The sequence below is a fragment of the Schistocerca nitens genome, chromosome 5 (genome assembly GCF_023898315.1).
Source record: "Schistocerca nitens isolate TAMUIC-IGC-003100 chromosome 5, iqSchNite1.1, whole genome shotgun sequence".
NCBI classification, from domain to species: Eukaryota; Metazoa; Arthropoda; class Insecta; order Orthoptera; family Acrididae; genus Schistocerca; species Schistocerca nitens.
In genome coordinates, this window is record NC_064618.1 from 591,825,893 (window position 1) to 591,897,981 (window position 72,089).

The window sequence follows — 72,089 nt, forward strand, 5'->3', positions numbered from 1 at the left end:
TGGACGCCAGAGCGTATGCGATGGTGTGGGGACACAAACTGTTATCACGTCTCATGAGACCATGAGTGGTGCTTTCCATGGTGGTGCACGTCACTGAGGTGTGTGTTTCATACCTGCCACCACAAACACCGCTCTACGTACAAGTGCCACAGAAAATTGTTGTGGAAATGGTGTTGGTGGCAGCTCTCTAACATACGAATAACACACAAAAATTAAGTACAATGTTCAAGATTTTGAAATATTTGCTGTAAACAAATATGAACAATTAAGTACTTCAACATTCCAGGATAATAATTACATGTTGTAATAACTAAGGTTGCATCATAATCACCGTTTACACTCTGGGTCGCAGGACTGAGCAGTTCCGTTCATCTTTCGGCCAGTTCTCACATCCAGACAAATATTTCCTCCAAATCATCCAAGAGTGTGAGATGGTCCTGCCTTTCAGTAGCCACCATCTCATGCACCCACTCTGGTATTTTACCGTCGCTGGAATTGTTGTTGATGTGGATCCTCTACAACAAGATACTGATTATAAGAAACAAAACCAAGAAAAAGTCTGCGTTGAATTTGCCTACAGCGAGATACTGATTATACATAACCACTAAAGAAAAAACTACGGGCTCATACTAGATGGAAGTCATCATTCGCGGTGCATATCGCAGATTTTCGTCCTCCTTTTACTCCACAGCAGCGTCTTCACAAATGGAAAACATGGGCCGCACGCAACTGTATACGATGAAAAAAATATCTTTAACAACAATACATTACAAATGTACTTACGTTCGGCTGCGTTTTAGCCTACAGCAGAAGCTCACTGTCGGTTAGATGCAGCTATAATGCTACAACAGCAAGATCAAAAATTTTAAAAAACACTTGTTTACGATCTGGAAACATCAAGGGTTGATTTCGGAACGTGTAATACTATCACACAGAATTTGGTGGTGTACTTACATTATGGTAGCACAGTGCCTTCGACTTGCTAGCGGCTTTCAGCCAGAATTTCGGAAATTAATACTGCAATAGGAATAAAAAAGAAAAACTTTCATAACCACTTGTTACAAAAATGTATCAAAATCTCGAAAAATATGAATACTTTGTTACCAAATTTTCTAACTGTCTCAATTTGAAATCATATTTTTTTTATAAACACTTACATGGTATGAAACTTCGTGGCAGATTAAAACTGTGTGCCCGACCGAGACTCGAACTCGGGACGTTTGCCTTTCGCGGGCAAGTGCTCTACCATCTGAACTACCGAAGCACGACTCACGCCGGGTACTCACAGCTTTACTTCTGCCAGTATCTCGTCTCCTACCTTCCAAACTTTACAGAAGCTCTGCCAGGAAGTTTCATATCAGCGCACACTCCACTGCAGACTGAAAATCTCATTCTGGAAACATCCCCCAGGCTGTGGCTAAGCCATGTCTCCGCTATATCCTTTCTTTCAGGAGTGCTAGTTCTGCAAGGTTCGCAGGAGAGCTTCTGTAAAGTTTGGAAGGTAGGAGACGAGATACTGGCAGAAGTAAAGCTGTGAGTACCGGGCGTGAGTCGTGCTTCGGTAGCTCAGATGGTAGAGCACTTGCCCGCGAAAGGCAAAGGTCCCGAGTTCGAGTCTCGGTCGGGCACACAGTTTTAATCTCCCAGGAAGTTTCATATCAGCGTACACTCCGCTGCAGAGTGAAAATCTCATTCTGGAAACATCCCCCAGGCTGTGGCTAAGCCATGTCTCCGCTATATCCTTTCTTTCAGGAGTGCTAGTTCTGCAAGGTTCGCAGGAGAGCTTCTGTAAAGTTTGGAAGGTAGGAGACGAGATACTGGCAGAAGTAAAGCTGTGAGTACCGGGCGTGAGTCGTGCTTCGGTAGCTCAGATGGTAGAGCACTTGCCCGCGAAAGGCAAAGGACTCGAGTTCGAGTCTCAGTCGGGCACACAGTTTTAATCTGCCAGGAAGTTTCATATCAGCGCACACTCCGCTGCAGAGTGAAAATCTCATTCTGGAAACATCCCCCAGGCTGTAACTAAGCCATGTCTCCGCTATATCCTTTCTTTCAGGAGTGCTAGTTCTGCAAGGTTCGCAGGAGAGCTTCTGTAAAGTTTGGAAGGTAGGAGACGAGATACTGGCAGAAGTAAAGCTGTGAGTACCGGGCGTGAGTCGTGCTTCGGTAGCTCAGATGGTAGAGCACTTGCCCGCGAAAGGCAAAGGTCCCGAGTTCGAGTCTCGGTCGGGCACACAGTTTTAATCTGCCAGGAAGTTTCATATCAGCGCACACTCCGCTGCAGAGTGAAAATCTCATTCTGGAAACTCACATGGTAATTGCCCCAAGTTTCGCCATTTTCTATCACCACTGCTGCTGGCATCACTACTGGCTGGGGTTTCATTTTGTGAGAATCACATGGACACAACATGGCACTGTCAAGGACTGGTGATAATTGTGGTGGGGGTCGGGCTTTATATACATTTAGACTCCCCCCTTTTATTTTGCAGAGGACCAATAGGAACTTAGAATTCCATACCAGCAAGTTACAACTTGCCTTCTTTTTCTTGGAAATTAGTGATAAGTTCCTATGGGCCCAAACTGCTCATGTCATCGATCCATAGGCTTAGACACTACTTAATCTAACTTAAACACACTAAGGACAACGCACACTTCCATGCCCGAGGGAGTATTCGAACCTCTTACGGGGTGAGCTGCGTGGACCGTGGCTTGGCCTCCCAGACCGCGCGGCTACATCCACACGGCTCTTTTTCTTGAAGAAGGCTGAAGCAGGCTTGGTGCAGGTGGCTGGTGTGAGGGAGGAAAAAATTCGGGGACAAGCAGATAGAGGACATTCTGAAAACATCCTTTATTTGCTAGCAAGTAGCTGCATGTGGCTGGAAAACTGGACATAGCCAGTGTATTTAGAAAAACACCCTTTGTTCATTCTGGGACAAACAGATAGCCTTCCAACGCCAGCTGCATCCCATGCAATACATGTAGTTGCTCGTTAGGCCACATCTGTAGGAGACAGATGCTATCCTTTGGAAACAAATGTATTGTTCATGATAGACACCCAGGGCCATATGCCTAGGGAACAGCAGTTAACATTACAGTTACCTGCCAGTTTCTGTTTGACTGCTGGCCGGCAGCTCCAGGTACCCCCTGTGGTGCTGTGTGGAAGTGGAGGACAGGCCCTGTAATGATGGACTGCTGTCCAACTGAGACCCCTCGCTGGAGAGATGACAACCACACATAGCCACCACATGCAACAGCCAGTGGGGCGACTGCAGCATCAAATGCGAAGATGAGTATCCCTATATTACGAAATGCAAATTATTTTCTCTGCAGTGTACAGTTCACTGATATCTCATTTTCTGAATTGTCTCTGTCTTACGAAATGTGAATTAGGTTCTCAGCAGTGCTTAATTCCCCAATTTACTTTTCTTTCGATTTATACCAGGTATCCCCATTTTGTAAACAATTTCCGTCAACAGTTTCCATTACTATTACGTCCTCTGAAGTTACACTTGAATTCGAAATTGCCGCCAAAATTCCGAATTCCTGCAAACAGGTTAGGTGGGGGAAGGTCGGGAAGGTTTTAGGGGACCGACTTGGAGGCTGAGCAAAACAGGTTATGTCTCCATAGTGGGGGTGGCAGGGTGGGGGAATATTTAACTAACCAATTCAGTTAATTTGCCTATAAATTTGATATGAAAATTGCGCTTGTGCTGACCTTACTTATTGCTTCAGTATTGTCTTGTATGTTCCTACATTTCTTCCCTGAGGTCTCTTCCTACCAGTTTTTCCATTCTTCTGTAAAGAATTCGTGTTAGTGTTTTGCTGCCATGACTTAAGAAACTGATATGTGGTAATTTTCACATCTCTCAGCAACTTCTTTCTTTGGAATTGGAATTAGTACATTCTTCTTGAAGTCTGAAGGTATTTTATCTGTCGCGCAAATCTTGCACACCAGATGGAATAATTTCGCCATGACTGGCTCTCCTAATTCTATCTGTAGTTCTGAGGAAATATCGTCTACTCCCGGGGACTTGTTTCGACTTAGATTTTTTAGAGCCTTGTCAAATTCTTCTCGCAGTATTGTATCTCCCCTGTTACTTTCGTCCACGTCACCATCCCTTCCTATAACATTGCTTTCAAGATCATCTTCCATAGATACGAGGGCTATTCGGAAAGTAAGGTCCGATAGGTTGCGAAATGGTAACCACGGTAAAAATCAAAAATGTTTTATTTGCAACAGTTAGATACACCTTGCTGCTACTTATCTCCATAGTCGCCGATCCGACTTAGACGTGTATCGTAGCGTTGTACCAACTTTCCAATACCCTCGCTATAGAAGGCAGCCGCCAGTGCTTTCCGCCAATTCTCTACGCTGGCCTACGGCTCGTTGTCTTGTGCCAAAATCTTGTCTTCATAGCCAGCGGTTCGTGTGAGCAGAGATGAAACTCAGAGGGAGACAATTACGGGCTGTATTGTGGGTAACCAAACATTTCCAATTGAAACGATGCAGGAGCATCTTCATTGCCCCTGCAGAATGAGGCTGAGAATTGTCTTGAAGAAGAAACAGCACGACAGTTATGTAATGTTAGCTGCATAGCTTCAGGCGAAATTTCTCACCAGGCCCTCGTACTTGGCGGCAGACACTATTTTCTAGACATCTTTACGCACTCACTGCGAGCTCAGAAATGAGAAGAGCGACGTGATGCTAACTGGGGTTATACTAGAGACACTACCCAACACATCTGTGCAAAGCTTTATCGGATTTTCATAGTCGTTTCCATTTCGCGACCGATCGGACCTTACTTTCCGAATAGCCCTCGTAGAACCTTTGTATATACTCTTAACTCTAGTACAGAGATATTGTCATCACTGATAGAACGTTGTAAGCGTTGTTACGGTTACTTGCTTGTCGTTTCGGAACAGATGCGTTGATTCTGCAAAGTTGAGATGCATCATCACACGGTCTTGACTAATTAACCAAGCGAGCTATTGACCCAAGATCATTTGTTTATTTATTTTTGATTGTCTTCCAAAAGTAATGATCGAGCTGTGTTTATAAGATGTCGCCTGATCATGATCTATTCTTTCTCATGTTGAGGAAAACTTAAGCATCATATTCAACCAGAGTGACGCCATTCACCAGCATTTGACAGTGACCGTAGTGTATCGCATTCAGTATCAGCTCTTGAAGCCTGAATCATAGTATATTATTTGATATGAAATAAGGAGCTATCCAATAGTAGCCTTCAGCATGTTAAGCGTGAGGGTTATTTGATGGTTGCGTGACACCGAAAAAACTGAAAATTGTATCTAAACTCATTGACTGTAGTGAGAATTTCCAGCTAAGACGCAAGCGTCTTTTTCAGTATGAGTAATAAAAGTATTCATTTATTAACAAAACCAGTGACTGATGTGTAGCTACGGCGAACTGATGAACCTCACACTGTTACTGCCGTTTAATGTGTGAAGATAATAATGTTCTGCGCCGTTTCTAAACGACGTGTTTTTGGGAAATTTTGATCAGTAGGAGCATTAGATGAAAGTGTGGACACGTTAAAACACTAATAAATTTTGCGGCTCAGGGTGAACCTTGAGTAACAGAAACAATATGAATAGTCTCTGCCCACTTGATCATAAACATCTGGAAACATGTGCATGGAAATCTGCTAGGTTACATGTCAGCAGCAACCCTTTTTCCGCATGGCCAAACCACTCACCATGTGAAATTTCGTCCTTTGTTGTATTTGCAAGGATAGATAATACTCTTGTCCATTTCCAGCATAAATACTATAACTGAAAAGGCTTACCACAGATATCGAGATGATGGCATTAGATATAATTGAATGAGCTACCTCTTGGAAAATATATTGTACGTGACGTTCGCTTGCAATGTAACTTACACTATGTGGCCAAAAGTAGCCGGACACGCCCAAAAACATACGTTTTTCCTGTTAGCTGCAGTGTGCTGCCACCTATTGCCAGGTACTCCAAATCAGCGACCTCAGTAATCATTAGACATTTTTAGAGAGCCGAATGGGGCGCTCCGAAGAAACCACGAAAGTGGTCAGGTGATTGGGTGTCGCTTGTGTCATACGTCTGTACGCGGGATTTCCACATTCCTAAACATCCCTAGGTGAACTGTTTCCGATATGATAGGGAAATGGAAACGTGAAGGGAAGAGTACAGCACAAAAGCGTACAGACCGACCTCATCTGTTGACTGAAAGAGACCACCGACAGTTGAAAAGAGTAGAAATGTATAATAGGCTGACATCTATCCAGACCATCACACAGGAAATCCAAACTGCATAAGGATCCACTGCAAGTACTATGACAGTTAGGCGGGAGGTGAGAAAACTTGAATTTCATGGTCAAGCGGCTGCTCCTAAGCCACACATCACGCCAGTAAATGCTAAACGACGCCTCGCTCGGTTTAAGAGCATAAACATAGGACGACTGAACAGTGGAAAATGTTGGGTGGAGTGACGAATCACGGATGTGGCCATCCGATGGCAGGGTGTGGGTATAGCGAATTCCCGGTGAACGTCATCTGCCAGCGTGTGTAGTGCCGACAATAAAATTCGCAGCCGGCCGGAGTGACCGAGCGGTTCTAGGCGATTCAGTCCGGAACCGCGCGACCGCTACGGTCGCAGGTTCGAATCCTGCCTCGGGCATGGATGTGTTTGATGTCCTTAAGGTAGTTAGGTTTAAGTAGTTCTAGAGGACTGATGACCTCAGATGGTAAATCCCATAGTGCTCAGAGCCACTTTTTTTTTTTTTTTTAATTCGGAGGCGGTGGTGTTATGGAGTGGTTGTGTTTTTCACGGAGAGCGCTTGCACCCCTCGTTGCTTTGCGTGGCACTATCACAGCACAGGCCTGCATTAATGTTTCAAGCACCTTCTTGCTTCCAGCTTTTGAAGAGCTATTCAGGGATGGCGACTGCATCTTTAAACACGATCGATCACCTGTTCATAGTGCACGGCCTGAGGCGGAGTGGTTACACGACAATAACATTCCTGTATTGGACTGGCCTGCAGAGACTCCTGACCTGAATGCTACAAAACACTTTTAGGATGTTTTGGAACGCCGACTTCGTGACAGGCCTCTCCAACCGACGTCGATACCTCTCCTCAGTGCAGCACTCCGTGAAGAATGGGCTGCCATTCCCTAAGAAACCTTCCAGCACCTGTTTGTACGTATACCTGCGAGAGTGGGAGCTGTCATAAAGGCTAAGGGTGGGCCAACACCATATTGAATTCCCGCGTTACTGAAGGAGAGCGTTATTAACTTTAAGTCATTTTCAGCCAGGTGTCCGGATACTTTTGCTCACATAGGGTATCTCGGTTTGAGACGGCACCCAGGTGTCGTATGTTTGCTTGCCAGTGTTCGAATAATGTGTTCATATGCGATGTTGGCGAAAAAGGAAACATAGCCTTACGAATGGGTCCAGTATTTTGTGATCACTCTGCATAATAGCAGATACGTTCGTGATATTTTTGATGCGCCATTCCGATTTTTAAATTAATTCCGTTATACAATGCTGTTATTTTAACTGAACCATTTTACGATTACCGGTGAACTTAGTCCCGCGTGGAGAGGACCTGTTTAAAATACATTACACAATCAGGCAGGCAATAACAACGCGCAGCTGTGATTGTGTGCAGTGGACGTGACTGTATCAGATTACAGTAAATCTAGAGTGAAATTGGTACGCGATCGCTCCGCGCGTTGTAAGCCGAGGCCCCGCTACCGTTGTAACGTGTGAGTGTGTGTGCGTTTGAGGGGCAAGCTGTTGCGTGTTTGCGGTCCGGGCCGCGTCGCTGTGTGCGCGTGTGCGGCGGCGCCGGCGGTCCGGAAGGACGGCTCCCGCGCGGGGTCGGCGCGGCGCGGCGCAGCCCCGTCCGCTGGTGACAGCGCAATTACAGCAAACAAACGAACAGCGGCGGCCGCGCCTCCAGATAACCGGGGCTCCTGTAATTGAGCCATAAAACTCTGCGCGCGCCGCCACCGCCGCCCGCAGATGGACGCTGCCTGTTTGCTTTCCCCCGCGTCCACCTCTCGCCGACCCGCCGCAGGTGACACTCGTATTGACCGGCCGCTCCGATCACTGGGAGCATCGTAGGACGTGTATTTGTCTTTAGAGGATTAGGCATCTCCTCTTCCGTACGAGGGGCTTTCAATAAGTAATGCAACACAAACCATTTTTCTGGAAGCAGGTTGGTTTTATTCAGAATTCTAGTACACCATATTATTCCCTGCTCTTATGGCCACAAAACCCAGTTTTTCAACATGATTCCCGTTCAAAACGACAGCCTCACGCTACCTTACTGAAAGGGTCTGTATGACCGCATAGTACTACTCTCATGGTCAACATCAGAGCCAACGTCTTGTTGCATTAATAACCTCCCCATCATCCACGCACTGCTTCGTAACGTAATGAGGAAGCATTTCGGCACAGATGGTGTTCCATTGCCAGCGAGAACACAGCTCTGAAACCTCAACTGGTGGACGAGTGTGTCAGCTCTACGAACAGAGACACCAAGTTGAGCAGCGAGGTGATTGTGATCTGTCGATCACCTTAAATGATACCTTCCACATGTTCCAACATTACGGGAGCCGTAGCTGTATGCAGTCGACCGCCATGCGGGAGATAGGAGAGGTTTGAGAGACCTTGTTGCTATGATGACAGGAGCCTTACCCAAAGACGCACTGTGCTTTTGTTCGCTGCTAGTTCTCAACGGACATTCTTCAAGCACCTGTGAATATTTGCGACACCCTGCTGTTTCACCAAAAGAAACTCAGTGACAGCGTTACAGACGCCATTTTGAAGGCTACGTATAGCACCATCACCTGCCGAAACGTCATGAAAGAATAGAGGAGGGAATATTCTAACATGTCGCACAACAAACTCCGGATTTTCTCAACCGAAACTGTCCGAGAAAAAAAAAATACGTTACTAGCTGAACATCCCTCGTATACTGATTAATCACATCCCCCTCATCCCCTGCCTCCTCCTCCTCCTCCTCCTCCGGATGGTACAGCAAAGATACGTCCAGTACTGTACACTCGAGGGGACCCAGATAGCGATGGGCAATGCTAGACAGCGGACCACTCTGTCACCCTTAAAAATAAATTATTTCCAAACAGAAATCACACAGTGAAGGCTTTCACAGTCTAATGTCTTAGCTGCTGTTGAGGCTTCCGAGTTATATGGTCGTGGTTGATGAAACTTTTCTGTTCCCAACAGTTTTGCCCAGAGCTGCGTTGGACGTCTTCGGAGGTTCTCTTGGTCCTGCTGAATCACGCCAACTGCGACGACCAAGCTCAGAGGAACTAGGAGCACCTTTCAAGATTACAGCGTAGTTCTGGAGAAAACGACCAAACAACCTGGAAAGTTCAACGGTAACTAATAAATCGCATCCCGCCCTTTCAGGCTGGCATACCATTCGATTTACTATAGGTTTCTGGAAAGTCGGAAATTGTAGTACATACCAACAACTGGCAAGTGTACACAGAGACATTGGTGATGAACTCTACAAATAGTTTTGTTTACCACTGTGAAGATTACACGATCGATTAATTTGGCATGATCGCGATACCATGAGGCGTTCAATAAGCAACAGAAAACTTTTTCCGTCTGGAAGCAAGTTGGTTCCCCATTCTTTCGGCTACAGTACCATATTCTTCGACAGAATCTTCGTTCAATGTGACTGCCTTACGTCACCTTACTGGGAAGACCTCCACCCCTGCATGGTACCACTACTGGCCCACCTTGGAACCAGCGTCTTGATGCATCCTTCATTAGTCAAATACGAGTAGATGGAAGGTGCGAGATCCGGCCTGTTAGGTGGATGCGAAAGAACAATCCAATGAGGTTTAGTGAGCTACTCTGTGGAGAATTTTATGGGGATTAACACGTTGAAGTTATTTCTTCACATACCTGAGGGTATCACACACGTCAGGGCTGATCGTTGCACCACGATGGAAGACATTAAGCAAAAGACCCCGTCAGTATAACTCTATTGCCTAGACTTTACCGGTTGAGGATACTGCTTTGAACTTTTTCTGCGGAGGGGAGGTGATGTGACGCCCTCGATGGACTGCCATTTTGTTTCCGGTTCGAAGTGATGAACCCATGTTTCATTTACTTTAACGATGTTCGAGAAAAAATTGTCGTGATCAGTCTCCTAACGCGCAAGAAATTCCACACAGATGGTCCTTCGTTGCTCTTTTACGGTCTTATGTAAGGCAGTGAAGAAGCAAACTGGCACACACCTTTGGGTACCCATGTGACTGACGAGTGCATCAACATTACCAGCAGATATGACCAGTTCAGCAGCGAGGTGTTTGTTCTGTTTGCTTGTGATACGTCGATCACCTTGAATCAGAGTGTACGCACGTTGCAACATAGTATGAGTCACAGCTGTGTGCGGCTGTGGCTGGCAAGCAGGAGATCTTATATTATCCTCTCTTGTGCTCTTGGTTTCGCTGAGTCGGCAAGACTCAACGAAACCGGAATCACTTCCTAGGACGTCCAGTGTTGCTCTGGACGAATCTTTACTTAAGGCAAAGTTTCAGCGGTCACGGCCATACAACCAGAAAGTCTCAGCAGACGCTAAGAAATCACATCCCTCCATTCCACATCGCTTTAGTATCAGACGTGGAAAGTAAGAACTTGTAATCGATAACGACAACTGGCAAGTATACCCAGAGGCATTGGTCACGAAACCTCCAAACAGTTTCGTGCATCATCGCGAAACTTACTTGAGCAGTTGTTTATGCATGACAGCAGTGCATATTTAGAATAATTAGTAAACACCCTAGATTACCCACTACCTCGGCTGGCATCCCATATTATTTGAATCTGACGAGCAGGCCGGTGTGGCCGAGCGGTTCTAGGCGCCTCAGTCGGGAACCGCGCGTCCGCTACGGTCGCTGGTTCGAATCCTGCCTCGGGCATGGATGTGTGTGATGTCCTTAGGTTAGTTAGGTTTAAGTAAAGTCCCATAGTGCTCAGAGCCGTTAGAACCATTTTGAATCTGACGACATCAGCTCTTCTTCTTTTCTTGGCCTTATCCCATAGCTTCACTAATCTGGATTTAGCAATGCTAGTATAGAGGGTGGCTGGACGTCCAAAACCTCACTACCTCGCTACTCCACTTGGCAATTTATAATTTTTCTATTTTGGTTTGTGTTACAGTCAAGGAAATATTTCGAATGATGCTGCTACCATTTGACTGCAATAATTTTTATTTAATTGTTATACGATCCAGATTTCAGTCTTTGATCGTTTCCCGAACAATTATATAAATAAGTTTTCGTACTTGAAAATGGTCTAAGCCCGAAATCAGGATGGTATGACAACAAACAAAAATAATTATTGTCAAATGACGGCAACATAAACGAGGATGCAATTTATGTATCGAATTTGTATGCATCTGGTGTTATCCATAAGAAAGTGAAAATTTTAAACTACGTGGATACTAGCCAGAAATTCACCAGACTAAAAGCCGCATCCAGGATGGCCGGTACACCGCCCTTCCGCCCTTCTGCCGACCAGTGTCGATCCCAGGCCGACGCGCGTTTCCGAATCTCGCGATCGGCGTGTTAACACGCATCGCTATCCGCAGGGTAGACTGTCAGCTTGCTAGTATTTTGGGCAGAAAAGAAAGGTGCCAAAACGAACACATCCTGACAGAATGGAACCACGATTGCTGAATTCTTGCCGCTTCCGCAGTCTCGAACACTACATTACCTTTCTCCTACAACATAGAGAAGATGCCATGTAAGGTTAAGGGCAGGATTTCTGGGCACGTTTCTTGGCGTTGGTAACCAACGTCTGGTGGTGAGAAAATCACTCACTGACAAATTTTGAACCGAGGCTGACGACACCCTCCCCCCCCCCCCCACGCACTCCCCCTCTCCGCCCCCACCCCCCACCAACGAACAATTATCCGTTTTCACTCAATTAGATGCAGAGAACGATCGAACAGCAAGGGCGTATGAGCCTTGTCTCCATGCGAAGCACGTCCGAGTCGTCATTACACCTTGTCACGTATGCGACCGCCTAGGTCCCTTTAGAGAGAGTTCCGTAGGAAGCTTTTCTGATGTATTGCTCGCGATGTACAACCTACCATCTGTGCGTTTCTTGCTGTTGTTGAAGCATATTAAAAAAAATGAAAACACCCGTTTCTATACCTCTAAACTTTACGTGATTCAACTGACGTAATGTGTTCGCTACTAAATGTCTGCCCATATAAATGTTGCGGATATATTTGCGGAGCGTGGGAGAACCCTCATATGCAAGTTAAACACTGGTAATCATTATAAACTGACTACAGCACACGTAACAGAAGACTGTAAGCAGCAGAGTGAGTTCCAATAGCTGGCAAACGTGTAGTATGTAGTTTTGAAAATGCATGTCAAAACAGCACACCATGCTTTTTTTTATTTTTGTCAACAATCTTGTGATTGGTTTGATGTGGACGCGCCACTAATTCCTCTCCTGTGTCAACCTCTTCATCTCAGAGTAGCACTTACGCGATCGATTGCTTTCTGGATTTATTCCAATCTCTCACTTCGTCTACGCCCTCTACGGCCCCCTCTAGTACCATGAAAGTACCTAATGTCATACCAGGCCATCGCCCTGTCCCTTCTCCTTGTCAGTGTTTTCCACATACTCCTTTACTCTCCAATTCTGTGCGGAACATCCTTATTCCTTACGTTATCAGTCAACCTAATTTTCAACATTTATGTGAAGCATCACATCACAAACGCATTGATTCACAGTCGATGTTTCACTAAAATATAATGCCGTGCTCCACACAGTCACATTCTCAGAAATTTCTTCCTCAAATTAAGGCCTATGGTTGACACTAGTAGACTTCTCTTGGCCAGTACTGCCCTTTTTCCAGTGCTAGTCTGCTTTTAATGTCCTTTTTCCGTCCGTCATCGGTTATTCTTCTACCTACGTAGTAGAATTCATTAGCTTCATCTACTTCGTGGGCATCAATCCTGATGTTAAGTATCTCACTATTCTCATTTCTTCTACTTTTCACTACTTTCGTCTTTCTTCGACCTACTCTCAATCATTATTCTGTACTCATTCAGCAGACCACGTAATTCTTCTACACTTTCACTCACGATAGCAATGTCATCAGCGAATCGTATCATTGATATCCTTTCACCTTGAATTTGAATCCCACTCCTGAACATTATTTCCGTCATTGCTTCTTCGATATACAGATTGAACAGTAGGTGCGAAGGAATATAACCCTCTCTGACACCCTTTTTAATCCGGGCACTGCGTTATTGCTCATGCACTCTTATTATTTCCTCTTGTCTGTTGTACATATTGTGTATTACCGTCTCTCCCTGTAGCTTACCCCTATCTTTCTCAGAATTTCGAACATCTTGCACAACTTAACACTGTCGACAAATCCTATGATCGTGTCTTGATTTTTCTTTAGTGTTGCTTCCATTATCAACCGAGAGGTCATAATGGCCTCTCTCGTGTCTTTACCTTGCCTAAAGTCAAACTGATCGTCATCTAACACATCGTCAATTTTATTCTCATTTCTTCTGTCTATTATTGTTGTCAGCAACTTGGATGCACGAGCTGATAAGCTGACTGTGCGGTAATTTTCCCACTTGTCAGCTCTAATGGTCGTCGGAACTGTGTGGATAATACTTTTCCGAAAGTCAGATGGTATGTCGCCAGACTCATACACTCTACACAGTAACTTCAGAAGTCGTTTTGTTGCCACTTCCGCCAATGATTTTAGAAAATCTGATGGAATGTTGTCTATCCCTTCTGTCTTATTGGATCTTAACACCTCCAAAGCTCTTTTAAAATCTGATTCTAATTCTGTATCCCCTATCTATTCTTAATCGACTCCTGTTTCTTCTTGTATCTCATCAGATAAATCATCCCCCCAATAGAGGCCATATACTCGTTCTACCAATCTGCTCTCTCTCTCTCTCCTCTGCGTTAGCAGTGGATTTCCCGTTACGCTTTTAAGGTTATCATAATTGCTTTTAATTTCTTAGTTCTTTTGACTTTCCTATATGCTGAGTCAGTCGTTCCGACTGCCATTTCTTTTTCGATTTCTTCACATTTTTCATGCAGGCATTTCGTTTTGGCTCCCCTGCACTTCTTATTTATTTCATTCCTCAGCGACTTGTATTTCTGTATTCACTGTACATTTAAAACGTCCTTCTTTCAGCTGAAGTATTTCTTCTATTACTCATGGTTGCTTCGCAGTTACCTTGTTTGTATCTGTGTTCTCCCTCCAACTTCTGTGACTGCCCTTTTTAGAGCTATCGATTCCTCATCAACTGTACTGCCGACTGAGCTATTCCTTATTGCTGTATGGGTAGCCTTAGAGAACTTCAAGCGAAAATTTCTTAGTACTTCAGTATCCCATTTCTTTGCGTATTGACTCTTCCTCACTAGTCTCTTACACTTCAGTCTACTCTTCATCACTAATAAATTGTGATCTGAGTCTATATCTAGGCCTGCGTAAGCCTCAGATTTCGGAATCTCTGCCTGATCATGATGTAATCTAACTGAAATCTTCCCGTATCACCCGACCTTTTCCAAGTATACTTCCTCCTCGTGTGATTCTTGAACAGAGTATTCGCTATTCCTAGCTGAAATTTATTGTAGAAATCCATTAGGCTTCTTCCTCTCTCATTCATTGCCCCACGTTCATATTATACTGTAACCTTTTCTTCTGTTCCTTCCCCTACAACTGCATTCCACTCCCCCAAAACTATTAGATTTTTATCTCTCTTTACGTACTGTATTAGTCTTTCAGTATCCTCATATACACTATCACTTCTCCTTCATCTTGCGAAGTCTGCATGTATACCTGAACTATCGTTGTCGGTGTTGCTTTGCTGTCGATTCTGATAAAACAATCATATCACTGAATTGTTCACAGTACCGTCCAATTCATAACGAATCCCATTCACATTATCGAATATTCACCTGGTGTTGTTATTACCCTATTCATTTGACAGAAATCCTTGTACTCTTTCCATTTCACTTCACTGACCACCACTGTATCTAGAATGAGCTTTTGAATTTCCCTTCTCAGATTTTCTAGCTTCCCTACCACGTTAGAGCTTCTGACATTCCATGCCGCATCTCGTAAAACCTGATCCTTTCGTTGGTTAATCAATCTTCTTCTCATGGACAGCTCCTCCTTGCCAGTCCCCTCCCGGAGATCCCAGTGGGAGAATATTACGAAATCTTTTGCCAATGGAGAGATTATCATTATCATGACCGTTTTCCTATTACAGGTCACATCTCCTGTGGATACACGTTATGTGTCTTTAATGCAGTGGTTCCCATTTCCTTCTGCATCCTCACGTCGTAGATCATTGCTGATTCTTCAACCTATAGGTGCAGTTTCCCACTCCATGGAGAAGAGAGTGCTCTGGACCTCCGTCCGTGCCTCAGTCTTCTTTGACAAGACCGTTGGCAGAATAAGGTTGACTTTTCATCCGGGAATTCGGCAACCTTTGCTGATTATTAATCAATGTTTAAGCGGTTGTTGGTTACGAACCCGGGGCCGAGGGGGTTTTGATTACTAATCGAAGACGCTTCCTTCGTTTTTTTAATCTCATTTTTTCGTTAGTGTTCGCTTCATTTGTCCGCTGCCGACGTCCCATGACACCCGTCCACGTTCGTCGTTGATCCAGTCACTCAAGTCTTTTTTTAATACAGAGGGCAACTAACCCTCTGACCGAATAGGCTGAGCTACCGCGCCGCAACCCCTAGACCACGGGGTAGTGTCATTAACGAATGCAAAAGATCTCTCGATCATTTTTAAATAGCTCTCCAACCAGCAACATATGATCTTCGTCATTCAAGAAGTTTTAGTAGTGTAAAAACGGTAACTCTTACAATCATAGGATCCGGAACGGGGAAGATAAGTTCTGCCAACATCGGGATTAATCGAGGCGAAGTACTAGAAAGAATCTGACAAACACGAGGGGAAAGCTTAACAACAAAAGCTTTTTTTAATACGCACCGATCAACGAGAACATTATGACTATCTGCTTAGTAGTGTGTTGGTACACAAAACAGAAACGCAATACAGCAACGATTCAGCGTGACGTTATGGGCCAAGTCACTGCTATGCTTCTGGAAGGATGTGACAAGAGGTATCTACGTACAGGTCACTTACTTTCTGTAAATTAAGGGTCGGTGGATGTGGCTGTGGAGTTGGCACCCGACAGCATCTCTTGGTTTCGGATCAGGTGTATTCGGTAACCAAGACTTACACTTGAGATCACTATCGTACGGTAAACTGGAAGCTGACATCACCGTGAAGCTTGAAGGGCTGCAGGTGGTCCGTAATAGTGTTCTCGTAGTCCACAACTGTCACGGTGCATTCGATTACTACCACAAGTCCCATGGAAGCCCTGCATAGCATAGTATGAGGATGAGTCAAATGAAAACCTTAAATTTGTAATAACAAATCGAAATTTTGCGCTGTTATGCTGCAAGTTTGTAAGCGTCCTACAAACAGCGTGTAGAATGGTCTGTAGGTGGCAGCACAGTTCAGATGCGCACATGCCGTCGCAGTATCAGTATAAATATGGCTGCCCCACTTGCGACTTGCACCAGGGAAGAACAGCGTTCCGTTATTCGGTTTTTGCGTAGTGAAGATGTGAAACCTATTGAAATTCATCGATGAATGAAGGTTCAGTACGGTGATGCATGTTTGTCACAGCAGCAAGTCTACGAATGGAGTAGGAAGTTCTCAAATGGCGTGACTTCAGTGGAAGATGCTCCTCGTCCAGGTCAGGCACAACGAGTTGTGGTTCCACAGAACATTGCAGCAGTTGAAGCCATAGTGAAGGAAAACCGCCGGGTGACACTGAATGACATTGCAGCATGTTTACAGATTAGTCATGGGTCAGCACACCACACTGTGCATGATGTGCTCCAGTTTCACAAAGTGTCTGCAAGAAGGGTGCTACGGCATCTGACTCCTGACATGAGAGAACGACGTGTTGATGCTTGTGAAGAAATTCTTCTGCGCTTTGAACGAGAAGGTGATGGCTTCCTTGCAAGAATCGTTACTGGGAACGAAACCAGGGTTCACTTCCACCAACCGGAAACGAAGAGAGCAAGCAAAGAATGGCGCCATTCCTCACACCAAAACCAAAGAGGTTCCGAACATAACTATCGGCAGAGAAGGTTATGCTGACTATCTTTTGGGACGAAAAAGGCGTCATTTTGGAGCATTACACGCCTAGAAAGACCACTGTCACCAGTGCATCATACACAGATCTCCTAAAAAATCATCTGCTGCCTGCAATCAAATCAGAGCGACGTGGATTGCTGTCAGCAGGTGTCCTTTTGCAACATGATAAAGAAGACCCCACACTGCCCGTACAACAGTTGCAACAATCACAGACCTGCAATTTGAGTGTCTTCTTCATCCAAAATACTCATCAGACCTTTCCCCAAGTGATTTCCATATGTTTGGACCACTCAAAGACGAAATGGGAGGAAAGAAGTTCCGTTCTGATGAAGAGGTACGCCACGCTGTGCATGAGTGGTTGCGCGGACTACCAAAAGAATTTTTTTCTAAAGGAATTTATGCACTTTGTAAGCGCTGGAGGACTTGCATTGAGCCTGGGGGAGATTATGTTGAAAAGTGATACAGCTTTGTACCACTTCTACAGAATAAATTATATTTAAAAAATATTTAAGGTTTTCATTTGACTCACCCTCGTACTACTATCCACACATGACCGTAGGCCGGGCGTAAAGGGAAATGTGATTAATCTGACCATGAGAACCGCATCCATTGACTCACGGTCCAGTTTCGAGAATCCCATTGCCGCTGCAGTCGTAACTGATGCTGTCGTTGAGTCAACATGAGAACACTTAGGGATCGTCTACTGGGGAACCATGCTCAACAGCGTGGGCTGAACCTTGTTCTGCGAGGCATGTTTGTCTGTACCAACATTCTACTCCGTCATCACATCTGCCACAGGTCGCCACCTACCCTGTTCTACAGAGCTAGCAAGCCTCTGAAAGCCTGGTGGAAGAGAAGCGGACGCCCGACACCTTGTTGCCGAATTCGTCAGTCGGCATTCCAGCGTCCTTCATCCAATTCCCACAGATGCTCACGACAACACCTCGCAAAAAGCCGTTCAGTTTCGCTGAGATGCTCGTTCCCGTGTGCTCAATCTGCTATTTATCAAAGTCGCTTGCATCAGAGGACTTTCCCTTTGCAGTCCGTGTCGTCCTTTCGCTTCACATGCTTGCAATGCCGCCAGGAGACGAGTTACGCCTCGTTACCACATATCATCCACGCAGTAATGTGTTACGACTTGTTGTTGTTGTTGTGGTCTTCAGTCCTGAGACTGGTTTGATGCAGCTCTCCATGCTACTCTATCCTGTGCAAGCTTCTTCATCTCCCAGTACCTACTGCAACCTACACCCTCCTGAATCTGCTTAGTGTATTGATCTCTTGGTCTCCCTCTACGATTTTTACCCTCCACGCTGCCCTCCAATGCTAAATTTGTGATCCCTTGATGCCTCAAAACATGTCCTACCAACCGATCCCTTCTTCTAGTCAAGTTGTGCCACAAACTTCTCTTCTCCCCAATCCTATTCAATACCTCCTCATTAGTTACGTGATCTACCCACCTTATCTTCAGCATTCTTCTGTAGCACCATATTTCGAAAGCTTCTATTCTCTTCTTGTCCAAACTGGTTATCGTCCATGTTTCACTTCCATACATGGCTACACTCCATACAAATACTTTCAGAAACGACTTCCTGACACTTAAATCTATACTCGATGTTAACAAATTTCTCTTCTTCAGAAACGATTTCATTGCCATTGCCAGTCTACATTTTATATCCTCTCTACTTCGACAATCATCAGTTATTTTACTCCCCAAATAGCAAAACTCCTTTACTACTTTAAGTGTCTCATTTCCTAATCTAATCCCCTCAGCATCACCCGATTTAATTTGTCTACATTCCATTATCCCCGTTTTGCTTTTGTTGATGTTCATCTTATATCCTCCTTTCAAGACACTGTCCATTCCGTTCAACTGCTCTTCCAAGTCCTTTGCTGTCTCTGACAGAATTACAATGTCATCGGCGAACCTCAAAGTTTTTACTTCTTCTCCATGAATTTTAATACCTACTCCGAATTTTTCTTTTGTTTCCTTTACTGCTTGCTCAATATACAGATTGAATAACATCGGGGAGAGGCTACAACCCTGTCTCACTCCTTTCCCAACCACTGCTTCCCTTTCATGCCCCTCGACTCTTATAACTGCCATCTGGTTTCTGTACAAATTGTAAATAGCCTTTCGCTCCCTGTATATTACCCCTGCCACCTTCAGAATTTGAGAGAGAGTATTCCAGTCAACGTTGTCAAAAGCTTTCTCTAAGTCTACAAATGCTAGAAACGTAGGTTTGCCTTTTCTTAATCTTTCTTCTAAGATAAGTCGTAAGGTTAGTATTGCCTCACGTGTTCCAACATTTCTACGGAATCCAAACTGATCTTCCCCGAGGTCCGCTTCTACCAGTTTTTTCATTCGTCTGTAAAGAATTCGGGTTAGTATTTTGCAGCTGTGACTTATTAAACTGATAGTTCGGTAATTTTCACATCTGTCAACACGTGCTTTCTTTGGGATTGTAATTATTATATTCTTCTTGAAGTCTGTGGGTATTTCGCCTGTCTCATACCGACACCTTGTTGCCGAATTCGACACCCTTAATGCTGAAAAACTGAAATCGGTGATCATGTTCACGGATGTAAACACGGTGTCTCAGCTGCTGCAGCACTTTTCTCGATGAGACTTCCTTGGGACCACTAAAACCACTGCCAATGATAGTAAAATACCAGTCGCAGACATACATTCTATGAGTGAGTTACAGTGCTCAAGGCGGGAGTTATCTTACAAAAACAAAGGTTTCAGTGCAAAGCAATTACTCTTTGATAAGTACATTACTATAAATTAGGACTTTTAGGGAAAAAAATTCATTTGTCAATTTTAAAAATGGTGCCACAGTGGTCTGGGGTTAACATCTTTGACTCGTGACCAAATCGTCCTAGATCCCGTGTTCGATCCCACCTGCTGTTTAGATTTTGAATAAAATTCATCAGCAACAACAGTCGAGAACTTCCATCTTAAAGAGTCACCATCGTTCTGAAAATACCCTCGGCAAAAAGGAGAGGTAGCGGAAAAGCACCCCCTTGCCATCGGAGCGGGAAACTGCCCGTAAAAGGTGAAAGAATTAGCAATAATGAACGATATGAAGTCACAGAAGGCAAAAAATTGCATATTTAGTACGGATCCACACGAACCATGGTCTGTAGGAGAAAAAGTGTCAAGATAATTTCTCCAGTTGAAAAAAGATTCCGGATTAGACCTACACTCGTATCTGTGGAAGTCGACCGGCAAGGGGAGCTGACCATAAGAAATGTATAGCATAACCAACGCAAGAGTAGCACACCGCGAGTCGGAACGTAGAACGTCAGTGATCTGAATTTGGTAGTGAATTTAGAAAATCAGAAGAAGGAAAATAGATGTAGCATTGTCAGTGAAGTAAAATGAAAGTAAGATAAGGATTTATGATCAGACGAATATAAGGAAATATCATCACCAGCAGAGAGCAGTATAACTGAGGCAGGATTTTTTATTAATAGGATGGCCAGTCCGAGAGTAAGTTCGTGTGAATAATTGAATGATACCATCATACACATCAGAAAACCAATGACAAAAACAAGATCATCTAATAATCATACACGATTGGAAATAAGAGACAGAAATACTTGAGGATATGGGATGGATAACTGGAATGGCGATGGAAAAACTCTGAAAGAGTTCTGCAGTAAGGAGCAACTTATAATAGAGAATACAATGTTTAAAACCGACATGAGGACTAAGTATATTTGGAGGAAGGCTTGGATCTGCGGGAAGATAAAATATGGGTTACATAATGGTCAGAAGGTATTTAGAAATCAGATATGGGATTGTGAGGCTTATCTAGGAGCAGATAGGGACTTCGATTTAGAATTGATGAAGAGCAGACGGAAATTTAAGAGAATCGTCCTTAGAAGTCAACTTGGAAAGAAATAGGATACTGAAGTACTGAAAAATAATGAAATAAGTTTGAAGTTCTCCACGGTTGTAGATGCTACTGGGATAATGAATACCTCAGTGCGCAGTTCAGCTGAAGGAAAATGGACATCATTAAAGGGCAATCACGAAAGTTGGACAGGAAAAATGAAGGAACCTGCTGAGAAACCATGTAAACAGAAGAAATATTTTAACTGCTTGACGGTGTTATAGAACCGTGCTACTCTGCTGTTGTGTGTGTTAACCGCTCGCCGCAGCCGATGGCGAACTCTGTCGCCTTCGATTTGAACAAGTCTAGGAGACGATGTGATTCCATGCACTATCCAAATGGCAGCGGCTGTCAATGTTCATCAGATTTTCTGCCAGGCGTATTTCCACGGATGGAGTTCCAAAAAGATGTCCTGTGGCGAGAGAATCACCGTTCTAGCATACTCCATTGAATATCCGGTGGAAATACAGTGTTCGAGAACTTGCTTGGTTGCAAAAGGCGAGTGCGACGTTGATTCTCAGCACAGGTCCCTTCACAGTGCGTGTGGTCTGACCTGTGTAAGCCATACCACACTGACAGGGTATTTTGTAAATCCTCGCCTTCCTGGCCTTAGCAAGTCGTCCATCACCGGTCCCAATAGGTCCTGTCTTAGTAAGTGGACGAAAAATCACCCCAACTTGACATTTACAGAAGATTTTTGCTATCTGAAACGAAATGATACAAAAAAAGGAAGAATAGCTAAATATTTTGCCGGCATGTTCTCCTGTTTATCCAATTCTTGACTTTAACTGCCAGTGCCCTGTTAATCTGCTGGGTGGAATATCTATTTTTTTAAACACGGTTTTTAGGTTGGCGAGCTCTTTGTATATACTGTCTAGACGGTAGTGGTAAGCACAGTCGTGGTCGATTATAAGTTGTTACTTATTATTTACGGATACCAGCTTCGATCATGTCAGATCCACATTCCTTGGTGACAGCAGGAATTGCAGGCGTGGAGCAGGCCCGTGTGTGCTGCACCTTTTCGGCGTTGTAGCTCATACATTCTTCTTCAGACAGAGTTTGGATGAAATGAGACAACGCTTGTGAGAGGCTGTATTCCGAAGTCTATCTAAGAATGATGCTCGAGTAGCCTTCACGGACGGACCTGCTCTACTCTAGCGCTTCATAGTATCACCTAGTAACTTAGATCTGATGATGATCTCTGTAGTAGATCGAAACCGGTCATTCACAAACAAAAGGAACAACTTATATGCGACCACGACTGTATTTACTAAATAAATTTGTTATTGGATCGCTGTTTCCTGATACACTGCCAAAAAAAAGAAAATTTAAAAATAATGATTTTACTGATTTGGTTTAAGGCCCCATTAGAACGAAGTTTCCCTGTTACCGTTTTGTTTTGAGAAACAATCACCATTTACCAGTCCTAATTTTCACGTAAATTAACAGTATTTTGTCTTTGCCTGTACCGTGGGAAAATAAGTAGTGTTGATGAGAAACAGTGAAGTGGCTAAGACTCGAAAATATCCTACTGTTTAAATAAATTACTAAAAGTATGAGCACGGAATTTCGGACGTTGTTTACACGGACGTGCTATTCTGTGTTAATCATAAGCTTGTGACACTCAGTAGCGACTTCAAACCACGCGCAACTACCATAATTGAAGAGAGATGCATTGATACAGCTGCTCACAAGTCTGAGGTTGCAGACCGGGATCGAACAAACGGCCTCAAACATGGCGCAGTTATTATAATGTAAGTTGTTAAGAGATACATATTTTTATATCAAATATTATTATTCTTTTGTCTTTCCAGAATGTGTCTGTCGACTAAAGGGGAAACTACAATATCTCTTCAATTGGAAAGATGCCATTGTTACAGGCATTGCAGTAACTCTTCAAAATGAGGAGTACAGTGATCTAATGAAAGTAAATGCAGTGCATAAGTGCTACAAATGAGGCCGGAACATAGCGACACTGCGTGCCTGCATAGTCATAACATGCTACTGGAGATGGTTCAAATGGCTCTGAGCACTATGGGACTTAACATCTATGGTCATCAGTCCCCTAGAACTTAGAAATACTTAAACCTAACTAACCTAAGGACATCAGACAACACCCAGTCATCACGAGGCAGAGAAAATCCCTGACCCCGCCGGGAATCGAACCCGGGAACCCGGGCGCGGGAAGCGAGAACGCTACCGCACGACCACGAGCTGCGGACACTACTGGAGATGAATCGGCGCCCTGTCGGTAGGACTTGCCTTCACTGTTGGCATGTCACCTGGCTGTATACACAAGAAACTATACTGTTAATATTAAAAAAAAAAACTTTTTCCAATTATTTATAAATTTTGTTGCTTGTGTATCTCAATAGGTATGTAAATTACAAGTTTGAACGATGAATGCAGCACTTGCTTCTTTAGGAATTATCCCTTCTTGAAAACCTTCGGGTCTTTATCCATTGAAGAAGTTAGAGAAGTTTAGGATTTCGTTTCATGTGACAGCCAGTACATTGAGTTGTGTGTATGAAGTACTTCGTTGACCAAGTTTGTGTGGGTTTGTGTGTGTGTTTGGGGGGGGGGGGGGGCGGGGGAGACTAATGTCTTTGATAAATATTTCAGATATAAAGTTCTCCCTTGAATTTATGCTTACAGCTGCTAGTCTGAAAATTTATTAATCCATTGCTATGCCTTTTCTCGTAAAAAATGCACACATATAGCTAGAAGTCAAGTTTCGCAGTTCTCTGAACGTGTTTATGTGGATAAATAAAATAAAATCGTTTCTGATTATCGATTACTCCTTAGTTACTGTTGTTCCTTTTGTCTGACCTCATATTGTTATCGAAAACTTGGACGGCGTCTGTAAAAAATATTACGTTGGCAAAGTATTTTGATGCAGTACTACAGAGCTAAGCTATCTGTGTCAAACTCTAATGTCAAACAAAAGGCCTTTTAGCTAGTTGTATACATAGATACGCTGCGAGGATGCCAGTAATTCACTCATGTCCTCTTTAACCTGCCCTGACACACACACAAGCACACACACACACACACACACACACACACACACACACACACACAGGACGACGCAGCACAACACTTCCACACGCTCATATAACTACGGTTGACTCGCTCACCAGACCAACCGCCTACACGCACGGGCGCGGATACATACATACACACAGACACACACACACACACACACACACACACACATAGTGTGACGCATTACGAGCACGAGAAGGCGCGGGAGAGAGCAGACACGTTCAACAAACAAATAAATCGACGTGCCCTCGCCTGTTCTCAAATGGACGAGACAACAAATATTCCCACTTCGACGCTGCGTTTCGAATTTCGTGCTGGATACATTCTGACCAGCCGTCAGCGCTGTGACACATTGCTGGCGCAGCGTTGAGAGACTTTTTCTTTATTCTGCTCTGTTGTCCAGAATGACACGCTATAATTGCGTAAAATAATCGAGAAGAGTTCTGTGAATTATTATTCGCCGATCTATACCACTATGCAACTGTGTGTGTGTGTGTGTGTGTGTGTGTGTGTGTGTGTGTGTGCGTGTGTGTATGCGAGCGTGGGTGCAAGCGATGGAGTTTTAGGTCATAAAGAAATGGGGGAAAAGCAACGGCATTTCTGCTGGTTCATCTAAATGTTGCGGGGCATAATATCTTGCAACTGTCAGCATAAACTGGGGAGACAGAACAGTTTATAATAAAGCAATATCTCCACACTGAGAGCCCATCGTCTCGTACAGTAGATACACTTTCCGTGTGGCAACTTCGTTTCTTGTACAATAAAATGCAAAATTCCGCTACTGGGCTATAAATTCTACGGTGGATCGAAAAACAATGCCTCCTGGTCATAAGAAAATTTGGGAAAGAGCTTATAACAGCAGAATCAGTACAGATCGAAGCCTGAACTTTCTTCTACACAATACTGCCCTTTAACGTAATACTCATAATGCAATTGCACACATTTGCACCGTTGTTGATTTCAGGCATCAAAACCAGGTTGGAAAATATTTAGGGTTTTGCTTCTTGACTGGTGATTTTAAATCTGTTTTAACATCATTCCTGAAGAGAGGGCTTGGACGCGCTGTAATGGACATTAGCAATGTGCGGGGTTGGGTGGAGAAGTATGCTAACAGAGAAACAGTAAGTGCAGGTAGACAACCCAGAGGCGGGCAGACATCTGTCACAGCTGCCGATTGACATCTGTTACAGATCTCAATCGAGGATGTTCTGACGAAGTGATTCGAGAAGACAGGCGCGTTAGGGTGCACAATCATTGGCTTTAAAATCAGTTAAGGAAAATGGATCAAGAAGGAAAACTCTAAGTTTTTCCAAACCTGTTTTAATACCTAGTTGCAACTGTGGCGCAAATGTGAAGAGCTGCATGGTGATTACATTAACGGTAGTGTTTTGTAGAGGTCAAGTTCAGACTATTATCACTAGTAATCCCGCAGATATCTGTTCTTTACTAAAATTTTTATGGCATTACCTTTTGATATATTCTTGTAGTATTGTCTCTGGGACAAGTGTATTAGGAAAAGCTGGCTCAGGCACGTGAAAATCTGCAACATACAGATTTTCATTGCATCATCATCACCATTATCCCCATAATCCTCTTTTTCATACGAAATACTGGTTATGGGCTTCATCCAGACTTCTTCAAGCATTACGATACTCAGCAGTAATCTTCTACATTGTTCCCCATTACACTAAATTCACAGTTTCACAGAAAAATCTTCTACCATCGTTCAGAGCACAAAAATCTGTTCTTAGAGCCGCTGGGAAAGTCCGAACTATCTCGATGCGTATTTATGTTGAGGATAAGTAGTATCTTCATTTCTTAAGGCTCTAGAGAAATAAGAGCGCTCTGTTAGGCGAAGAACATGCCGTGAAGAACATGTATGATACAACAATGTGCCCGACAGTGATTCAAACTAGGATCCCAGCTTTTGGTAGAATGTGACCCCTCATTTGCGTCATCCGTGCATAATTCACGAATCGTGTGAATGTTACAGAATAGATGAGACTGCCATTAAGTCATACCACACGCTGCATTGCTTCTCTCAAGTGTACTCGTCCTTCAGTGAAGTGAGGAGCTTCCCGAGTCACTTTTAAGGTATGAAGAGAACTAGGTGTAAAATCCAGTGGTATGCAACTGGAAGTGCTCTGTCCACGAAAGACAGGGACCACATCGTAGTTACATGAGTTCCTCAGCACTAGACGCGTATGTTGCTAAACTGTGTAGTATGTAATATAATTCAATAATGATACTTAAAAACTTGTAGATAGAGTCGGAAATTTAAAATTCAGTATAGAAAACCACGTCCAGAAACGTCAGATCTACGGCACTACTTAGCTCCGAGAACTGAAAACACCCTGAAAGCCATGGATCATGCTAATCACGTGGGTTCAGTATGCTTTGCCTCCCGAAAAGCATTTTACTCATTACCAAACCTGCATTTGTTAACAAATATATGATACAAGGGGAATCAAAGGAAATTTGTGACTGGTTTCAGCATTTATAGGTAGGTCGGATGCAGCATATTTTTGGATAGAGAGTCATCGATGATCACTGTAGGTGGAATTAACTTCAGGCGTGTCTCAGGGGAATTTCTTGGGAGTCTTGCTGTACATGGTTGCATACTAAAGACTTGGCACATGGTACTAATAGTAACCACAGACTTATTGCAGATCTATAATTAAGTCATATCTGAAAAGATATTCAGTCAGATCTTGAGAAGATTTGAAAGTGGTTCCAAGACTGCCAACTTGCTATGCGTGTACATAAATGTAAACTTGTGCGCTACATAAAAGGCAGAAATGTAGTATCCTATGAGCACAACATCAACGATTCACAATGCTATCGGCTCATACAAATACTCGTAGTTGCAGGGATACAGATACTTGTAACAATTTTTAGGGATACGGGATGGAATGATCATATCGGTTCAGTAGAAGACATCGGTTCATTGTAAGAATATTGTGCAGCTGAAGTTAGTCTGCAAAACAGAGATGTTACAAATTTCTTCTGTGTTTCTTCTAACAAAAATGGTCGAGTGTGTGTAACAAACATTAGTAGGGAATAACAGGGGATACTGCGTCTGTACAAACTAGACTGTCACAAAAGCGTTCACATTGCGGGAGAGGATCCCGGAAGTGCTGGATAGCAAAAATTGCCAGTCGCTTGAAAAGAGACTGAAATTATTTTTCAAAGAACTAGAAATGCGAGAGGAATGTTGATACGAGGTGTGCTGAAAAGTAAGGCCTCCGATTTCTTTGCGAAAAGTCTTAAAGCTTTTAAAACAAAAATATAATAACATTGTATGTTTTTATTCATGTGTACATATTTATTTCTCGACATAGTCATCCTAACGACGCACACATTTCTCTCAACGAGAGACCATTACTGTAGAATGATTATCATTGCCGTCGGAGCCACAACCTCGTCTCTGTTTGCGCCACTCAATCATCAAACTGAAGTCCTCGAAGATGTTTTGGAACCAGATGAAAGTCAGGTGTGATCAAGTCGGGAATGTTGATGGCAGTGAGCCCAAGGCGTCAGAGCTGCAGATGTCGCAGCGCTTGTGTGTGGTCTCGCATTGTCATGCTCAAAGGGGAAGTGCTCCACGTGTGGACGAACGCTTTGAACCCGAAACTCGATTAGAGCACGCTGTTTCTCACGCAAAGACATAGTACGTTACACACCGCCGTGTGAGATGCTATAATTCGGAGACCTCTAGCGGCAGAGTCCTACAGATACGTAGATACTAGGAATGAAGATGTAGAATGGTAGTAACGTTCGTTCTATTTAAACAAGCTTTAATAATTTTCACATAAAAATTTCGGAGGCATTACTTTCCAGCACGCCCTCCTATATTCTTTAGTCTATGGTTCCCGCAAGGTCTGAGCACGTTACGACGCTAAACTCCACAGACAACTTGTTAAAAATTAAATATACTGACTGATCATCAGCTCATGAGCCAGATGAAACATATAATCGACACACGGCATCACGGCTGCACGGTTACGAGACGCAGTGCTGTTAAAAGCGTACATAATAAGTAGACTGACAAATTTATAATAGAAACAGTATTATCATAAATGTAACAATAACAGGCAGGCACCTATTTTGACATTAAAAAAATTGTTAAATTTAGTGCAACTAAACTACTTAAATAAATCACGTGTTTATTAGACGGATGGTAGGAAGAGGAATGTGGGAGACGGGGGGCGGAGCGTATTAGGACAGTCATGAACCAATCGTAATTTATATAGAAGACAGCCAGTATAATACAGCATTGTCTAATCCAATATTATAGAGGGAAACAAAGAACATAAATCACAATGGTGAGTGGGAGGGAGGGAGACATAGGGTGTGCGGACAGGGATCTTTATTGATTTACGGTCTCCATTATAACAAAACTTACAAAATAATCAAACATCTAAAATTCGTAGGTAGTACATATATGACAAATGTCACTGAAAATACGCTCATGATAATAAGCCTATAACGACAGTACTTAGTGGGCAGTTGTGTGCTATTGTTAAAAAAATTCATCACATGTACATGGGATGAAAGTGAGCTAATCACAACATCAGTATGGGATACACCAAAAACTGGGATAAGGGCGGGTATAATTCATTGAATAAACCATCTTTATTGACTTAAATGCCGTTTACTCTAAATGGGTTAACACACTATACATAAACTTGAAAGTATTGATAAAAATGGTTACAAAGAACAAAGCAGTAATGAGAAGATATAATGTTTATCGAGCCTTATACTACAGAAAAGATAAATACCCGGGAATTATTCGCATGTGTGAAACATAAGTAATACAAACTAATATTAATAAGTATTTTTAAATGAACACACCTCCATTTGACTGTATTTATGTAATTGCGACCCAGGTTTCAACCTTTTAGACCATTTTCAGGTGATTGAGTTTATGTTAATAACATATATTGCAGGACATCAATCTCAGAATTGGCCATAAATTAAGAAACGTATTTGGTTGGTTGTTTGGTTTAAAGGGAGGAGGGGGAGCAAGTACTTCTCTTAATTTGTGGCCAAGTGACCAATTTCGAGCTTAATGTCCTGCAATATACGTTAATGTCATAAACTCAATCACTTTCAAATGGCATGAAAGGCCGAAACCTGGGTCATAATTAAATAAACAAAAATGCAATCAAATGGCGGTGTGTTCATTTAAAAATTATTGTATGATTGTTGCTCAGCAACATCAAAAACTGTTTATTAATAAGAATCGCATGTTTGGTTGAACAAGCAAAGGCACATGACATTTCATTAATAATCCAAGGGCTTGAAAATGAAAGGATGTGTAAAACTGAATACGTCCTAAGCCGTATAGGATCAAAGATAACTGTGAGGATTACCTGTTCAGTATATAGAAAAACAGATAAAAACAGAACAGACCTAGTTGGGATGATTAACTGAAGTCTAATAGAAAATGAGGTCACGATAGTGCATCTGGAAACAGGTTAGATAATGTGAAAAGTCAGCTACATGATGAAACTTAGCCAAAACAGCGAGGCAGTATGTCTCGGACATTTTATTCACCTTGTAGATCCCCTGAACTCGAAATCTGGTCAGTTACACACTGGTGGCCAAAATTAAAATAACAAATGGAAATTTTGCAATATTGAGTTTATTTTGCTACCAAACACTATAAACAGGTGATAGTAAAGTAGAAACAATATGAAGACTACAGAAGTAATCAACTGCAACATGCATAACGGGAGATAAAATCTTCCTTTTCCAACTTAACGGATATGCACACGCATTCTGACAACTGGTTAATGCGCTCAGTATGCGGCGTGACCACCTCTGGCATCAACATAGACCTGACAACTATGGGAAATGCTGTGAATGATGTTATCAATCACATGTTGAGTCATTAACGCCCATTCTTCCCGCAGAGCTTCTCACAAGTCTTGGAGAGTGATTGGTGGATGCTGACGTGATGCAACCCGTCTCTCTAGTGCATACCAGACATACTCTATGGGATTCAAATCGGGAGACCGATCACGCCACGCCATACGTGTAATATCATCCGTTTCCAAAAGAAACAAAAAAATCAACCGCCCGTGCTCTATGAGGTCGACCATTATCGTCCATCAATACGAAGTCTGGGCCAACAGCACCTCGCAACAGCCGCGCATGAGATCCCAAGATCTCCTCACGGTACCTGAGAGCAGTTAAATCTTGCTGATTCAGCCCTTACAATTTCATGAAGAAATGTTCGAGTGGTCATAATAATCCCTGGCAAACCATTAGGGATCCTCCTCGATATCGGTCTCTGTCCACTGTGTTTGGGTCCCAAATCGTGTTCTACATGTCCTCCAGACGCGAATCCGTCGGGAATCACTCTCCGTACTAAATCGGGACTCATCTGTGAAAAGAACGTTGGCCCACCGACCGACCGTCAAGGTGGCATGTGATGGCTTCACTCTAGACGTTCCCTCCTGTGAAGACACACCAGAGGTAAACAGACGGTACATCTCCAACAATAAGGGCCACTCTGCTGAAGCCTTCTGTATACCGTTTGCCTCGTTACTACACACCCAGGGGATGCTGCGAAGTCAGATACCAGTTGCAGTGCAGTACTAAGATGGTACCATCATGCCCTGACAGCCAAATAACGATCCACTCTTCCTGACGCCACACGTGGTCGATCCTGTCCTGGTCTCCGGTATACGGCTTCGATTTCTACAAATTGTCACCTCATCAGAGAAACAACATAGCGATTCACATTAAGCCATCGGGTCACGTCAGTTTGTGACTCTCCTACTTCCATTCTTACTAGGGTCCTCGACAGCAAAGTGTTTGTAGGCGTCTTCTCTGTGCCATACTGCACCGTCTGTTATAGTGTACACAGCGATTGTGAATTTGAGACTACCGTGCAAACACTACCACGCTTGATAGGTGCCCTGAAGTCGTTTCTGTAGTGGTTGTCCGTTGATCGGAATGCCATCTGCCGTGCAGAACACGATTGTAAAGACATCTGTTGACAGTTTGTGTGATTATATGTGAATTACACACAATACGGGGAAATAGCAGTTTGTTGCTTTAATTTTGGACACCAGTGTAGATAATCGCACGAAACGTAAGCCTACTGCTCCATCTCTTGGTCGACTTGGGCAACAGAACATAGCGGGCACTAGTGAAGATAGGTAATAGAAGAAATGTATCATTGGTGAGAACCGTAAGTGTTACGGACCACGTTTGTGTCTGGATCTCATTAAAACTATTAAAGGAACAATACCGACTGCAGCGTGTTTGTTCATTGATAAAATCATTTAGCGTTTGATCGAGGGACATACATTTCTAATTATTCAACAGTACCTATAAATCCGCCCCAATATTTGTCTGACCTCTCAGCTATAACTCTTCCACAAATGTACCACTCAGCATCACAACTACTCCCTCCCTCTTCATCTTTCTCCTTTTGTTCCCTCTCTTCATCCCTCTCCTCTTAATATTATGGCCACCTCTGTACACTTTGGCCACCCCGCCCCCTCTCTGAACGATAATGTCAATTTACCTGCTTGCAGCTTACACACCAAGTCTCAATTTGGCTAACCGATTCAGCATGCAAGAAAAATACGCGCGCTTAAGGGTGATAGCAACACACGAATCTTCGCCAGTGACTACATAGGTGGCTGCTGGCTTACAGAAATGGCAACACATTCGACCCTCCTTGCTCCTACGCACACTCCATGTGCAACCCAAACAGTCGGCCAACTCATTAGTCAAAACAGTCACATGTCACAGTATATATATATGGAAATCTCTTCTCAGAGTTAAATTTTTAAACTTATATTGTATAGATTCGTATATTGATATTAACTTAGTGTACTGTTGAACTAACCAATATTTAATAAAGTAAACTTACTAACGTTTTAAGGCTTAACCTTACTACAGGTAGACTATGTTAAATAAAACTTGATATTATACTTACTAACGATATAATTTTGTGATAAAATTAAATAGTAAGGTACCCATAAAATTGAGTGACAAACATTAATGTGAACAATGGCCTTGCAGCTCCTTGTAAAGTTTGGATAAGTCAAGTTTCTTCGTTTTTCGTTTTTAATGTTACGCAAAATTCCAAGTTCTGTTCCATGTGATTAGTTCTCAGTTCATTCTTGATATGGTTCATGCTTGAATATGATTGTTCACATGACTATGTTTACGCGAATCGGGAAAGAACAGCAATTATTACCTTCCTTTCAATTGGTTATATGTATCACAAATACTGCTTCAGGTGTTGAAAACCATCACACATTCCTTCTTCTGGTCTTTCGGAGCAGACCACTTGTGCTGTGAACTGAGTTCACTGTTTTTTATCCGTTCTTCTTTATCAGCGCAAAGATGTTCAGATCTCAGGTTCCGCAACTTATGACGTTAGAAATACAGGAATTGCATTTCAAATTCACTAATGTCATTATTAAAAGAAAAAAAATTGTTACAGTAGCTTCAAGACGTTTTCTTTTAACAACGATTAACGTTGCTTCCATGAACATAAATACGAGTAAATTATGATGACACAATGAAAATATATATGAGTTTATGTATTCACATAATGAGCGAAGAGCTTGCATTCATGAGAGATAATCTTAAAAAAAATATATTGATAATTATCAACCCTGTATCATTTAATTACTTTCAACGAGCTATAACTATTTTTGACCTTTCTCACGGCAGGTATATTTAGTTACAAAAGAGTTGAGACCGGCATCGAGTATACACTATTTCATCCACAGAACCTGTCCGTACCACTCACAACAGCTACGTCGCACAATACGCGGAACACCACATAGCATAATTACATAAGTAAGCATTTCACAGAAAAACACATATTATTAACAATGAACAAAGTTCAAATTTCTATCCATGAATGAGAAATGCCTGTTTCTTCCTTTTACATTAGTTTCTAACGAATCCTTTCCATTGGTGCTACAACAACTAAGGCAAGTCGATGATTGAAAACACGTCGTTTGTACGTACGCATACACCGGGATAGGTGAAGACAGAGGACGAGCAATCTGAACACGGAAAAAGATAAGCGAGGAAGGAAATCCGTCCAACGATAAGCTGAAACTGGTTTGCCCTCCTCTCAGCTTCATAAATATTTATTTGGGGACTAGCATATTAATGTTTCAAAAAACCAGTAAGTATTAGTTTTATGACATGGCCGGCCGGTGTGGCCGAGCGGTTCTAGGCGCTTCAGCCTGAAACAGCGCAACCTTTACGGTCGCAGGTTCGAATCCTGCCTCGGGCATGGATGTGTCTGATGTCCTTAGGTTAGTTACGTTTAAATAGAGGGGACTGATGACCTCATATGTTGAGTCCCATAATGCTCAGAGCCATTTGAACCATTTTTTATAACATGTTTCCGAATTTCTGAAAACAGTTGAGAAAAACTTGATTCATACTTTAAAGCATCATTTTGAAGTAGCCAATTTCCATATCGGAATTATGTTTTTGGCAATGTTGGAACACGTTTAGGAAGTAAATCAAAATTTCTCAAGCAATAAAGTTTAAATACCGTCTTTTGCGACTGTAATAAAGACTAATTAGGACCAAATGCGTTTTGCTCTATTTTAAAACAACTTCAGTGGTCGGTGTACTAGTCTTTCTTCACATTCTTCTATAAGCTGTAAATTTTACTACACAGCATTTTCACTAACACTAAATATTCATATTTCTGTGTTGTGAAGAACCGCTCAAGATGCTTTTGGTCTTAATTAAAGTATTTACAGGATCGAAAAACTATTCTAACTTTTATAGCACAATGTAAAAGACAAAGTTGCTTTTTCAAAATCTTGAACAACAAGAGATAATTTGTTTTCGATTGAAATAACTTCTTCTAATATCGAAAAAATTGTTTCTTTTCTGCTGTAGTTTACAATTATGCTGATTTAGATGAGAAGTGATATCTACTACGTAATAAAATTTTGGATCCACTGATCGTTCGATAGTTATGAATATTGGAAATCTTCGCAAGATGAATTGCTTCAGTTCCTGTTCAATAAGCATGAGAAAAGTTTCAGAACGTCTCCTTTTGATAAATAAAGCACGCTGTTATGCAGCAAAAGACCTGCGTGATCAGTCTCAATGCCAACCAAAAATTCTTAATCTGTAATGGAGTTGAGAACCCGAATCACGATTTCCATAACTTTGCATATTTCTTCTTAAAATGTCAGCACAAAAAGCGCTTTCTGATGAATTATGCATTTGTAAGTATGTGGTGATTATGTTTTTGGTTTTAAAACAGCAGCAAACCTCTTGCTTTTTGCAGTTTAATCGAGTGGAATATGATACTTTTCAGTACATTGAATTACAGCATCTGCTACATCCTCTCTAGGTCTTTGAGTGGCAATGATCCTAAAATATCTTCTTTAGGGCATGTAGATGAAATAAGTCATACAAAAACTTTGCTGTATCATTCACGTCACAAGAGTCGTCAACTGCCACCGATAAAGCTGAAACCAATTCAAGATCTTTGACCTGCCGGTTAGTTGCATTCGAAGACATTTTCACTGTTTCATGTTTCACTATTTTAGCAAAACTCTTAAATGATTTTAGAATATCTGCTTTGTTCTTAAAATCCCGAAATAGCTGTAGTTACTTCATATTATGGAAGGACAAGTAAACTTTATTGAATGTGGCACTGCAGTACAAAGTGACACAAATACACGACGCTGTTTCTCAATAAAGTCACCAGGTTTCTGCAAGCAGTGGTTGGAACATTCTGCTAACCGTTCAGTTCGTAAATCCGCTCCTTGGTCAGGGAGCCATTCGAAAGCCGCTGTGTGAAGGTCGTCATCGTCGGAAAATCTGCGACTGCTGCAAATCAGTTCCACGAGTGCCTGATCGTCGTCGTCTCTCATCGATACCTGTGACCTTCCCGATCAGCATCACTCACGTTTCTGAAGCCTTGTGGGCACAGTTTTACTACGCCTGGACGTGCAGCTTAGATTTTTACCGACAAGATTCTTACTGTGCTGAGTGCTTCAGCCATGGAGTATTTTCCAGCTGCCGCGTCATTACGCTCCCACACGGCTACATTGAGAAGCACTCGTTATCCATACTGCACCAGAATTGTTGAGGCGTAGCATCTTACGGGTCGGGCCACACATAACCGCACCGAGCCCGCGCCAACACATGGCCGCGTGTTGGACGTGCTATGGCGAGAAAGCAAAACAAGGCATTCGAACGTGTTGCGGACACACACAACCTGACCGTCTTGGTGGTTGGAGACAGAATCGAGGCCTCACCCACACGGACTAATTCAGTTTACTTTTTGACGGAGAACGGTGCGGGCTCGTGCAACATGAAGAGCGAAAACGTTACTGAAGAAATGCGGAAATTGCCCGTTCTGTACGATCGAAGCGACGATAAATATCGGAATGTGGAATACAAGGAAAGGGTGTGGAAAATCATTTCCGAGACACCTAAAGCATAAGGTATGTTGCATATTTATATTATGTCGTTTTGTATACAGGGTGTTTATGAACTCTCTGGGCATTATTTGTAGAAATGTTGCCATTTTGTTTTTTCACTACATAATTTTTATCTGAAAAATAAATATTTCTACAAATATTTCTATGTTTCTACAAAGAATGTCCAGAGAGTTCAAAAACACCGTGTCTAGTTCACGTACAATTGAATTTATACATAATTAACGCACTAACACAGTTGAATTTTCCGCAATTGAAAGTTAAAGTTCAAACTATTACCATTACTTGTAGGTTAAAATCAACAGTCGATTGGCATTAAATCTTGGGTGCATTATATTCCAGTGCAGCCCTCGCTTGTGACTCTACACTTCCAACTGGAGAGTTGAAGAAATCCTTCAGTTTTCCTCGCACAGCAAACGGTTCTCATGTTGACCCCCTCGCAGACGGGGTAGGTCTTAAAGATTGCAGGCCCTGCCAGGGAGTCTGGTGATCTCAGTATCATCGTGGGTTTCATTTAATGCTGCCATGTTACTTCATTTTGTCTTACGAAACTGTGGAGGGCGCAAGCAGCTGGTATTAAAGTCGTTACGTTTTCAGGATTTCCTTGCAACCGTTGGGAGAATATGCGAAACTTCTGTACTAAAATTCCAAACGTATTTTCAGAATTCCTCCTGACTCGGCTTTGACGATAGTTAAATATCTTCTTGTCATCTGTCAAACCTTTTCCAGGATAAGGTCTCATCATATAACTTTTGAGAGGGAAGCCTTCATCACTTACAATTACCATTGGCAGTTCGAAATTTGTTCCAGGTAGTGCTCGAGTCCTGGGGACATTGAGATGGCCATGCTCCAGTGCACTTCCAAAATTCGAGTTTTAAAAATGCCTCCAACCGAGTTTTTCCCGTAAGCTCCAACGTCTACTACAGTGAAGTGGTAGCATGCGTCAACTACGACAAGAAGTACAGTCGAGTATGAGTGTTTGTAATCCCAGTACAAAGTGCCTGATAACTTCGGAGCTTGAATGGTAACATGCTTTCCATCTTAGGCACCAATGCAGTTAGGGAACCGCCACTTTTCCCAAAACTCAGATGTTACAGTGTTCCATTTTGCTTCATCTGGCACAGGCGTGATCTCGTTTAGAATAACGTTCACAATTACTTTACATGTACTGTGAATTATAGCAGCTACCGTTGACCTGTCCAGCCTGTAGCTGAATGAAATTGTTTTGAAAGTATCCCTAGTTGCAAGATCCCTGGAAACAAAGATATTTTGATAGTTTCTAACATACAATTATTATTCTGAAGGATTATTCTTTGTTTTTAGGAGGATCAGAAGAGTGCAGGGAAACGTGCGCTTCAATTCGAGACCAGTTTCATCGAACTCTACAGAAGAGGAAGACAAAATTAGGACAAGCTGCCGCCAAAAAGTAAAGGTGGAAGTACGAAGAAATTTTGGAATTTTTGCTCCCCCGTATTGTGAAAAGAGAAACCCTCTCGAATGTGCCATCAATGGAAGACTAAAGGGACGATTCTGAAATTGACCCAACAGTGGAAGAGCCTGAACATGATCCCGAAAGTGAGCACCGTTTTGCAATATTCTGGTACCAGTTCTCAGACTACAGTTCATCCTACCTCTACAGTTCCTCTAGCTGAGTCCACGCAAACCATTCCTGAGAAAAAGAACCACTTTACTAGGGCATTGAACGTTAAATGAAGATGATCCCATCATGAAAAACCTGCTCATGGGTCTCATTCGAGCCAAATTATGCCCCTCATATTAGCCGAAAAAGTGGCAGAAAAAAAACCAGAGGCAATGCAACCAATCCTCAACAGCGCCCTGTTGATATTTTTCTTGCTGGCTTGGCTCCAACTCTCAAATCTTTCGACAACCGTATTGTTGAACCAGGAAAAAACTGTAATTTTCACCACTGTGCAAGAGTTTGAGTTGAAGCAGATATCGAAGAACGAAAGCCACCAACAAATAACAAACCCGCTTCGTTTAGATACAGTGAGCGACGACTCATTTTCAAGAGTCACAGGCAGCAATGACTCCTACTCAGATTCATTATTCACCAATGAATCATCTCAATACAGTTTCCCTAACGTAGGTAAAAATAATAATAATAACATGTTTACTGTAAAACATTTTGCAATTAAAGTATTCATATTTGTCATTATGTGTTTCTGTTACAAGTAGTACAAGTGGTATAATAATTTACAAAATCTTTTTATGCCTGAAAATTATGAATTTCACCAATAAAGTATGGGGCTTGAGAATGAGAAACATGGGCAAAAATTGTGATCATCTCATTTTGAAAATGTCTATGTGTATTTAGTGACCTTTAAAACGCAGGAAAATATGGGCACATACCTTAAGTACACAGCCAGACGTTCTCTTGGTGGAATACATCTCCCCCAGAAAGTATCGTTCTTCTTTAGGTGTTTTTGCAACTTGTTGAGGAGAAGATGGAAGGTATTTTGTGTCATTCGAAAATATCATTAGAACTTGATTTGATCGTCCATGAGACGAGGAAACCGTGTATTAAATTCTCCCTCATTTCGTCTTGATATCCATGAACTGTCCACCCAAGTTCTCTTTCTTCGCCTCCTCAAAGTTTCCTCTTCTTCTTCTTCTTCTTCTTCTTCTAAAGCCAAAGCAATTATCGGTAGATCACTGTCCCGAAATTTTGAAAATATGATCGAGATCAGAAAAACACACTACACTGAGAACAGAACTGAGAAAATATTGACGACTGTCGCTCGGATCAGTGACGGGCCAGTGTGCTCTCCTACAGTCACCAACAGTCGGCCGTGTCGCGGACTCTGCTCGGGAAGGACGCGGTGCGGATTCGGTGAGGTTATGTGTGTCCCGACCTTACATCGTGCCTACTAAAATCGTAAAAGCGGTGAACAGACTGCCGTATGAGTCAGGCTCAGGTGGCGTCAGATGCTCGAGTGTACATAGTTTCTAAGCGATCTGGTAGAGGTCACTGTCTGACGGACACTGTTTGAGCTGCAGTCAAAATACTGTCATTTTTATTTGCAGGTCCTTTTGTTTGATTTTCTAACTGTTGATTAATTACTATTATAATTCTGCTTATTTATGAGAGTGAGTGAAGGTGTGAATGTAAAGTAATATTTTATGTAAAGTTTTTATACTATATATTGAAGTAACTGGTCTCGTGGGGAACTTTCAAGAATGGCTTGTGTGCTAGTCATTCGTACTGGGGAATTTGTTATGAACTAGTTCGTCGGTCTATGGTACTGGATAAATGGGATTATGATTTCGGTAAAGTGATTGTGTTAAGAGGGAATTATTTTTTTTTGTAGGTTTTCAAAATTTATTTATGTTGGTTTACCGTTCTGATTCAGTGACAAATTTTGATTGGTTCTGTATGTATTTGGGAACTAGAAACTTTTTCTGTGTGAAGAGATGAGTACAGTCGGTGCTTGGATCTCATAGTGATCAGACCTATTGCCAGATTCTCCGATGAAGACTGTTAACATCGTGATATTTCGGCACGAAAATGTTTGAGAAGTGCCATTAAGTGTGGAAGAGAGTTCGATTTAATGCAGGGTGTGAAATTCAGAACTTTTGGTAACATTTTAAGTAACTAAATTCTTTGTGGCGTGTTGCTTACTCGAGAATGTGAACATTTTGTTGCGTGAGACTGATTATAGTGAGGCTGATTATAGCAATATTTTAGAGAGCTATTCTAAAAGAAACAATCCCTGTGTAAACTTACTGTGAAGGGTAAGTAATGATACCATAAACTGGATGATATGTGTATGTGGACTTTTCAGTCTTCGTACAGCTTAGAGTAAGGTTTCGTAGTAACTGGTGAATGCAAGCTTACCTAATAGAGTGATACTGTACGCACATGAATACTTTCATTTAACTATTATTAACCCTCCACCGACAAAATAGTCTTTTGTGCGACTTGTGATTACGAGGTGTACAACTGTTTTTTCTATAGCTTTATCCCACTGAGAGCTGCTTTTCAGTACTTCAAGGAGGTGTGCGTGTGAGAACAGGTTCACCACAAGAAGAGAGGAACTCGCTGGCAGCAGCAGAGCGCCGCGCCGCCGCACTGTGTCTGCAGGAAACCCAGAACATATACCCTGTCCCGATAACGCGCTGTCCCTGTTACGCAATGCTCTAGCATTTGGCGATGTACGTAACTCACTTTCTCAAATCCCAACGTACATTTTCGTAGTCTCTATGTAGGTATCCTCTATCAGCAATCTCGTGACTAATCACAACACTTTCAATATAGATGTGGTTTGAAGACTGCTACCAGTAATTAAGTACGGAACTTATTTTTTCTTGACTCTTTTGAAGTTCCTTCGCGGTTTTATCACTTGCACAACCAACACGATATTGAACACTAAACGACACATATTTAGTTATAAAGTTTGTCTCCAAATTAGATTTTCTTTCTTTTTTTTTGCGCTTGTGAACCAGTTTTTCCTGACAAATCAGTTGTGAATAAACGTGAAAAGTTTTGGTCCATTCAGATTTAAATTCATGGTTTCTGCCTTTCCGTTTTCTTTGGTTGTTTTTTTGTAGCCATTTCGAACAGCGGACCCAGAAATATGCTTAATTTTATAATAATGCAGCTACCAGCTCAATATAAGTACCGTTCTTAAATGGATGAGAAGAATATCTGTAGTGTTTGCAGCTGACTGGAAAAATTGTTAGCTTCATGATTCAAATAGGTACGTGATGGTCCGCGCGCAATTTGCGGACGCAATTAGCACTAAGTGTTGAAAATAGCTAAAGTCAGTTTAATGACACTCACACTGAATTACAGTGAGGTGATAAAGGTCATGAAATACTTCCTAACATGCCGTCAGGCCTCTTTACGCCAGGTTTAGTGCAGCAAATCGACGTCGCAAGGACTCAACAAGTCGTTGGATGTCCCGTGCAGAAATACCGAGTCGTGCTGCCTCTATATCCACCCATAATTGCGAAAATGTTTCCGGTGCTGAATTTTGTGCACGGACTGAAATTACGAATTTGTCCGCTAAATTTTCGTTGGGTTTCATATCGGACGAGCAAGGTGGCTAAATCATCCGCTCGAGCTATCCAGAATTTTCTTCAAACCAATTGAGAAAATTGTGGCCTGATAGCTTGGCGCATTGTCGTTCATAAAATTACATTTTTGTTTGCCCACACATGGTCTCCCAGCAGCTGAAAATAACAATTTACAATCAATGATTGGTTCAGAGGACCCATTATTTTCAATTTTAAAACAACCTACACCATTATGGAAGCACCACCAGATTGCACAGTACCTTGTTGACAACTTGAGTCCATGGCTTCGTGGAGTCTGTGCCACACTTGAAACTTACCACCAGCTCTTACCGACTAAAAGGGGGACTCATCTGTCCAGGCTACAGTTTTCCAATTGTCTATGTTCCAACCCATGTAGTCACGAGCCCAGGAGAGGTGCTGCAGGCGACGTTGTGCTGTTAGCAAAGGTACTCACGTCTGCTGCCGTACCGCATTAACGCCAAATTTCACCGCACTGTGCTAACGGATACTTTCATTGTACGTCATACATTGATTTTTGCTGTTGTTTCTGGTAGCGTTGCTTCTGTGTTAGACTGACAACTCTACGCAAACGGGTACGGTATCGGTCGTTAAATGAAGGCCGTCGGTCACCGAACTATCCAAGATCAGAGAGAAGCCTGAAATTTGGTATTCTCGGCACAATGTATCTCGAAATATTAATTTCTCCAACGATATCCGAAACTGAATATCCCACGCATCTAGTCCGAACTATCATTCGGCGTTCATGGCCTGTTAATTCCTGTTGTACGACCGTAATCACGTCAGGAACCTTTTACATGAATCACCTGAGTACAAATTACAGCTCTGCCAGTATCATGCCATTTTATACCTTGTGTACGCGATACTACCGCCATATGTATAAGTGCATATAGCTATCTCATAACTTTCCTCACGTCAGTGGGTATTATTCATTTATGTGTTTGTCTTACAGGCAAACAGAAGTCATTACTGCAGCAGCGTCCAGAAATCGCGGTGCCACACAAAAGTCGGCAACGCAAATCGATAGCCCAGACATTAATGCCGGCTCGTTGTAATCCGCACCAACCAATGGGAGGGACTCCATAAGACAATTTCTCCCTCTCAGTACAGCAGGACCCTCATGCTGAGGTCCCTATAGTGTCGAACGTGTAAGAGCTGTGCCCAGTTCGAGGCCTCAGCTACAACAGTCACCATCGTAGTGTAGGTTATGACAATTAAAGTTTCTGATGAAATGTACTTTCCTAAATGTGGCACTTTGTGCTGCAAGAGAACATTTAGTTAATCTGTGCGTTAGGTGACGCTTCGTAGTCCGTGACAGCTGGAAATTATGAAGCAATCCTGTGTCAAACAACTGTGTCAAAGTAAATCTTTTGTTCATTTATGCAATAAAGTGCACTTATGTTTCATGTGTTCGAGTCTGTTGAGCCTCCTCCCAGAGCAGTCAAAAAACCCTCTGCTATGACCGGATGATTGTAGTTTAGTCTGGACACAACAGTTAGATATCATAATTAGCGCCGGCCGCGGTGGTCTAGCGGTTCTAGGCGCGCAGTCCGGAACCGCGCGATTGCTACGGTCGCAGGTTCGAATCCTGCCTCGGGCATGGATGTGAGTGATGTCCTTAGGTTAGTTACGTTCAAGTAGTTCTAAGTTCTAGGGGACTAATGACCACAGATGTTAAGTCCCATAGTGCTCAGAGCCATTTGAGCCATCATAATTAGCAATGTAGAACGTGGTGTACTCTGTACTGCACCTGTCAGAGAAACTAATAGAAAATGCTTACAAATGTTCAATATTTACTTAATTTTAGCGTTGATTTACTTAAAATTGTTCTGCAGCAAAAACCATGGCGTCACACAAAGTTCCAGCAGTGTAGCAAGTGGTGTAATTACATTCTGTAACTATTAGAATTGCCAAACACACAAAAACGTCAATATGATATATACATAGAACACTTTAATTTTTTATAACTAGCAACAGCTTAAACTATGAGACAGAGTATGAAACGAAACATGTCTTCGAATACTTCAGAAGGCCAACGTAAAAACTGTATCCCAGGCTAGGCGATATGCAGGTTACCAAATCGCTTTTGTCCATGCGACTGAATGGTGGAAAAGCCTGAACTAATGGCCGGACTAGCTACGTCGTGGCATCCACCCAAGTCTCACAGGGAACCCTCCGGAACCTGGGAAAGGACTCTACCATGTGTGTCTGACAACCACAGTGTGAAATCGTTATGATGGTCTAGAGATATATGAACTGTTACCGATGGCAGAATAGTTTAAGGGACGTCTGGTAGGGGAAGGAGAGTCGGACAGTGTTAGTGGCATGTTGCAAACTTGAGACACGAGAATAGTCATATGACAAAGACTAGAAGTCTAAAACGAAGAGTAGTAGTAGTAGCAGTAGTAGCATCTTTGGTTTGACGAGTCTCGTACATTCAGAGCTCCCGTAAAGATATGTTTTTAATTCTGTAATAACAATTAATTGAGGCATATTATATTACAAGCAAATAAATTAAGAACTATTGTATGCAATCTATCCAAAGTTTCACTTTTATTTGCGTATTTTTCGGAAAAAGAAAACATTTCATAGCTGCGAATTTTGGGCTAGATTTACTTTATGGTATCATATACTGTAAGTTGACCCGCCAGGGTAGCTGAGAGTGCTAATGTGCTGCTTCCTCGACTCGGGTAGGCACGCTGGCCCCAGATCGAATCCGCCTGGTGGATTAACGCCGACGGCCGTTATGCTGGCCAGCCTGGATGTGGTTTTTTGGCGGTTTTCGACATTTCACTAGGCGAATACCGGGCTGGTGGCCGCGTTCCACTTCAGTTACACGACTCGCAGGCATTTGAAACACATTTGCACTATTTCATGGCTTACACGAGAAGCAGACATCTGGGATACGCCAAAAAAGTCCTGGGGGGCTCAGGGTGCGTCAGGAAGGACATTCAGCCACTCTCTGTCACCAACATCGGAAAATCCGTAGTAACTAGGCTCACCCGACGCTGAAGTGGGACACAGAAAATATGATGATGAAGTCCTGGGGGGTTCAGGGTGCGTCAGGAAGGACATCTGGGGGGCTCAGGGTGCGTCAGGAAGGACATCCAGCCACTCTCTGTCACCAACATCGGAAAATCCGTAGTAACTAGGCTCACCCGACGCTGAAGTGGGATACAGAAAATATGATGATGAAGTCCTGGGGGTTCAGGGTGCGTCAGGAAGGACATCCAGCCACCCTCTGCCACCAACATCGCAAAATCCATAGTAACTAAGCTCATAGGATGATGATATCGTATACTCTAAATTATGTGATCATTTCAATGAAGTACAGTTTGTCTTGTTAGTGTGTACTTACGTGTTATCCATTTGACCTTCTAGCATGTAGCCAAAATCAGAAGTTTGGAAATAATGAAAAGTTCATGTAGGCTCAGATCTTTGACTAATTTTATTTCATCACGTAAACAATAGAGATAATCATTTGTATTTCAAGGAAGTTTTCAATTAGTATCCAAACTTCAAGCCCAAGATTGCTAAGAAATTTAATATATTAATTGATCAGTCTACAAAGTTATTCGTGTTTAATGTTGACTAAAGCTAAAATTATGTTTTCCATGAGTCAGAAATGTTGCCATGGGATTGTTCGTTCTGGGTGGTTGCGTGAGGGTTGTTGCAGTTTCTTTCTTGTGGGTGACCTCAGTGGTGTGGGAAATTGAGGATATAAACAAGGTTCAAATGGTTCAAATGGCTCTGAGCACTATGCGACTTAACTTCTGAGGTCATCAGTCGCCTAGAACTTAGAAGTAATTAAACCTAACTAACCTAAGGACATCACACACATCCATGCCCGAGGCAGGATTCGAACCTGCGACCGTAGCGGTCACGCGGTTCCAGACTCAAGCGCCTTTAACCGCACGGCCACACCGGCCGGCCTATAAACAAGGCTCATTGGTTATGTAGGATTTGTTAGAGAAAGGAAGATAGTGAAACAGGAGGAAAAGATTGCCGCCCTTCAGGCGGAACTAGATAGAACAAGATCTGGAAGGGTTTAAGGGGGGGGGGGGGAGGGGAGGAGAAGAGGAAAGAGAACTGGGAAGCGACAACAGGCTATAGGAGAAATAGGAATAACGTTTCTCCGTTTCTCAGATAGTTTTGTTGTTAATTTGAAAATCAGGTGTGCTATGTTGTACTGATGAGTCACAAGTAGATGTGTGAGGAAACAGGACACAACGACCTTTCAGAAAGTCTCTGAGAAGTGGGAAGTTAGGAAATGTTGTGAAGAAGAAGAAAGTTTTATTGTCATGTGGTTCACATGGCAGAGGTGTTGGCCAACTGTTGTAGGAAAAACTAAGCTCAGGTTACCAGGTCACACGCTTTTTTTTAAACCTAGTGGAAGTCTGGGTCAGCTGATAGAGGATGTAGGTTCACTTTGCAAAGGCTTCACAAATGAAGACACTGTAATAATAGTGGATGAGGTAGGCAACAGCATAGACAGGGATCGTTGTTATTCAACCGAGGGTGACTTGGTAAAGATAACTTCAGCAATAGATATGCTGGTGTTGCGCTTGTATCTCTTCTGAGGCGCAGTGACCAACCTCATTTAAACTCTTGTGTTTGGAGAGTTTAACGAAATTGTCGAAATATTTGGAATTGATTTTAAATTTCGTTAAAGAATGAATAATAAATTTTATCTTTTTGCTTTTAAGTTAATTTTCTTTCGTGCGAACTTTGTTGTAGAACCACTCTCTTAATTTCGTGTGGTAATAAGAAATTTTACTCTCTTAAGGATTACGTACATTTAAAGAAAAATATTACGTGCACTCATATTAACTGGATAATAATATTTAGTTGAGAACTGAGTCCTTTAAATCATTCGGCCTTGACATACACTTTCCAGATGCAGTGGGTTTTTTTGTTAACTATTTTTACTGAATTTTATCCCGGCAATAGCCATAGAACACAAGATTATCTCTATCAGCAGAAAATGTTTTAATTATTGCCAAGCCGACAATTATCACTGATCAAACCTACTTCACTACGCATTTGAGTTATTTTAAAGAACCAAACTGTTTAAATTTCAATGTTAACTAACATTAACTATCCGCCTACGAATGCACAAACGTATAATTAATTCAAATTTTATCAGCCACAGGATCACTGAAAAGGAAAAACAATTTCTTAATTCACGATTGATTTTTATGCATCTGTTCCCGATTTACGGGTTTGATAATTTTTTAAATGTGCCGCCTCTTCAGATCTGCGATTGTTGGTCGCGGCACAGCCCAGCAACACCGCTAAAAAATGCTGAAAAATTCTTAAAGTAATTTTATAGATGACGTGGGCAAGCTAATTTACATAAATAATTCACACTTTTGATAAATACTGATATATTTAGCTCAAACAACAATTCAACTCACATTAATTCGTAACGCATCGTCTAATGGCGGCTAAGTCCAGACAGAGACAAAAGAAGTCTACACATTCGTTAAAAGCTTCTTCACAGCGTCCTACCTCGATCACGTCAGAACAGAGACGACCAAAGAATACATAATGTTTAGTCCTTATATAGCATTTCCCGACTATTAACATTTCTTTGTAAATTGATTTCTGGCAAAATTTTATATCTCTGATACCGCAAATACTGACACATTTTACATTCACATAATAAATACAGAAAAATTCCTATCCTAAATACAGAGAAATATTACAATAAAACATAATGAGAATAACAAACGTATTTTATACCACATTCAGTAATATTTTTGTTGAATAACTACGATGTATATACAACTTGCCCAGAGCGGCGTATATGGTACAAATAAACTGTGAACATGCCAGGGAACGTTACATTGCCCCCTGGCAGCATTTGGCAAAGAGTTTTTTACACTTTGACACAATGGTGCCAGTAACGTTCTTTATACTTCTGTATGTTTTACGGAATGGCTCTTTTATTTAGTCCCAGGGTTATATAAGTTCATGGCTCCCCCATTTGGGCGTAGGCAAACAGAAAACCTGGGCAAAACTGTGCCGGAGCCCAGCCATCCCAGTTGGTTCATAGTCAATATTGTCTTTTTAACAGTTATTCATTTGAATTAAATTAGCAGTTTGTCACAAACGGGGTTACACAATTACACAATATCACAGTCACATACAGTTCAATGGAAGGTTTTTTGTGTGTGATACTATTATTCTTGTGATACACTACAAGGTCACTTGTCCTAGGATATATCACTCACGGACATACATAGTAAATGTTCAATGTTTATCGAAATGAAGTCATTAACATGTTATTCAGTTTATGTGAACATTTCAAAAAAGTCAATAATGTTGTATTTGGTGAGCGGTGCGGAGTGATTGTTGGGCGGCGCTCGACGCGGCGCGCTGACTCCGTGTAGGTCACCGCCCCCGGCGTTGACAGCTACGGCGCGGAGGGGCGTGGCTGTCTGGTCTGCTACGGGCTGCTGTGGCCGCTGCATAGCTGATGTAGCCGGATGCGCGTTGGATATCAGCTCGCCCGTGCGACGTCTTCTCGCGGTGCTCCAGGAAACATGCAACAAGTTCACAAACAGTGTACTATCCTTATAGGCATTTTTCCTGCTGTGGGAAAGAATGCACACAGTTAGTGGTAGTTATTACTCAGTAGGCCTTCACTAGTCTGGTTTGCACAATGTATCGTTGTCTCAGTAACACTTTTATGGGCACACAATATTCTTCACCATGTCATGACTTGTCATTAGTCACACGCAAGTTTTCACCTTAGGACAAAATCAAAATGTATTTCTGTAGTCAATGCGCTTTCCTAGCGTCCCTTGACACACAAAGAGTTAAAGTTTGACACTAAGTTGATCCACCGTCCGTTATCGGTTCACTGTTCGTGTCGTGCTAGTTCCTTGTCCACTTGCACACACGGTGATGATACAGTTTTTTATTACTTATACACAACTACTCCGTGACGTATTGCTGCAGGTTTAACAATCACTGTCTGTCTCTGCCGCACAATACTGCACTTTTGTTTAAGCTCTTTTATTTTTTATTTACAATGTCCGCTGCTCAATTTTGTTTGTAACAGCACATTTGTAACTCTTTACCAAGGTGTGAGATTTGCGTACATGGTAACAAATATTCAAAATTCGTATTAGTTTGCCCAAAGTCATCTATATTCGTGTTCGATTAGATTTTATTTGTGCATTCCAGCCGGATTCAGGCATATTGTTCAATAACTCCTTTGTACTCATGTCACACTTTACTATCAACGTCCTACGTAACTACAGTGTAGTCTCTGTAGGCAAAAATTTACTTGGACTGTATCTGGCTAGCTCCTTTTAACTGATTGAATATGTACATGCTTCAATTGAAGCTTCATTGTGCGTAACTTTGCGTTACATAAATTTGCAACAAGTTTGCCTCCCGTGGTGCCCTCGGGTCACTACTGGGTGCATTATTTTCTCTGATAACATTGGTGAGATAATAAAGTTCTCAGGGCCTCATATTACTGATATTATTCCGGGTTCGAGTCTGTCAATCTGACAGCTACACATATATACACACATACACATAATAGAAAAGATTGTGCCAAGAAATATTTCAAATTTGACACACATATTAGAAATTATGTAGTACACTAACTAATCCTTACTAAAATGTTTTTCTTGACTGAACTTTGTCACAGCTTAACACTACAAATAATTGCACTAATCAGATTATCTGTGCAAACATTTAGAGCATGGTTTAGATAACACAAATTAAAAGAGTACATAACATAAATATCCATACACATAAGAAAGTCAATCATATTCTTATAACTAAACACTTCTACACTAGTACATACACTATTAATGTTCATTAATTACAAAAGAACGGTGTCCACATAGGACTATTAGTCTTTTATTGTAGGAATGCTTTTACATCCTTACGCGAATACAGTCCCCGTACTCTCCCTGAGTGGGGGTCTGCTAAGAGATAGCTACACTCATGTGGCACACTTACTACTCTAAAAGGTCCATTGTACACCAATTGCCACTTGCTATTCTGTTTCAAGGATGCCGAGGACTAAGGATGATTGCGTAAGAGTACCAAGTCCCCAACACTAAATTTTTTGGTTATTCGTCACATGTCGGTTATGTTTTTCTTTCCTTTTCTGAGCGCACCTGGTAAGGTTGCACCCTGCTTTTCTTATCTTCCATCTCGTGTGTTTATATGCAATGTATAACCTGAAAAATTTATTTAACTCTCCAAATGTTGTCTCTACTATTCCTATTCGGACCAAGGAATGGAGTATGAGGCTCGACAGTAAGTTTTGTGAGGCTTTACCTCGATATTGTACTGATATCCCTTAACAAATCTGTATAATTAAATAATAACTGTACCAAATCCTGCTGTTGCATAGAATTCAAATTTTCGGACTGTGACACTTTGTTCACTAATGCGTCCATATTCGCTTTTGATTGATCACCTTGTACGTCAGGATAATAGAGATTCTGTCCTAGACAATGATTGTCTAAATGTAGTATCGACTGATTCCTACATTTTATATTAATAGCGTTACAATTAGGTACAGGTACCTCTCCGGATCTGAGCATGGACAATTCTGTTCTCCTACCAGCATTCATCAAACTTAATTTTCCCCGAGAAAGGTCGATTATTGTGTCCCTTTCTCTCAAAAAATCTACCCCCAAAATGCAGGCTACCTTTAAACCCTTTACTACCAGGAATGAGTTCGCTATGGCTTCTTCCCCTATATACATCTCTACCTGCACTTGGAGTTTAATTATTTGTCGCTGTGCACTTATGGCTCCAGTGACTTTACAATTATTCGCGGGAAAAGTCAGCATACGCCTTTCCTTCCCCAGTACCTTGAATAAGTCCATACTCATAACACTGACAGTAGCACCTGTATCTACAACCGCTTGCACATCAATATTATTAATTTTGATCTCTATTATCGCTTGTACTTTGTCTTTGTGCTCCTTTATGCATGTGGATGGTTCAGTTATTAGTTCGTCTCCCATCTGTACCCCGTCATTGTACCTAAGGATACAGATTTTGTTCGGCGTTTTGTTCTGTGTCGGGCTGCTCTCACTCCAAACCTCAGCCGACGATGGAGAGCGTATCTCGGCTGCATCTAGTTTGTTGAATTATTGCTAGTGGATGGGCGTGGCTGCTCTGTGTCACTGACCTCCACTATGTGCACGTTGTGTTGCGTCGGCCGCCACGGTTGCTCAATTGGCGCATTTTGTGGTGGCGGTCGGTTATTGTCGTATCTTTCACTGTTTTGCCGGTCCGGACTGGCCCTCTGGTTCTGTGGCCAAGTTCGGTTTGCATCATTATAAGTATTAGTGTTGTACGGCCCCCTGGTATTTTTCCATCTATGATTGCTTGGTGGGCCTGTTTCATACCGGTCATCGAACCTCCTCTTTCGGTCATTATTCACCGGCGGACTATTGCCGTTCCGGTCTCTACCTCTATTTCCGTTTTGTGCACACTCTTGTCTCCTATTATTACCTCCGCCGTTTCCATTACTTGGTGGAGGCGTGTTATTTCTACCATTTCTATAACCGTTTCCGTTATTTCTAGCCTGTTCAGAGGCTGCCTTAACGTCCTCCTGAATCAGGTCAATTGAGTCCAGAACAGACAAGAAATGTTCCATATCATTTTCAGGCACGTGTATAAGCTTTTCCTTTACATGTATCGGCAAGTGTGATTTCAAAAGTCTGATCAAATCCCGGGATGAAATCTGTTCGTCCCAGTAACGGGTCTTGTTAATGTACTTCTCAAAATATTTTCGCAAATTTCCTAGTCGTGGAGAATACGGCTCTGGATTATATACCTCCTTCCGTAATCTCTCTTGAATACATGTTGACCAATATTTGGCCAAGAATGCCTTTTCGAATTTCTCATATGTATCACAACTGTCAGCTGCTTCGGTTGCCCATAATGCAGCATCTCCTTGTATGTATGACATAACAAACTGTATTTTCTGGGTATGACTCCAAACGCTAGGCAAAATGTTTCTAAATCCCTTGATAAACACTACAGGGTGAACAGATTTCTTCTCCGTTGTAAAGATCTGAAACTGTCGGTTCCTAATCAGGCTTTCTTCAATCACTACTTTGGAATGACATTTATTTGTTCCGCTTACATTGGTTGCCTGTTCTGTCTCGCAGTCGCAATTTTTTACTGCAGTATTTATAGGCCTATCATTGTTGGACCTGGCTGGCGTGACATACGCCTGCGCATCGTCATGCCGCAAGCTTAGCTCCATTTCGGCAAGACGGCGGTCCACACTCCGCTGCCACAGCGGAATGTCCTTTTGCACTATCTTTTTAAGATTTTGCACATCCGCAGTTGAGTCCACCTATCTGGCCTCAATTGCGGCGTGCACTTTCTCATCTAATTCCTTTGTGAATTTACGTTCTACTTTGTGCACTTGTTCGATCACTTTGTCCTCAATTACTTGAGTTGTGTCGAGTTCTAGTTGTTCGACCCTATTAGTCAGGACACTGATTTCCTCTACGATATTGGCGTTAGCCACTTGAATACTGTCTACTCTTTCGCTTAATTCATGTACTGTTTTGGGTATGGTTTCATATTTTTGTTTCAAACTGACAATATCACTTTGCATAACTTCTAAAGTTCGCATCAACTGCAAGTCCCTCTCATGCAGGGGTCGGTCACGCTCTGCTTGTTTAGCATCACGTTCTTTATCGCGCTCTGCTTGTTTGCATGCAAATTCCGCTACCAATCTCTGGTCACGCTCTGCTTGTTCACTTGTAAATTCAGCTACCAATCTCTGGTCACGCTCTGCTTGCATATGTACAAATTCAGCTTGGAAATTGAGCATGCGCTCGAACATAACTCTTAATGATTGCACGTCTGACATCACACCACTCTCTGGTCCGTGTCCAGTGCTTGCAGATTGCACAGTATTTCCGCTATCAACTGAATCACTGGGTGGCAGTGGCAACATTTCTTGCCCTTCTGCCCCCAGATTCTCGCATTGTACTTCCTGAACTACGTCACTAACATTACTTTGTGTCCCACTTTCCAACTCGGTATCACTACTTACTGACTGTTGCTCATTATCCATGTTGATATCTTTCTGACTACGCAATCTAACCATAGTAAACAAAAGAAATAAAATCTGAACTAAATATCCTAACACTCAGGTTTCACTGACATAATCACACAAGAAATGGACATTAACTAATACACACTTACTATATACTACAATGACTAACTACTTAAATGTCCTGTTATTTTAAAACAAAGTACTAACAACAAGCACACCACCAATGATCCGAGAACACTGCACTGAGGCTACTTTACTACCCACAGGACAACTACACTGTAGCTTTACCTTTTGGTGATCTATCTTGGGTGCAGCTGCCCCCTGATATTGTGGTAGGTAATTAATTTTTCGAAATAATGAGCTCTCTTCTTCAGATTGCCTCTGGATACATAGTGTTCTCATGCAAAAAATCATACACAGGTATTACCACACAATATTGGTTATGAAATACATACAATACATAGAAAAATTATTAAATGTTCTGCAACAAAGTTCGACTATATTAATTCCCTAGTTATCTCACGGGTATTTAGTGGCCACTGCATATTCGAGGCCCCACGTTGGGCGCCAATTTAACGAAATTGTCGAAATATTTGGAATTGATTTTAAATTTCGTTAAAGAATGAATAATAAATTTTATCTTTTTGCTTTTAAGTTAATTTTCTTTCGTGCGAACTTTGTTGTAGAACCACTCTCTTAATTTCGTGTGGTAATAAGAAATTTTACTCTCTTAAGGATTACGTACATTTAAAGAAAAATATTACGTGCACTCATATTAACTGGATAATAATATTTAGTTGAGAACTGAGTCCTTTAAATCATTCGGCCTTGACATACACTTTCCAGATGCAGTGGGTTTTTTTGTTAACTATTTTTACTGAATTTTATCCCGGCAATAGCCATAGAACACAAGATTATCTCTATCAGCAGAAAATGTTTTAATTATTGCCAAGCCGACAATTATCACTGATCAAACCTACTTCACTACGCATTTGAGTTATTTTAAAGAACCAAACTGTTTAAATTTCAATGTTAACTAACATTAACTATCCGCCTACGAATGCACAAACGTATAATTAATTCAAATTTTATCAGCCACAGGATCACTGAAAAGGAAAAACAATTTCTTAATTCACGATTGATTTTTATGCATCTGTTCCCGATTTACGGGTTTGATAATTTTTTAAATGTGCCGCCTCTTCAGATCTGCGATTGTTGGTCGCGGCACAGCCCAGCAACACCGCTAAAAAATGCTGAAAAATTCTTAAAGTAATTTTATAGATGACGTGGGCAAGCTAATTTACATAAATAATTCACACTTTTGATAAATACTGATATATTTAGCTCAAACAACAATTCAACTCACATTAATTCGTAACGCATCGTCTAATGGCGGCTAAGTCCAGACAGAGACAAAAGAAGTCTACACATTCGTTAAAAGCTTCTTCACAGCGTCCTACCTCGATCACGTCAGAACAGAGACGACCAAAGAATACATAATGTTTAGTCCTTATATAGCATTTCCCGACTATTAACATTTCTTTGTAAATTGATTTCTGGCAAAATTTTATATCTCTGATACCGCAAATACTGACACATTTTACATTCACATAATAAATACAGAAAAATTCCTATCCTAAATACAGAGAAATATTACAATAAAACATAATGAGAATAACAAACGTATTTTATACCACATTCAGTAATATTTTTGTTGAATAATTACGATGTATATACAACTTGCCCAGAGCGGCGTATATGGTACAAATAAACTGTGAACATGCCAGGGAACGTTACAAGAGCTAATTTAGAGATGGAATAGGTGCTTGGATCAGGTATGGGGTCCCACACTGGTGTGGTTCCTGCTATCACCTCAACGCTAAAGGGAAGGGAAAAGTGTCCGAGTTAATAGCAAATGACTTAAGGGGGGCACTATCACATGTGGTAAACTACCAGTGGTTAAAAGTGACAGAACAGCAGCTTTTTAGGCCAAGGAGGGCAGAAACCAAAGATGTTGAGAGACAGGTTGAAAATGCCATTCACCTTGATAAAACAGACAGCCAGAAAGCAAATATTAATACACACAGTTCAGTCAAACAGCCCGCGACTGAAGCAGGAGATATTCCAAAACTGACATAAAAATTAGGTTCATCCAGTTGTAATTCAGCCAGTGCTCCAAATCATTTAATCTTATTGCATCAGGATATCCGAGGAGTGAGGGCCAAGCTTGGTGGGTTGTTTATTAGTGTTGAAGAATATAGTTTCGCAAACCAATTGATATAACCTGCCCCTCCAACGTCATGTGACCACTGGTGTAGATATTTTAATGTTACAGGAATGCAGTTAGTATCTTGCTTCTGTAGAGTAAATATGGAGAAAGAAGGAGTAGCTACGTTTATCAGAAACCATTTTTCAGGAAAAATGACATTAAGAAATTTTGCTAAGAGTTGCACTTAGATCTATCAACAGAGGTAGTATTTCATAATAAGTCCTTTATAATAGTAAGAATATACAGAGCACTTTCAGGAAACTTTAACCTCTTCATAAAAAAATCTGGAAGCTCTGTTATCCCATCTCATAGCATAGAACAAGGAATGAGTGTCACAAGCTGCTTCGATGTCAACGCCAGATGAAGGACCTGAAGATGGAGAGAAATGAGCATCGAGTAAAATTAATAGAGGAAATAAATTCCTACAGTGATTACATACGAATCATTGATAAGTTCTCTGTATTTCAAAATGATTCTCTGGCCACAGGAAAAGTTTAACTAACTTTAGTATTGATGTCACAGAAGATCAGGCTAACTACAGCGCTCCCAGAAACATTTAAGCAGTCATTTATTGTGTCAACCTGATAGTCACCGACTCGGGTTAAAGATGGCAAAGGCAAAATATCGGAAGAAGGCGTGTTATAGTTCCGGATGTACGCATGTAAACTGATGGCATATTATATCCGCTGCGGTTTTGCCCCACAGGATGCTTGCTGCGCAATGCGAGGCGTTTTCAGTTGGCTTCAGGGTGATCGGTCACTTGCAGGAAGATTAGCTATTCTCTTACGTTTCTCGTGGAAGCATAGGTTTTAGGAAAGAACGTATTTTTCTAGCATAGAGAGCTGTCTGGCAGCGTGTTCCCTTTGTCAGTCATAAGCCATTGGCTGTAAGGTCCTTTAGGTGGAAAACAGTGCTCTTCTCTCCGTGTCCGTCTTGTCCATCGCTCTCGTTTCGAAGAAGAATTTCCACAGTGCCTGAGCTGATTTGGCTATTTCGCCGTATGTTGCAGGGTAAGCATAGAGCGGGTGTGATACCGGAAGTTTTTTTCATTGCTGAGTTACAGTTCAGATTCAGGAAATATTTCCTTGGTTTCTGAAGTTTATGAAATTCTCGAGAGTGGTTAGAAAAACTAGTACTTTTTTCAGTAATGAATTCGGGACAAAATTTGTAATTTTTCGTCTGTTAACACACTCGGGTTACTACATTTATTTCGTGGTTTAATAAAATTTCATTTAATATGAGCCTCAGCATTCTGCACTTGTAATGTCACAGTGTTGACTACACTATACGGGGTTCACGAATCAGTCCACGAACTAACTTATGTTAAGCAATCTGAGCGCTGAACTTTAGTAGTAGTGGATACTTAACTATAACATATACTCACTTACTGAACCCTCACCAACCTAACGTTACACTGAATACTTTGAGCTCTTTACGTGCATCTTCTATGCGACTTGAACTGACAGAGATATATTCAACTGACTAGCCAATGGATAGCCAGAAATGTGGTTTCATTTAAAGTTCATTGATGATCTTGTCTTCAGTTAATTTTAAATCTATAAACGTTATCGATTTCATTTATCTTTAAGACCATAGTTTATAAATACAGCCAAAGTATACTGCCCTTACAACATCGCATCATCGCAATATCCCAAGCTTTCGCCACTTTCGGGATGCTGTGTGACAGAAGATCTGGCCTTAAATTCGATTTCTGTCTCCTGAAAATGGTTGTAGTAAATGATAGTATTAGGACTGTCAAAGTTTCAGTAACACCTGTCATGATTACCAGTGTCTCGTAGTCGCTGCCATTTATCGTCTCAGCGTCAGATCACACGTTTCTCAGCAGTGGTACCCTGTGTCCCTCGCAAATAAATTGTCTGCCAAGTGAGTTCGTGGATTCCTCTACGACTCTGTCACATATTAAGCTGTGTTGTTAGAGCCCCATTCAGTAGTTTCTACAGTGTCTCTTCAGAAAGAAGGCAGCTACATGACTACATCGTCATATGCTGTCCACGTAATAAGAAACATTTTCTTACCCTTGTACATTGACTTACAGGCATCTTCAGAACAAGAAAACACTCTAGCAGTTGTTACATTATTACATGGCGGAGACAACATGATGAGGGTCCTTTCCTATGATGTGTGTACGCTCAGACACAACCATTTACTGTGTGTTCATTATTATCGCTTTCGTCTTCAGATTAAGAAATTCACATTATAGTATACTGAGTTATATGCTTTCTCAGATAAAGATATTGAATATGCTGCTACATAAATAACTGATCTGAAGACAACCGTTGTTCATGATGAAAACCGCTAATGCAAAACATTTTGAGATCTGTCTCATAACAAACCTCTGTTCATTTCAGCCTAATCCTAGAGAGCAGACAGTGGAGCAGCGCGGTTCCCAGCTACAAATAATCGTATTCTGGGGGTTTTAGATTTTGCCTTAGGACCAGGTGAAACCTTCCGTACACCATAATCGGAGTTGTATGATTTTTGCTTTATTTCTGAAACGATGCGTGCCAGAAAAATATTTGGGTTATGGTGTGTCTGTTTAAATATGTAATGCATATGTGGAGATGCATGGTGAAGCTAAACTTCACCAACGGTTTCGAAGTTGTTCACCGTTATTTTTTTTCCTACAAGGGTCCAGTTGTCTCTTGTAGTCGTTGCGAATAACTGCATTACGTTTGAATTTTATGTGTCTGTACAGAGATGAAATTATCATTACAGCTGTGCTAATTTACAATCTTGCTCTTGCTCTCCCTCTTCGTTTTCGTCGTAAACAAACTTGTTCAGCAGAGCAGTACGACAGTTTCATTATTGGAGTTTCACAAGATGCAGATGCATAAGTACTGTGACGTCATGTAATGGAGAAGGCTATCGCGGCCAGGATCAGTTACTATTAAAATTTTCTGATTATGGTACTACGTCTTATTGTTAGTAAATATCAGGAGCAGATATACAACCAGAAGTGTAAGAGACTAGTCAGAAAGAATAAATGCGCAGTGAAGTGGGAAACCGAAGTACTAAGGAATGAAGAGGGACGCTTGAAGTTCTATAAGGCAGTAGATCAGTGATAACGAATAGCTCAGTGGGCATCGCAGGAATGGTCATCTCTAAGAAGGGCAATCAAAGATGCTGGAAAGAAAGCCGTCAGTACGAAAAGGTAACTGTTTAGAAACTTTGGGTAACAGAAGAAATACATCAGTTGGTCGACGAAAGAAAGAAGTACAAAATCTTCAGGTAAATTCAGGAATACACAAATACAACACCCTTAGGAATGAAATAAAGGAGGGAAGCAAAGGCGAGATGGCTTCATGAAAAATGTGAAGAAATCCACAGAGAAATGATGGTCGTGGAGACTGACTAATAGGGAAGTCAAAACAATCTTCGCTGAAACTAAAAATTAGTGCAGTAACATTAATAGTGCAATGGTAACACCACTGTTAAATTCACAGGAGAGAGCGGCCTATATGAAGAGGAGGACTTGTCTGATGAGTTGGTAGAAGAAGGAACAGGAGTCGGTGCAGAAGAGTTAGGGGGTCCAGTATTAAACCTGAATTTAAAAGAGCTCTCGAAGACGTAAAATTAAATAAGGCATAAAGGATAAGTAACATTCTATCAGAACTTTTTAAATCATTGTGGGAAGTCACAGCAAAACGACTATTCCCACAGGTATGTAGACTGTATGAGTCTCGCGATATACGATTTGATTTCGGAAAAGTATCATCCACACAATTCCGGAGACTGCAAGAGCCGGCAAGTGCGAGAATTATCGCACAATCAGCTTAACAACTCATGCATCAAAGATTCTGACAGGAATAATACACAGAAGAAGGGAAAAGAGAACTGACGATGTGTTAGATGACGATCGGTTTGGCTTTAGGAAAGATAAAGGCTGTGGAGAGGAATTCTGACTTTGCGCTTGATAATGGAAGCAAGACTAAAGAAAAATCAATGCGCGTTCATAGGATTTGTCAACTTGGAAAAAGGCGTTAGACAATGTAAAATGGTGCAGGATGCTCGAAATTCTGAGCAAAAAGGGGGTACGCTAAAGGGAAAGACGGATAATGCACATTATGTGCAAGAAAATAGAGCGATTAATAAAAGTGGAAGCCCAAGTACGAAGTGCTCCGATTAAAAAGGGTGTAAGCAATGGTGGAAATAAAAGAAAGGTTCAAGAGTGGAATTAAAATTCAAAGTGAAAGGATATCAAAGATAAGATTCGCTGATGACTTTTCTGTCCTCATTGTAAGTGAAGAAGAAATACGGAATCAGCTGAATGAAATGAATTGCCTAATATCGACTGACAGTAGATCGAAGAAAGGTGGAAGTAATGAGAAGTAGCAGAAATGAAAATAGTGAGAAACAAAACAAGGGGACTGGTGAACACAAAGTAGATGAATATGAGGAATTCTGCTATGTAGACAGCAAAATAACCTATGACTGTTGGAGAAAGGAAGACACAGAAACCAGAGTAGCACTGGCAGGCATTCCTGGCCAAGAGAAGTCTACTAGTATCAAATGGTTCAAATGGCTCTGAGCACTATTGGACTTTACATCTATGGTCATCAGTCCCCTAGAACTTAGAACTACTTAAACCTAACTAACCTAAGGACATCACAGAGCACCCAGTCATCACGAGGCAGAGAAAATCCCTACCGCACGACCACGAGCTGCGGACTACTAGTATCAAAACTAGATTTTATTTTGGGGAAGAAATTTCTGAGAATATACGTTTGGAGCACAGCATTGTATGGTAATGAAATATGGACTGTGGGAAAACCGGAAAAGAAGAGACTCAAAGCATGTCAGACGTCATGCTACAGTCGGCGAAGAGAGGAATATATGGAAAACACTGAGAATAAGAACTAACAAGATGGTAGGACGTCAGTTAAGGGAATACTTCCATGGTACTAGAGTGAGCTGTAGCGGATAAAAATTGTACAGGAAGACAGAGACTGGAATACATCCAGCAAAAAATTGAGGACGTAGGTTGCAGGTGCTACTGTGAGATGAAGAGGTTGGCACAGGGGAGGAATTCGTGGAGGGCCGCATCAAACTAGTCACAAAACTGATTAAAAAATTTATGAGAGCAACGTTTCAACCAGAGTTAGTGTGTAAGCGAAGGCTTCCGCGGCCGTTGTCATCTTCAATAAAATTCTTCAGGGTATCAGACCGCATCGTCATAATTTAAAATGCGCCAACGTTTCGGCTAGCTGCAACGCTGGCCGAAACGTTGGCGCATTTTAAATTATGACGATGCGGTCTGATACCCTGAAGAATTTTATTGAAAACAGAGTTAGTGTGTTCGTCTTCTGGATTCCGGTAGAAGAGAAATTGTTTGACGTCATCTCACAAGCTACCTACGTAATGAACGTCCGGCTCGTCTCTTGGACTGTCAGTCAATGCCCAGTTAGCTTGTCTCCACACAAGCTCATATGCGCAAGACAGTTCTCAGTAGCTGTTGTTGCTGTGTGACTTCCCCAGATTAGAACAGAACAGTCTTGCACCTGAAAACTTTCTAACATAGTGTCCAATATTTCAATATTCTGGTGTCTTCATACTGTCACACTAAAAGAACTGTATATATCTGACCACCGTCTCAATTCGACATAGGTTTATATCGCCGACGTAAGTCTGTTGTAGAATTATGGAAGATGTTCACGTATTATAAGGTTTTTGGTGAACGAAAATGTCTTCTAAAAAAGTGAACATGGACGGCGAAACTCAGGTGGCTCTGTTCGTCCATGAGGCATAGAATAACATACGCATCGGCGTTCAGAAACGTTTTTCCATTTCATTCCGGGGTTGGTACAGCAACCAGTATGTGTGATACGAACAAACAGTGTTGGATAGAGTGTTAAAAATCTGTATTATTTCACAATTGATAGATGCGGACGAGTATCCCACCCGATGCCACACGACCAAATAAACGTAGGAACGTCTGGGCCTGTTTTTGTTCATTTGCACATAGTTGATGGGTAGGTAACACAGACTTTATTTAATATTAAGTTAGCGATCTTTAACCAATTATGATTTATTTTAAAAACACTGGTAACAACCATGCCATTGACACACAGCCTGAAGGGCTAATATAAACAGCAAACTAAGACGGAAATGAAACAAATTCCCTAAAGCAAAATTTGGGAAGCAACAGTAAACAACCAATAGCGCCTGAACGGTTGATTTAAAAAGAATTACAAAGTAACAACCATTAGCACCTGAAGGGCTGACTCCAACAACAAACAGCGAACCGCAACCACTAACGCCTGAAGGGCTAATTAAAGAAATACAATTAAAAACTAAATAATTAACTAGTACTTGGAAAGTTAATTCTGGAACAGGCCTGAAGGGCTGTCTTAAACACAAGCAAATTGACAACAAGGTATTTGAGTGAATAATTAACAAGGCACTTTAAACAGAGGCAAAAGGTCTAACAAAGGAATTACAGTCTTAGGCACACTTTAAATTTCCATAGATTATAATTACAGTCAGCAATAAAATAACTGAACATTTGGTTCTCAACTCTAAATTACTGCGAGATGCTTCACGTTTCGCTTATACATGACCTGGGCGGTACACTACAGCCGGCTAACAAACCACCAGTTTAGCGTGGGAGTGTCCACAAGTCTACAAAAGATTGAAACATTCAATTACCAGCCAGTACTGACAATTAAATGCGATAATAACAGAAATGAGAACATATACTGATTTACGCTGGCCCCACGTTAATAAGCTGGAGCCGAATGAAACATTTTGTTACTGAAATACAAGAACAGATTAATAATTACAGTGAGGCAATTCAGATTTCGTAACGACTAACTAGAACGTCTGTTGGCTGGTGATAGAGGAAGAATCTTGAGGGAGTGCCACAAACTTTCGTAGTAGTCTGCAGAAACAAATAATAATTATGCTCACCATAGCAGCAGGCTGCTGATTTCAACACTGATGTAGCAAAACCGGGATGGATAGCCTCTAACGAATCCCACCTGTGCTCTTCACACTAACATCGAGTCCGTCATTCCGTAATTCCTAACGGGTGGCAACTAGCACTTTGCACCGTGCCTACACATCGTACTGAAACTTCCAGAAGCAGCTGTGTATGGTGTACTCGTTCCTCTCCAACAAGGCCGGGAATGTTTACTACCTCATACAGGCCACTACTTCCCGCTAAAAGCACACACAGTGCAACCCACATGCCATCACGTGCCTAGCCAGTCCAGAACTCACTGCATGACCGTTCGCATTGACAGCCAAGGCGCGATTCTCTACTGCACATCCCTCCAAAGACTCTCACCCTGTGCTCACTAACCTCTCTGAAAAAGATCACTAGCCGATCGCTGATGGCGATAAGCGATCGGGCTCACCAATGACGCGTTTCACATTTATTTAGGCATCGTCGGGTAGCCCTACGGAAGACTGCAACCAAGAATGTTTGCTTGTTGCTATCGGCATTCAGAGTGCTGTAGTGTTCCTTGACTTCAGAGCGGTATTTGGTACAGTTCCGCATGGTCACTTACAAGGAAAAATGCGGGCTTATAGACTATCGGATCACATTCATAACTAGATTCAGGACTTTCTTGCAGATGGAATTCGTCATGTTGCACTTAATGCAACAAAGTCGGCAGATGTAAGAGTAATTTCACAAAACTACACTACTGTTTACATTACATAAAAATGATTTTATGGATAACACCAGGAGCCCCATTAGACTATATGCAGACGATGCTGTTATCTGTAAGAAGTTAGCAAAGGACATATGACTATATTGGGGAGCAGAGAGAATTGCAAGCTTTGATGAATGATGCAGGTTGTTGCACTTGGCCCAGAACATAAATAATTGTATCGCACTGCACATAAATACCAGATGAAACCCCCTACTGTACAACTACACTGCTGGTGAGAAATCACTAGAAACAGTAACTGTCGTAAAATACAAAGGAGTAAGTAAACATACATAGCGACCTGAAATGTAAGGGACGATAAAAAAGTCTCAGTTTCAGGGTTTTCCTGCAGCACATAGTATGGCATTCGTGTCTTTCCCACGTAGATCCGGTAAATGCAGAAACCTGCAGCGTTATTACCAAATGCTTTCCATCAGAGCCAGGCATCTGCTGGAAACATAAATGCTCACTTTGTTCTTTCGTAGCTGGGACCATTTGCTCATTGATTTTAATGAACTTGGTGCCTTCGACATTGGAAACGGTAACGCTCAACACTGGAGAAATAACGGCGACAAGATCTTCTGCTGCTTCGTGATAACGGACGTCCCCATATCACAAATATCGAAACGTATCAATGATAACGAGGATAATGGAATTTAGTCAAGTCGGGTGATGTTGAGGGAAATAGATTAGGAAATGAGACACTGAAAGTAATAAAGGAGTTTTGATATTTGGCCGGCCGAAGTGGCCGTGTGGTTAAAGGCTCTGCAGTCTGGAACCGCAAGACCGCTACGGTCGCAGGTTCGAATCCTGCCTCGGGCATGGATGTTTGTGATGTCCTTAGGTTAGTTAGGTTTCACTAGTTCTAAGTTCTAGGGGACTAATGACCTCAGCAGTTGAGTCCCATAGTGCTCAGAGCCATTTGAACCATTTTTTTTTTTTTTTTTTTTGCTGTTTGGGGAGCAAAATAACTGATAATGGTCGAAGTAGAGAGGATATAAAATGTTGACTGGCAATGACAATGAAAGCGTTTCTGAAGAAGAGAAATTTGTTAACATCGAGTATAGATTTAAGTGTCAGGAAGTCGTTTCTGAAAGTATTTGTACGGAGTGTAGCCATGTATGGAAGTGAAACATGGACGATATGTAGTTTCGACAAGAAGAGAATAGAAGCTTTCGAAATGTGGTGCTAAAGAAGAATGCCGAAGATTAGATGGGTAGAGGAGGTATTGAATAGAATTGGGGAGAAGAGGAGTTTGTGGCACAACTTGACTAAAAGATGGGATCGGTTGGTAGGACATGTTCTGAGACGTCAAGGGATTACCAATTTAGTATTGGAGGGCAGCGTGGAGGGTAAAAATCGTAGAGGGAGACCAAGAGATGAATAAACTAAGCAGATTCAGAAGAATGTAGGTTGCAGTAGGTACTGGGAGATGAAGAAGCTAGCACAGGATAGAGTAGCATGGAGAGCTGCATCAAACCAGTCTCAGGACTGAAGACCACAACAACAACAACATAAATGACGCCAACTCAAGTGGGGCACTCGAGCACCGCCCTATAGTGGCTGTTACGGACTTCCTCACGAAGCAGGCCACAGTGTTATACCAAACGTGTGCGTAGGTGGAATGATTGTTTCAGTGCCTATGATGATTTTGCCTGATTAACATGCTGATTCTGAACTATACGGCCTTCTAACTGAAATTTTTTATTGCTCCTTTTATGACGACAGAAAAGAAGTAGTAGGTAAAGCAGTTGCCAAATCGAAATTCATAGGCAAACTCTTAATAAAACGTAATTCACCCGCTATAAAGGTGGCTAACACAACATTTGTTCTCCGATTCTTATTGCTCATCAATTTGGCACCCGAGAAGGATATAAAGACAGAAATATGCAAAACATAACGAAGAGCGGAGCCTTTCGTCGCCGGATCTTTTAGTCGGCGTGAGAGCGATACAGCGATGCTCAGAAAACTCCAGTGGTAGACGCTACAAGAGACGTGTCGTCCGTCACGCAGAGGTTTACTACTGAAATTCCGAGAGTACGTTCGGGAAGAGTCGGTCAACATATTACTTCCTCCCACATACATCTCGTGAAGTAACAACAACGAGAAAATCCAAGAAATTAGAGCTAATACGGAAAGTTGCCAACAACCACTCTTCCGACGCGTTTTTCGCGAATGGAACAGGAAAGAGAGCATGTACACGGATACTAGATATACCCTTCGCCACACACCGTAAGGCGATTTTCAGAATATGGATGTAAAGGGAGATGAAGCTGTACAACCAACTGACAATATGAAGCCGCTGTTTTACGTGGGACGTGTGTATACCGACGGAGAAGAAATATCCCTACACCAAGAAAAGGAGTTGTGTGCGGTGAACGAAAGTTGGTAGCTGTATTCCGACGACTAAAAGATGAATTATGTTCAATGTTCACACCAGTCGCTTACGAGCGGCGCTAGGTTTGTTTAAATATGTGATGTAATGGTCGTGAGCGTTAGTTATTTCTTATATTGGATGTAGTGAGCTGATGTTCGTCAAGGAAGCCTTTAAGGATACAGGGTACTAATATAAGTGCTAGAAAAATCGAAATTTTTTTCTGACCTTATTAAATTCTATAGTCTTTCATTATTGCATTGATATGTACATTATAGGGTTTCAAATGAAAACTGACCTATATATACAAAATTTAAAGTTGCGGTCATGTATGCCGACACGCCCCCTTTATTTCTGTTACAGAAACCAGTATTACTTCGAAAAGAACTGTGAACTTTCTGTTTCCGGCGATTATACGTATGATACGGAGTTTTGTGGACATGTGCAAAAGAGGATGGGTGCTAGATTGGGGAAGCTACGAAGAGAAATGAAAGGAAAGTTACTATCTGATAGAAAGTCACTGTCTGGTCGAGGAAGATTGGCAGAAACTGAAATAGACCTTCAGAGCTATTTTGGACTGGCCATTAGACGAACTGCACCTGTGAATGATATTACAGCAATGAGAAAAGCTTTATGGACCACCTACATTCATAAGTTGTCCACAGATGACCACCCAGTTCACAGACTTAGCTCTAAAGGAGCAGATTCTTGGTGTGGTTACCAAAAGAGGTCAAACATACCATCACAAGCATTCTCTTCCTGAGACTGTTATGAATGAAACAAAACCAATTTTTAGAGATCTGAGTGACCCTGTTTTGCTTAGTAAATGTCTTCATGGGGTCTCTCAGAACGCAAATGAAATTTTCAAGCATTGCATATTGGAAATATTACTCAATAATGTTTTTGTAGGACTAAATAAATGAAAAGTTAGTGCACTAGATGCACTGATATGTTTCACTGATGGCGTGAGAGGAAAGTTGGAAGTCCTGAGAAATTCACGCATAAAATGAGGCTCTTATATGGAAGGTAAGTTGCTTGCCTGTGACAGACAACGGGTGCATGAAGCTGAAAGATTCACTCTTCAACTTACCAAAGAAGCAAGAAGTGCTAGCAGGAATTCCCAGAGGAAGCCTGAAGGTGAAGAAATGCTGCAGCATCAAGACTATGCATCAGGAATGGCACAGTTTAATTGGACTCATATCTTCATTCGCAATTTCCCGCAAGTTATATTTTTCAGAATTCAGGTACAAATATTTCCTAAAGTGTATAAAGCACTGCTTAAATTTTTTTCTGTAACTTCCAATAGTCCTTACTTACGTAGTACACCCAAGCTGTATTGCAGAATCAACTAAATCATAGAAAAATAACATTTTTATTAGGAAAAAATTCTAAAGATTAAAATTTAAGATGTGATATTTTTTTGTCCTTGTAATATACATAATAGGTGGAATTAAATAGGTCTAGTACCTCAGTCATCTTGTCACACATATCGGGTAAAAATTTGGTCTCCTCCAAATGTATGACATTGGATTAAATGGTACCTCAATTTGAGAAACATTTGGAAAAAAAATGTATCAATTTCTTTGTAATTTTTTTAATAACACTAATCAGGTTCAAAATATTCAAAATACTTCTAGTTTGTTTGGAAAGTGTGCTGTATTCCATGATATCAACAAAAATCTGTAAAACATATACATTATAAATGGTACCTGAAAGAAATTAGTTTTGATTTTGACATCATATAGAGCTGGGAAAGTACCCTGTATCATTAAGACGACGGAGAAAAAGTTACCAACAGCTCACTGAATTTGAACGAGGTCTTGTAATAAGGCTACGAAAAGATGGATGATGTTTCCGCGATATTGTAAAAAAAATTTTCGAAACGTCATTCCCTAACTGATGAAGATATTTTATTTCATTTTTCTGTCACCTGTCTATAAAATCACGCTCCGTTTATTTTCTTATTGTAATACTTACATCTATAAAACCTATTATGAATGGCAGAAAATGGGCAGGAACATGGGCTGATTGTGTACGGTATAACTCGTTAGTCCACAGAAGTATCGAGATCAGATTAATAAAACATAGATTAAAGTTAAGATGGTTTTAATGCTTCGGGTGTTCTACATGATCTCCTCCCACTTGAATATAACACACAGGACAGCATGCAACCATGTGAAGCTCTTCTTCTTTGGGATATTATACAATATCACGTTTACGAGTGCGAACTTTGCGACATAGGTATATTTCTGGTCGGAGTATATGAATCCAGAGTAAGTATAGTGCAGTGAAATATAGCGACTCTATGACACTACCAATTCCACTCGGCGGTCATGAAGAAGTTATAAAATCTAAAATCGTTGATAACTGCTTTCCTTTCCGCCTTCTGTCGTTGACTCTGACGTTTGAAGATCTTATGAGAAGGTAGGCTTGTAAGTACCTTAGGTTAAATAAAACGTTAAAACGAGTGTCTGGGTGTTACATTAACTAATACCTCAATACTGATATATAAAATATGTAATTTGTTACATGCGAAGATCGAATACTTAGGAGTCACTTAGAATACGTTAGTATCCCGTATGGTATTAGCTAGCATTCATGATTATTTATTATTTCATTTAAGGACACTAGAAACTATACATCGGAAACGAACCCGATTTAAAGACTGACTTTAACGTCTTTTGCATTAACCATCAACTGTAATAAAATTTCCTACGATTCTGTTGTGTGACATTGCTAATATTGAAATATGACATAAACGGCCGTATCCTTTGACTGCCCCGGCCGGAGTGGCCGAGCGGCTCTAGGCGTTTCAGTCTGGAACCGCGCGACCGATACGGTCGCGGGTTCGAATCCTGCCTCGGGCATGGATGTGTGTGATGTCCTTAGGCTAGTTAGGTTTAAGTAGTTCTAAGTTCTAGGGGACTGATGACCTCAGCAGTTACCTCACATAGTGCTCAGAGCCATTTGAACATTTGACTGCCCTTACATTGCGGCTTTAACTTTTCACACCGCCAAGGGACTGTAAACCTTAGAATATGACACAAATTTCGACTTGATGTCTTCGCTGTTCCTGAGACAAAAGGGTCTTAACAGTTATACAGACAGGTAAACAGACAGGCAAGAAAGTGATCCTATAAGGGTTTCGTTTTTCACTATCTGAGGTACGGAACTCTAAAAATCAGTTCAAATGTTGTCTTTCACAGATTGTTCTTTTTATCCTCAATCTACAGGCACTTTAATGGTCTTTAAAAAACAAATTGAATGGGCAAATCAAAACAGTTAACGACCGCGATATTCCCTTCTGTATCAAACGACTTCCATAAAACCAACAACGCAACACGTGCCGATTGCGACCATTCACTGTAAGAGTTTAATTTTTGGTAAATGAGGACCCGTGGGCACCATTAAGGACGATGTATAAAGCGACATCATTCCGCACATGTTTGCGGCAGCAGGACACAACAAAGCCTACCGGCATGGCTTTTTCCTCCTCAGGACCCTGACGCCAGCCACAGGGAGAGTAAATAGCGCCATTCTTTTGAGCCTCCGTTGTTTCACGTGGCACGCATTCCTTTTTTTGCGAAATGGAATCGGCACAGCGAACACAAACATAACAAAAATCCCTCCTCTTTTGTTAATTGAATTACGTGGTCGAGTAAACAGGGGCCTGGGGCGTTTAGGGCAGTAACTGCGAGGGGTGGGCCGCGCGCTGCTCGCTTTAGCCGCGCACCCGACACCACAGCCAAACCCACAACCCCCACTGCGGAGCCACCGCGGGCGGCAACAGGGCGCTGCCGCCGTGCCTCGCTGCGGATTAGTCCCGACGCTGAAGGCTTATACAGACCAGAAATGCAGTCAGCGCAACCAGAGCACTGAATAGTCGTAAATTATCATTTGGATACATTTTATAATCCCAATTCGTACTCAGTGGTTATGAGATAATTCATCGCGATACAATTGGAGGGTTCAGCGGAAGAAAGTGCTAATACATTTTGATACAGATAAGTCTGATCATACCATATGCTGTGTTTTCTAATGCACCACTTGCTGGTAACAAGGTTTTCCGTATGCAGTGATATCAATATCCGTCTGCTACACTCTAATGTGCTGATATGGAGTTAATACACGATGGAAAAAAAATGTTCTAATTTTGGCTAACAGGTCCAAGTCTGACGCTATGAATGCAAGAAAGATGTGTATAAATGATCCCACATGCAAGAATTAGGAACAGGACATGGGAAGAAAGGGTGAAATAAGTGAGAAGGGCATAATGGCGGTATCCTTTGAAAGTTATTTTAATAAACATAATATGATTGTTTTAATTAATTAAAAGTTCTGTTTGCTGCCGTTGTAAGTTATCTGTAACTTTCACCCTATGAATTTGTAAGCTTTGAACATAAGAATTAGAAAACTTTGAACATAATTCGACTGTGAGAATGTGTTTTTCAAAATCTGACTGCGATAAAGTAGCTTGAGTGTGACTGCCTGGTTCCCCGTTTGTTAAAACATTTCTAATGCCAAGAATGTTGCGTGAATTCAACACTACGAATTATTACACATTAAATCTTTTTCATCCGAGTATTTCGCTCTTGGTCGTCCACTTTTATTACTCCCTGTTGGTTTTTGTACATGTTGTATATTATCCGTCTCTTTCTACAGTTTAGACCTATTTTCTAAGAATTTCAAACTTCTTACACGATTTTACATTATCCAATGCTTTTTCTAAATCGACGAATCCTATGAACTTGTATCAATATCTTTTTTTAGTTTGTCTTCCATTAACCATGAAGTCGCAACTGCCTTTCTGGATCCATTACCTTTCCTGGAGCCACGCTGTTTGTCACCTAACACATCCTCCATGTTGTTCTCTATTCTTCTGTAGGTTATTCTTGTCAGCAGCATGGATGCATGAGCTGTTAAGCTGATTGTGCGATAATTCTCGAACTGGTCAGCTCTTGCTGTCTTTGGAATTGTGTGGCTGATATTTTTCCTAAAATCAGCTGGTATACTGCCAGATGGTCTTTGATTCATAATCAAAACGTCTTCGGTTCCGGGTTCGATCCCCGCCACTGCCTAAATTTTGATAAATAATCAGCATTGGCGGCCGAAGACTTCCGGGATAAGAAATCAGCCTCGTTCTGCCAACGGCCTTGTCAAAGAGGGCGAAGGAGCTGAAAGAGGTTCAGGGCACTCTCTTGTCCTAGGGGTGGGAAATTGCCCCTACAGCCGGAAGAATCAGCAATGATCAACGACATGAGGATGCAGAAGGCAATGGAAACCACTGCATTAAAGACACGTAACGTTTATCCCCCCCCCCCCCCCCCATGAACCATGGACCTTGCCGTTGGTGGGGAGGCTTGCGTGCCTCAGCGATACAGATGGCCGTACCGTAGGTGCAACCACAACGGAGGGGTATCTGTTGAGAGGCCAGACAAGCATGTGGTTCCTGAAGAGGGGCAGCAGCCTTTTCAGTAGTTGCAGGGGCAACAGTCTGGATGATTGACTGATCTGGCCTTGTAACATTAACCAAAACGGCCTTGCTGTGCTGGTACTGCGAACGGCTGAAAGCAAGGGGAAACTACAGCCGTAATTTTTCCCGAGGACATGCAGCTTTACTGTATGATTAAATGATGATGGCGTCCTCTTAGGTAAAATATTCCAGAGGTAAAATAGTCCCCCATACGGATCTCCGGGCGGGGACTACTCAAGAGGACGTCGTTATCAGGAGAAAGAAAATTGGCATTCTACGGATCGGAGCGTGGAATGTCAGATCCCTTAATCGGGCAGGTAGGTTAGAAAATTTAAATAGGGAAATGGATAGGTTAAAGTTAGATTTAGTGGGAATTAGTGAAGTTCGGTGGCAGGAGGAACAAGACTTTTGGTCAGGTGAAAAAAATGGCTCTGAGCACTATGGGACTTAACATCTATGGTCATCAGTCCCCTATAACTTAGAACTACTTAGACCTAACTAACCTAAGGACATCACACAACACCCAGTCATCACGAGGCAGAGAAAATCCCTGACCCCGCCGGGAATCGAACCCGGGAACCCGGGCGTGGGAATGGTCAGGTGATTACAGGGTTATAAATACAAAATCAAATAGGGGTAATGCAGGAGTAAGTTTAATAATGAATAAAAAATAGGAGTGCGGGTTAGCTACTACAAACAGCATAGTGAACGCATTATTGTGGCCAAGATAGACACAAAGCCCATGCCTACTACAGTAGTACAAGTTTATATCCATCTAGCTCTGCAGATTATGAAGAAATAGATGAAATGTATGACGAGATAAAAGAAATTATTCAGGTAGTGAAGGGAGACGAAATTTAATAGTCATGGGTGACTGGAATTCGTCAGTAGGAAAAGGGAGAGAAGGAAACATAGTAGGTGAATATGGATTGGGGGGAAGAAATGAAAGAGGAAGCCGCCTTGTAGAATTTTGCACAGAGCATAACTTAATCATAGCTAACACTTGGTTCAAGAATCATAAAAGAAGGTTGTATACCTGGAAGAATCCTGGAGATACTAAAAGGTATCAGATAGATTGTATAATTGTAAGACAGATTTAGGAACCAGGTTTTAAATTGTAAGACATTTCCAGGGGCAGATGTGGACTCTGACCACAATCTATTGGTTATGAACTGCAGATTGAAACTGAAGAAACTGCAAAAAGGTGGGAATTTAAGGAGATGGGACCTGGATAAACTGAAAGAACCAGAGGTTGTAGAGAGTTTCAGGGAGAGCATAAGGGAACAATTGACAGGAATGGGGGAAAGAAATACAGTAGAAGAATAATGGGTAGCTCTGAGGGATGAAGTAGTGAAGGCAGCAGAGGATCAAGTAGGTAAAAAGACGAGGGCTAATAGAAATCCTTGGGTAACAGAAGAAATATTGAATTTAATTGATGAAAGGAGAAAATATAAAAATGCGGTAAATGAAGCAGGCAAAAAGGAATACAAACGTCTCAAAAATGAGATCGACAGGAAGTGCAAAATGGCTAAGCAGGGATGGCTAGAGGAAAAATGTAAGGATGTAGAGGCTTGTCTCACTAGGGGTAAGATAGATACTGCCTACAGGAAAATTAAAGAGACCTTTGGAGAGAAGAAAACCACTTGTATGAATATCAAGAGCTCAAATGGCAACCCAGTTCTAAGCAAAGAAGGGAAGGCAGAAAGGTGGAAGGAGTATATAGAGGGTTTATACAAGGGCGATGTACTTGAGGACAATATTATGGAAATGGAAGAGGATGTAGATGTAGATGAAATGTGAGATAAGATACTGCGTGAAGAGTTTGACAGAGCACTGAAAGACCTGAGTCGAAACAAGGCCCCAGAAGTAGAGAACATTCCATTAGAACTACTGATGGCCTTGGGAGAGCCAGTCATGACAAAACTCTACCATCTGGTGAGCAAGGTGTATGAGACTGGCGAAATACCCACAGACTTCCAGAAGCATATAATAATTCCAATCCCAAAGAAAGCAGGTGTTGACAGATGTGAAAATTACCGAACTATCAGTTTAATAAGTTACAGCTGCAAAATACTAACGCGAATTCTTTACAGACGAATGGAAAAACTGGTAGAAGTGGACCTCGGGGAAGATCAGTTTGGATTCCGTAGAAATGTTGCAACACGTGAGGCAATACCAACCTTACGACTTATCTTAGAAGAAAGATTAAGAAAAGGCAAACCTACGTTTCTAGCATTTGTAGACTTAGAGAAAGCTTTTGACAACGTTAACTGGAATACTCTCTTTCAAATTCTGAAGGTGGCAGGGGTAAAATACGGGGAGCGAAAGGCTATTTACAATTTGTACAGAAACCAGATGGTAGTTATAAGAGTCGAGGGGCATGAAAGGGAAGCAGTGGTTGGGAAGGGAGTAAGGCAGGGTTTTAGCCTCTCCCCGATGTTATTCAATCTGTATATTGAGCAAGCAGTAAAGGAAACGAAATAAAAATTCGGAGTCGGTATTAAAATCCATGGAGAAGAAATAAAACCTTTGAGTTTGGCCGATGACAT